The sequence below is a fragment of the Ceratotherium simum genome, chromosome 5, assembly GCF_057802395.1.
Source record: "Ceratotherium simum simum isolate JZ-2026a chromosome 5, ASM5780239v1, whole genome shotgun sequence".
NCBI classification, from domain to species: Eukaryota; Metazoa; Chordata; class Mammalia; order Perissodactyla; family Rhinocerotidae; genus Ceratotherium; species Ceratotherium simum.
This window is the reverse complement of record NC_141904.1, coordinates 3486537-3558625: the sequence shown is the minus strand read 5'-3', so window position 1 is coordinate 3558625 and position 72089 is coordinate 3486537. Positions and strand designations below refer to the sequence as shown.

The 72089-nt window shown below is 37.3% G+C and overlaps 1 protein-coding gene and 1 pseudogene across 1 annotated transcript; one reads left to right on the top strand and one right to left on the bottom strand.

Moving 5' to 3' along the window:
• Window positions 1-31044: 31044 nt before the first annotated feature.
• On the top strand, window positions 31045-50218 carry AADACL2 (arylacetamide deacetylase like 2). Its single transcript, XM_004419240.3, is given in 5 exon segments — window positions 31045-31182; window positions 34385-34607; window positions 39215-39284; window positions 41132-41303; window positions 49616-50218. Coding segments are annotated over 5 exon segments (1206 nt in total).
• Window positions 50219-52739: 2521 nt separating this feature from the next.
• On the bottom strand, window positions 52740-63785 carry LOC101388452 (polypeptide N-acetylgalactosaminyltransferase 1-like; annotated as a pseudogene).
• Window positions 63786-72089: the final 8304 nt, after the last annotated feature.

Here is a 72089-nt window from a genome sequence, read left to right as displayed (position 1 = left end):
TTAAGTAAAACCTGTAGTCCTGAATTTGAATTGAAAAGTTCAGTATAAACCTCTGACTAACCCAGGAGCTCTGATGCTATTATCTTCTTTTGTTTCCATTAAAACAAACCAGGCATTTGTTGATAAATTGCTAATTCAAGATCTGGGGCATCAAATATACAAGATAAGCCTGGAATATCTTGACATATCAGATAGTAAGAAATCCACCAATGACTTCTAGGTTTATATCAAAAGGACTCGTGAGTCAACTTCAAATTGACTTCTGTAGGCCAAAGATGGGGCAACTTGAATTTCAGAATTAAGAATTTCAGTTAATTGGAACACAGCAAAGGAGTTCACAATAATATTTCAAAAGAAGTCAACAGGTCACCTTCTGAGGGCACGATTATGGTTCATTATTTGGAAACCAGGCAAATATAAAGAATCAAATATTTATACTTCCTTTCCTTTATGAACTGTACCATTGAGTACAACAGATAGAGTGAAGTACCCCCTTATAAAACGTTTCCGGGTAATATGAGCAAATAAAACGATAGAATTAGAATACCACCAGTTTGAACATCCAATGAATTAGTGGATCTCTGCATTGAGAATCAGTGACCGATTATATATGTATGTGTGAGTATATATATATATACACTCACACACACATATATATAGAGAACTGTTTCATGCAATTAACGGGGAATAAAACCCACCGTCACTTATACTTGTCAAAATAATTGGATCTGAGTCTAATTGAACCTCTGATTTCAGCTGAAAATTTATGGGATATACAGAATGCAGAGGAACATGTTGGTCTGCACCATGTGTATCTAATCAGCAAAAGGCAGACCATGGGTAAAATGGCCCAGTGTCAACAGATAAATTGTAAGGAAAAGAATAGACAGAGGGGAGACCTACTGACAGAAAGAGACTTAAATGACATATGAAGTAAAAAAGAAAAGTACAGCATTAAACCATAGTTTCTAGGGATGCACACTTAATTGACAAAACTATAAAGACATGCAAGGAAGACTAACGACTCTACAGATACCCTTGATTGTTGTAGAGTCACAGATGTGGTCCACTTTACTTTCCTAGAAGAGAGCCATGTCCCTCTTGTCTAAAGATCATGCAGAAGATTCACCTGAACAGATGCCTTGCAAGACAGTACTTGTTCTTTTCAAGGTCTGCTTCATCTTCTTTCCTGGTCACCAGGCCAGTCACCAAGGGCCAGTGTAAAAATTGCTGGCCCTGCTAGGGAAGGAATAAAACTACTCACTACTGCTAGACCTTGCTAATATGGACTGACAGGAAACATTAGAGAATGCCTGAGAATGGATCTTGAAGGTACTGGACCAAAGAATGTGGAATATAAGATGGGATGACAAAGAATCTGTTGACATGAGACCACTCTCATATGACTCAAGATTTAATGCCCTGGCAAGGGTTCCTGAAAATAGACCTAATATGGTGCTGGGACGGTTCCTGAAATCTTGGAGAAAATAGTGGATGACATTAAATGAAGTGGAAATTGCAGAAATGCCTTGGCAGAATGTTAAGAAAGGGATTGAAATGTTTGAAGTATGTGGTTGTACTTGTATTAAAATTATACCTGTGGGAGTTTAATTTATGGAGATAGCTGAGTGCTGACACAGATAAGTTAATGCCACTGAAAGGAGAATTTATTACTTACATTTCCTGAGACAAGGGGACGTGCCATGCCACACAGGGCCACAGGGGAATACCAGTTTGGGTCAGGAGGCAGCAGCGGGAGTGAGGGGAAGCTTTGAGGCCAGAGTCAGGGCAGGGCAGTCAACAGTTTAGGCCTGGCTAATTTCAATGATTCTGGTGGGCTTTGGGGCATAGGGGCGGTCCCTGGTTGTCTGGTACCTGGCTCTGGGTTGATTTAGAACAGGACAAATATTGGCCTGCTGTGTGAGTTAAGTAAGAAGGTGGATGGAGATACAGCACTGGATCAGCCGGTCTGCACAGAAAAGGTGTGTTCTAGGCAAGCTGTCCACCACCTCCAGGAATTAGCCCTGTAGGGAATTCACCCTCTAGGTCTGTAAGGCCCTTGAAAGATGTCAAAACATCATAATAATAAAATAATTAATACTATACTAGAACTGATCTAATATATAAGATCCAAGATCTCATCAAATGATCGTTTCCTGGAATTGCCCAGAGAATACTCTCTTCATTAAGCTAAATAATGCACTGGTGCAGGGGGCATCAACGTCATTAAGAAGCCTGGTTGTGGTTGTCTTCTGGGTGGTGGCTTGTGGTAGCAGATGCTACTATGGAATTGGTTCCCTAGTGTCAACAGGTGTGACAAAATTCTGGAATAACAGAAGCCAAGATGCAGCACTTCATCATCATAGAAAGGATGGACATATCTACTCCAATGAACAGCAAGTCAGATCGGTCACTAGGTATTAGTAGTAATGGCCAATAGACGTGGAGTTCTGAAGGGCAAGATTTGTGGGTAGCTCACAGGGTTTTTCTTGATTATCTATCTATCTAGTTTCAGAAGAGGTCAAGTTGAACAGAAGGCTGATATCAGCTGCTCCAAATGGAGGTCACAATCCCTGACCCAATATTATGAGCTTAACTGATTTTTAGATTCAGAGCTATATATTGAAGGACTGGGTCAGTTTAGGAAGGACCCTGCAGGGCCACAGCTGGTGTATGTACTGCGTAGTGATTCTCCTAGACTTGCCTAAAGGGACATATGGCCATTTGCGTGAACAACTGCACTGAGGGAAGGCAGATAGCCAAATATTTCGTGGGATGTTTGATACAGATTCTGAGCTGTCACCTATACCTGGGGACCCAAAGCACCAACATGACAGCCCCTACCCCCGCTCATTCCCCATTTGAGCAGGAGAACATAAAGATTAGATAAGAACTAATGTTTTGGCCCAAGTCTAAACAGTGAGTTTGATGGATTCATTTACATTCTCATTGCTTATTCCTTCTTTCTTGAGTGCACAACATAGAGGAACATTCTTAGTGGGTAGAAGATCTCTCACATCATTTCTTTGACCTATAGAGTGAAAGGTAATTGTCATAGGAAATTCTCATCTTTGAGACCATTAGAAAAGAAGAGGTTATCTGCCTAAAAGGGAAAAAGATCAGGGCCGGTGAGGGAAAGGAAGTGCTGGGTGAAGCGGGGAGGAGGGGAAGCACATCAATGTATCAACATTTTGGTGATTTTAAAACTATCTGTCCTCTTATATTGATTTCACCATTTTGCACACGTTATCTTTATTCCTCAAATGTTTTAGAACAATGATACTGCTTCCTGTTTAAAACTGATGCAAAGAAAGAAAAGACAGCAGGCTTTCAATAAGAAATTATGTGGGGGGTGGGGAACAGAAAGAAGGGTGACAATAGCAGCAGATTCTGCTACAAAATTAGTGGGAAAACCTGGGAGCAGCACCAGTTAAACAGACAATTATAGAATAAGAACTCCAAAACGAACCTTAGGAAAGTGAAACTCAGAAAGACAAGCATGCCCGATTCCGGGAAGCTGGGGACTGTGCCGGTTTTGCTCACCTTTGTAACCCTTTGCCAGATACAGGATTTAGTAGAAAGTAGGCATACAATAAATATTTGCCTACTCGGTGAGAGTTTTTAATCACTTGCTAATGAGGCGTCCTTGACTTGGACTCTGTTTCCAAGAGTCTGTGTAATTGCAGGACAAGTTACTACTGTCACTATCAGACTTGGAATTGAACAGTAGTTTCAGGTTACTAAGAAGATGATGTTACCTGAGAGGATTCTATCTTGCCCTGCTACTCAACATCCATTATCTATGGAGCGATGCTAAACTAATCACTGTGTAGAGGTTGGAGAAAGGACTGTCAGGGGTGCAAAGCTGTGTGCTTTGGACTGATGTGTGTTCTTTTTGTTTATTATGTTTACACATTCATTCTGTGACCAGGAACCAGGCAAGGAAAGAGTTACTGAGAATCTGATCCATAACTAAGATAGTCTGTCCAATGTTTTCCAGAAGAGGAGAAAACTAAATGTGCAGTTTTTCAGAGGTCAGTATCCTGGTTTTTGCAGATGTTGCCATGCTACAATGAAACTTACACAGTTGCAGCAAGACTCCTGCAAATTGCTCCAGCTCTAAGTATCTAAAATTTACAGACCAGTCATGTAATGACGTGCTCCTTGACCTCGTTATGTAACGGCATGTTGTACTGAACTCATTATGTAATTGTACCTTGAACTTGTTTGGTAATGGCCTGCCCATGCACCTTGACTGAGCCCAATTGTTACATAGTTGTAACATAACCTCTGCACTCTAGTGTATAAAGTCTCCACCGGCACTAAGGGGTGGGGAGTGGAATAGAACACTGCTTTGGGAGCTATTCCCAGTGTTCCCCATTGCTTGTGCAAGCAACAATCCTTTTCTTCACCCATTTCAGCCTTGGTTTTGCTTTTTGGCTCCGCACTTGCCAAGAGACAAACCCATTGAGTTCAGTTACGATACCAGACAATGTTAAAGAATGCTGGAGAGTAATGGTCATAGATCTCTTAGTGCACTTATGGTCAAGTTCCTCCCCTGCTCCCTTAGGAATGGAAGGTCTTGTTGACCACAAATGAGCACATGCAGACTGTCTAGTGATTTGCATTTTGAAAGAGTCCCTTTTAGGATAAATCTGGAAAATTATGTTAACCATAGTAATATGTTTACTTGACTTTGTGCAAAGCAGAGGGCAACAGAAACCTTGCTCCCTATGGGGTACACGTCTGAGTGGAAAGGCAGCATGTATTTTGACAAACTTAAAGGAAATGGTATTGTTTAAGAGAGAAGTTTTGTGAGTTGTTGAATAACTTGATCACATTTGAAGTTTCATTGACATTCTCTTATGACCTATATGTAGATTACTTATGTTTCATTCTGCTTGATATTTGTTTAGTGCCCTTACTATTGAATGTCTTCCTCTTGTCCATTTTCAATTTTAAGTTGCTGGATGTCAGGGATTTTGTGATTTGGGTAGGAAAGAGTATCTGACAGAGTTATTAAAAATAGGCTTTTCATAAAGGGGAACTATAGTTAGAAATACTATTATTGAGCTCCCTCGATGTTCTAAATTTTCTATGTATTCTCTCAATATATTTGAAAGGTTATAGAGGAGGAAGCTGAGAGTCAGAACAGCTTGCAAAGCTAGAAAGTGAACCTATGTTCTTTCTGCCAAAGCAAACTAATTCCTGGAGGATTTTGGTTTTTAGGCTTGTGATGGTGGGAGAATAAAAGGAGGAGATGGCGATGGACGGTTGATGACAGTTAAGAGTGGGGATCAGTACCTGGAGACAAACCAGGGAGACGAGGGTGCTGGTAAATGTTTAACAACTGGTTCTCCCAACTTGTAGTGTTTGCTGGTTCTGTGCTGTAAGTACGATAACCGTGGCTAATTTCAAATGATCAGTGTGATGTAACTGAATTCCAAGTTAGGAAGAGATGTGCAGTAGTAGCACACTATTATATATTTTTTCCATCATGCAGATACAAGAGACAAAAATAAACCCATGAGCATAGATAATGGTAAATGTAACAAAATTAATTAGTAAGTGATCAGTTTTGAGTATTTATTACCTTTGTTTTTAATATAATTTAGTTGTTCGTTTATATAATTTAACTTTTTGTATTGGCTATACTTAACAACTGGCTTGCAAAATAGCTGAGCATTTAACAATCATTTCTTGCCAGCCAGTATGAGCTGGTTCCTGTACACCCTGCCCTGCTTCCCATAATAGATGGCAATGTATCCATCACGTACCTTAGGCACCTCCTGCTAAAAGTCCAGTGCCTGCTGAGTCCCGTTTTTCCGTGGCACTTTCAGTGCCTCACCTTCTCCCTGCCCATTGCTCTCACTGATGCTGCTACACCTTGATTTAACGGGAGTGCAAGAAGTGGACGAACAAGTGACATTCTCACAGGGAAACTGGTAGATTATCTTCCCTGGTTATCTAATACGTCCTTAATTAGTGACTGATGTTTATTTTTAAATGTTTTAAAAATATTTTTTAGAGCAGTTTTAGGGTCACGGCAAAATTAAGAGGAAGATAGGTTAAGAGATATCCCGTATAGCCACTGCCAGCAAGCATGCATAGCCTTCCCATTAGCAATGTCCCCCACCAGAGTGATACATTTGTTACAACTGATGAACCCAGCTGACAAATCGTAATTGCCCGAAGTCCATAGGTTACATTAGGGTTCACTCTTGGTGTTGTACATTCTGCGGGTTTGGACAAATGTATAAGGACATGTATCCATCTTTATAGAATCATACAGTGTATTTTCACTGTCCTAAAAATCCTCTGTGCTGCACCTATTCATTCCCCCTAATCCCACTCCAACCCCTGGCAATCACTGATATTTTTATTGTCTCCATCTTTTTCCAGGATGTCGTATAGTTGGAATCATAAAGTATGTAGGTTTTTCAGATTGGCTTCTTTCACTTAGTAGTATGCATTTAAGGTTCTCTATGTCTTTTCATGATTTGATAGCTAATTTCTTTGTAGCACTGAATAATATTGTATTGTCTGGATGTACCCCAGTTTATTTAGCCATTCACTTACTGAAGGACATCTTGTTTGTTTCTAAGTTTTGGCAATTATGAATAAAGCTGCTATAAACATCTGTGTGAAGGTTTTCGTTTGGACCTAAGTTTTTAACTCCTTTGGGTAAATACCAAGGAATGTGATTGCTGGATTGTGTGGTAAGAATATGTTTAGTTTTGCATCTGTTTATTTCTGATAGAGAGGTGTTAAAAGTCTCTATCATAATTGATACTTCTATTTGTCTTTGCGGTTCTGTAAGATTTTTTGTTTTTTATTTTTATTATTGAAGTATAGTTAACAGACAATGTTATATTAGTTTCAGATGTGCAACATACTGATTTGATATTTATATACATTACAAAATGATCACCATGACAAGTCTAGTAACCATCTGTCACCATACAAAGTTATTACAATATTATTGACTATATTCCCTATGCTGTACATTACATCCCCTGACTTATTAATTTTATAACTGAAAGTTTGTGTCTCTTAATCCCCTTTACCTATTTTGCTCATCTCCCAACCCCTCCCCTCTGGTGACTACCAGTTTGTTTTTTGTATCTATGAGTTGGTTTCTGTTTTATTTTTTAAATTCTATGTATAAGTGAAATCATATGGTATTTGTCTTTCTCTGACTTGTTTAACTTAACATAATACACTCTAGATCCCTCCATGTTGTCACAAATGGCAAGATTTCATTTTTTATGGCTGAGCAATATTCCACTATATACAGATACCACATCTTTATCAATTTATCTATCAATGGGCACTTAGGTTGCTTCCATGTCTCGGCTATTTAAATAACGCTACAATGAACATAGGGGTGTGTATATATTTTCGAATTAGTGTTTTCATTTTCTTGGGAAAAATACTCAGAAGTGGGATTGCTGGGTCATATGGTAGTTCTATTTTTAATTTTTTGAGGAACCTCCATACTGTTTTCCATAGTGACTGCACTGATTTACACTCCCACCGACAGTGTACAAGTGTACCCTTTTCTCCACGTCCTCCCCAACACTTATTATTTGTTTTCTTTTTGATAATACCCATTCTGACAGGTGTGAGGTAATATTTCATTGTGGTTTTGATTTGCATTTCCTGATGATTAGTAATGTTGAGCACCTTTTCATGTGCCTGTTGACTGTCTGTATGTCTTCTTTGGAAAAATATCCATGTGGTCTGCCCATTTTTAATTGTTTTTTTTGCTATTGAGTCGTATGAGTTCTTTATACATTTTAGATATTAACCCCTTATTGGATATATTATTTGCAAATATCATCTCCCATTCAGTAGGTTGCCTTTTCATTTTGTTGATGGTTTCCTTCTCTGTGCAAAAGCTTTTATAGTTTGATGTAATCCCGTATGTTTATTTTTGCTTTTGTTAACTTTTCTTGAGGAGACAGATCCAAAAAAATATTGCTAAGACAAATATACCTATGTTTTCTTCTAGGCGTTTTATGGTTTCAGGTGTTACATTAAAGTCTTTAATCCATTTTGAGTTTATTTTTGTAAATCGTATAAGAAAGTGTTTCAGTTTCAGTCTTTTGCATGTAGCTGTCCAGTTTGCCCAGCACCATTTATTGAAGAGACTGTCTTCCCCATTGTACATTCTTGCCTCCTTTGTCATAGTTTAATTGACCGTATAAGTGTGGATTTGTTTCTGGACTCTCTATTCTGTTCCATTGATCTATGTGTTTGCTTTTGTGCCAGTACCATACAATTTTGATTACTATAGCTTTGTGGTATAGGTTGAAATCAGGGAATGTGATACCTCTAGGTTTGTTATTGTTTCTCAAGATTGCTTTGGCTATTTGGGGTCTTTTGTAGTTCCATACAAATTTTAGAATTATTTGTTCTAGTGCTTTGAAAAATGCCATTGGTATTTTGATAGAGGTTGCATGGAACCTGTAGATTGCTTTGGGTAATATGGGCATTATAACAATATTAATTCTTCCAATCCATGACCATGGTATATCTTTCCATTTATTTGTGTCATCTTCAATTTGTTTCATCAGTGTCTTGTAGTTTTCAGAGTACAGGTCTTTCACCTTTTTGGTTAGAGTTATTCCTAGATATTTTATTTTTTGATGCAGTTGTAAGTGGGATTGTTTTCTTAATTTCTCTTTATGATTGTTCATTATTAGTGTATAGAAATGTGACAGATTTCTATATATTGATTTTGTATCCTGCAACTTCACTGAATTCATTCAGTTCTAATATTTTTTTGGTTGAGTCTTTAGGGTTTTCTATCTATAGTATCGTGTCATCTGCAAATAGTGACAGTTTTACTTCTTCCTTTCCAATTTGGATGCATTTTATTTCTTTTTCTTGTCTTATTGCTGTGGCTAGAACTTCCAATATTATGTTGATTAAAGTGGTGAGAGTGGGCATCCTTGTCTTGTTCCTGATCTTAGAGGAAATGCTTTCAGCTTTTCACTATTGAGCATGATGTTAACTGTGGGCTTGTCATATATGGCCTTTATTATGTTGAGATATGTTCCCTTTGTACCCACTTTGTTGAGGTTTTTTCATAAATGGATGTTGAATTGTGTCAAATGCTTTTTGTGAATCTATTAAGATGATCATATGATTTTTATCCTTCATGTTGTTAATGTGGTGTGTCACGTTGATTGATTTACAGATGTTGAACCATCCCTGCGGCCCTGGGATAAATCCCACTTTGCCATGGTGTATGATCCTTTCAATGTATTGCTGAATTCAGTTTGATAATATTTTGTTGAGGATTTTTGCATCCATGTTCATCAGGGATATTGACCTGTAATTTTCTTTTTTTGTGTTGTCCTTGTCTGGTTTTGGTATCAGGGTAATGCTGGCCTGGTAGGATGAGTTTGGAAGCATTTATTCCTCTTCAATTTTTGGAATAGTTTGAGAAGGATAGGTATTAAGTCTTCTTTAAATGTTTGGTAGAATTCACCTATGAGGCTGTCTGGTCCTGGACTTTTTTTTGTTAGGAGTTTTTTGATTACTGATTCAATTTCATTACTAATAATTTGTCTGTTCAGATTTTCTATTTCTTCCTGATTCAGCCTGAGAAGATTGTATGTTTCTAGGAATTTATCTATTTCTTCCAGGTTGTCCAATTTGTTGGCGTGAAATTGTTCATAGTAATCCCTTATGATCCTTTGTATTTCTGTGATGTTGTTTGTAACATCTTCTCTTTCATTTCTCATTTTATTTATTTGGGCCCTCTCTCTTTTTTTCTTAATTAGTTGGGCTAAAGTTTCACCAATTTTGTTTATCTTTTCAAAGAACCTACTCTTAATGTCATTGATATTTTATATAGCTTTTTAGTCTCTATTTCATTTATTTGCACATTGATCTTTATTATTTCCTTCTTTCTACTAATTTTGGGCTTTGTTGTTCTTTTTCTAGTTCTTTTTCTAGGTCCTTTAGATGTAAAGTTAGATTGTTTATTTAAGATTTTTCTTGTTTCCTGAGGTAGGTTTGTATGTCTATCCACTTCCCTCTTAGAACAGCTTTTTCTGTGTCCCATACATTTTGGAAAATTGTGTTTCCATTTTTATTTGTCTCAAGGTATTTTTTTTTTTTAAATTTCCTCTTTGATTTCTTCATTGACCCATTGGTTGTTTAGTAGCTTGTTGTTTAGCCTCAATGTGTTTGTGTTTTTTCCAGTTTTCTTCTTGTTATTGATTTCTAGTTTCATATAGTTGTGGTTGGAAAAGATGCTTGACATGATGTCAGCAGTTTTAGGCCACATTGTGGCCTAATGTGATCTATCCTGGAAAATGTTTTATGTGCACTTGAAAAGAATTTCTGTTCTGCTCTTTTTGGATGGAATGTTCTGTATATGTCTATTAAGTCCATCTGGTCTAATGTGTCATTTAAGGCCAATGTTTCCTTGTTGATTTTCCTCTCTGGATGATCTATCCATTGATGTCTGTGGGGTGTTAAAGTTTCTTATTATTATTGTATCACCATCAATTTCTCCCTTTATGTCCATTAATATTTGCCTATGTATTTAGGTGCTCCTATGTCGGGTGCATAGATATTTACAAATGTTATATCCTCTTGTTGGATTGACCCCTTTATCATTAGGTAGTGCCCTTCTTTGTCTCTTGTTACAGTCTTTGTTTTAAAATCTATTTTATCTGATGTAAGTATTGCTACCCCAGCTTTCTTTTTCTTTCCATTTGAATGGAATATCTTTTTCCATCCCTTCACTTTCAGTCAGTGTGTCTTTAGATTTGAAGTGAGTCCCTTGTAGGAAGCATATATATGGGTCTTGTTTTTTATTCATTCATCCACCCTACGTCTTTTAATTGGAGCATTTAGTCCATTTACATTTAAAGTAATTATTGATAGGTATGTACTTATTGCCATTTTTTTAATTGTTTTCTGGTTGTTTTTTAGTTCTTCTCTGTTCTTTTCTTCTTCTTTTGCTCTCTTCCCTTGTGATTTAATGACTTTCTTTAGTATTATGTTTATATTCCTGTCTCTTTATTTTTTGTGTATCTCTAATAGGTTTTTGGTTTGTGGTTATCATGAGGTTCCTATATAACAACCTATGTGTATAGCAGTCTATTTTAAGTTGATGGTTGCTTGAGTTTGAGTGCACTCTAAAAGCACTACAATTTTACTCCCCCCCATTTTATGCTTTTGTTATCATATTTTATATTCTTTCTTTTGTGTATTCCTTAACTAATTATTGTAGATATAGATGATTTTACTTCTTTTGTTTTTTAACCTTCAAACTAGCTATATAGATGATTGATCCACTATGTTTACTATATGTTTGCTGTTACCAATGTGATTTTCTCTTCCCTAATTTTCTTCTTTCTAGTTATGGCCTTTTCTTTTCCATTTAAAGAAGTTCCTTTAACATTTTTTGCAAGGTTAGCTTAGTGGTGGTGAACTCCTTTAGGTTTTGCTTGTCTGGGGACCTCTTTATCTCTCCTTCTATTCTGAATGTTAACTTTGGTGGGTGGAGTATTCTTGGTTATAAGTTTTTTTGTTTCAGTGCTTCGAAAATATTGTGCCACTCCCTTATGTCCTGTAAACTTTCTGCTGAAAAATCAGCTAAAAGTCTTATGGGCATTCCTTTGTACATAACTAGATGTTCTCTCTTCATCTTTAATTTTTTTTTTGGTGAGGAAGATTGGCCCTGAGCTAACATCCATGCCCAACTTCCTCTATTTTGTATGTGGTATGCTGCCACAGCATGGCTTGATGAATGGCATGGGTCCCTACCTCAGATCTGAGCCCTCGAACCCCAGGCCACTGAAGCGGAGCACATGAACTTAACCACTATGCCAGTGGGCTAACCCCTGTCTTTAACTTTTGATATTTTAATTATAATATGTCTTAGTGTGTGTCTCTTTGGATTCATCTTTCTTGGGACTCTCTGTGCTTCTTGGACTTGGAAGTCTGTTTCCTGTGCTAGGTTGGGGAAATTTTCACCCATTATTTCTTCAAATAGGTTTTCTGTTCCTTTCTCTCTCTCTTCTCCTTCGGGGATCCCTATAATGCAAATGTTAGTGCACTTTATGTTGTCCTGGAAGTCTCTTAAGCCATCCTCATTTCTTTACTCTTTTATTTTATTTACTGTTCCAATTGGGTGATTTCCAGTACCCTGTCTTTCAGATCGCTGATCCATTCTTCTGCTTCATCTAATCTGCTGTTGATTCCTTGTAGTGTATTTTTCATTTCAGTTATTGCATTATTCATCTCTGATTGGTTCATTTTTATATTTTCTATCTCTTTGTTGAAGTCAGTTCTGTAAGTTTTTTGCATCACATAGTTTGATGCTCTGTTGTAAGATGCATACACATTAAGTTGTTATGTCTTCTTGGAGAATTGACCCCTTTATCATTATATAATGTCCTTCTTTACCTCCGATAACTTTCCTTGCTTTGATGTCTGCTCTGTCTGAAATTAATATAGCTGCTCCTGATTTCTTTGATTAGTGTTAATATGTTACATTTTTTCCCAACCATTTACTTTTAATCTATGTGTGTCTTTATATTTAAAGTCATTTTCTTGTAGACAGTGTTTATTTTACCTTCACTTATTCCTTCTTCGATGCTCTTCCTTTCTTTATGTGGATCTATGTTTCTGACCTATATTATTTTCCTTCTCTTTAAAGAACTTCCTTTGGCATTTCTTGCAAGGCAGGCCTATTGGCAACAAATTCTCTCAATTCGTGTTTGAGAAAGTCAATTTCTCCCTCACTTTTGAAGAATAATTTCACAGGGTGCAGAATTCTAAGTTGGTGATTTTTTTGTCTCAACACTTTAAAATATTTCACTCCATTCTCTTATTACTTCCATGATTTCTTCTCACTTAGCATCTGAAGAGAAGTCAAAAGTAATTCTTATCTTTGTTCCACTATAGGTAAGGTGTTTTTTTTTTTTTTTTTTGTGAGGAGATCAGCCCTATGCTAACATCTGCCAATCCTCCTCTTTTTTTGCTGAGGAAGACTGGCCCTGGGCTAACATGTGTGTCCATCTTCCTCTACTTTATATGGGACGTTGCCACAGCATGGCTTGACAAGCGGTGCATCAGTGCACGGCCGGGATCCCAACTGGTGAACCCCGGGCCACTGCAGCGGAGTGCGTGCACTTAACTGCTTGCGCCACTGGGCCAGCCCCGGTAAGGTGTTTTTTTACTCTGGCTTCTTTCAGTATTTTCTTTAATGTTTGATTTTTTGTAGTTCAAGAATGATATGCCTAGATGTGGCCTTTTTGGGCATTTTTCCTTACTGGTGTTCTCTGATCTGTGGTTTGGTATCTGACATTAATTTGGGGAAATTCTCTGTCATTGTTGTATCAGATATTTCCTGATGTTTATTTCACTATCAATATTACTCTGAGAACATATGAATCTAAAATTCCACTTTTACTTTCTTAATTAAAAAAATATACCTAAACAACTCTTCTTCTAAAATTAAAGTATTTGCTTTTTTAAATGCTTTTGTATATGCACAGGACTTTCTAAAAGTGGAAACAAGAAAAGGAGAGGAATTAATTTAAATATTGGTCTAGTAATTGAGTGGCTTTTGCTTATTCAGGACAAAATATATTTTTTTTCTGACAGGATGGAATTATAGTAACATCATTGTGGTTGCATGAGAGAAATTACATCTTTGAATATGTCAGGAAATAAAAAATAATCACAGTTCTTGATAAATTTGTTTGGAAAACAATTCATGAGGATGCAGTGACACATTTAATTTACAGACTGTGATTGTCAGAAGAAATAGTATGGACTTTGGATCCAATCAGCAGGAACTACTAAATCCCTGTGTGACTCAGTTTCTTTTTACCTGGGAAGAAAATAGGAAATCTAATCAGCATGTTCCTGCCTCATATATTGATTGTATTTAGTTGATTGTATGGATTGCAAGCAATAGAATCTGACTATGGCTAGCTTAGGGGAAAACATACTAATACATTTTGGCAGGACTTTGGGAATATCGCAGAATGGAAAGGAAAGCCAAAGTACCATGTGTTAAAATATATGGAAGCTGGAACAGGTCCAGAGAAGTCAGTAGCAGTAACTTGAGTGACCACTAGGGCACAGCTGTAGGGATAAATCAGTTCCAGTCATTCTCACACTTTGTATTTCTGTTTCAGATCCGGATCCTAGTGAGTGAGCACCTGACTGGACATCTGGGTTACCTTTTCATCTATTGACTGAAAGAGGCAGCCTCTCTATCAACAGCCCTGTCAAATGCTCCATCCAAGGGGGAGTGGTAGTTCCCTAAATCAAACCAAGCCACTGTTCCCAAAGAAATGTTCCCAAGAGAAAATCTTTGACTCCAAGAGCCAGTGTGACACATGGCTCTTTCGAGGCCACACAACATGTCATTCACATTCTTAATGCCTCATTCACCTTTCATAGTCCTAGGCATTCTTCAAGGTAAAAGTCAAGTTGTTTTTTTCTGAAAGCATATTCTGATTTCTGTAGTCTTCATTAATCTCTCTTTTCTTTGAATTCTTATAGGCTCTCTTGTAGAATTTAGTGGTTAATTGTATATTTTTAAAGCAGATAAATAGAATACTGACCTAAAAAATGGTGTTAGATCCAACTTTGCCATTTTCCAGCTGTGTAAATTTGTTCAATCAGACTTTCTGGGCTTCAGGTCCCTTTTCTCTAAAGTACAGGCGTTATATAATATCTAATGCTCTGTAAAATTTTAACAAGGTACTATACAAAAATGTATAATAATAAGTGTAGTATAACTTACTACTGCACATAGAATTTTTTAAATTTTCTTTTTTTAAGGGTATTCTGCAATGACATATCACAAAAGCTTGGGCAGAAATACTCAGAGGGACTTTGCATCAGTGACAAAAAATATAGAAATCGTGTCCTTTTTCTCTCTTTTTTTTTTTAAGGAAGGAATTGAACATATTTGTTAGTGAAAAATGGAAAATTCAGCTTTTTGGTAGTGTGGTATAGCAGAACGATTTTTTAAAAATTTTAATGAAATAGAAAGGATAAATAATCAAAGAAAAGAAAATTATTGGAAATAAGCCTACCAAGAAAATATAGCAAAATTATAAAATCTGTTATTTCAGTTATAGTAGTATATATGCTACTAATTATAGTAGCATATAATTAAAAAATAATTAGGCCATGTATAAAAGATGCTACCAGTATAGTGATGGTTTTAGAATGAAGTCGCTCTTTTTTTTTTTTTTTTTTTTTGTGAGGAAGATCAGCCCTGAGCTAACATCCGTGCTAATCCTCCTCTTTTTGCTGAGGAAGACCGGCTCTGAGTTAACATCTATTGCCAGTCCTCCTCCTAGAATGAAGTCACTCTTATTCTGAATATTTGAGATTCCTCCACAGACAACAGTACTGCACTACTTTATGCAATAATGTCTATACAGCTTTATTTGGAATTAATATTTATATAATATATTTCTTTATTTCCTTTGTTTATTTTTCTCCTTTCTTTGTTTATTTCTTTTTTATGCACATTTACCATGTTAATTTTTGGTTTATTTGCTTTTTTTCTCTGACAGGCCATCTTTTTATTTTTTTGAAAACATAAGTCTTATAACTGAGTGTTGAGATAATAGACAATATAATGGAGCCTAGAAAAATGAAGTTGTTTTGGGAAAAGAAAGTTATTACATTTAGATTCCCAGGAAGAAAAGTTAGAGCCAGATTTTAGATGGTTTAAAATATTAAAGGCAATTTCCTAGACTCTTAAGGGGACCTTGTGATTAGGACTATCCCCACTTGCTTGAGACCATCTCCTTATCAGCACTCCTTCCCTAGGAGAGGGTCCCCAGGGCTATGGCTACTGCTGTACAAGCTGTACCATTGTCATTGATCTGTGACCAGCTAAAGTGTTGCTGCTTCTTCATGCTACCCCTGCTGCTCCATCCCGGTTGCTATTAGTGGAAGAAGACTTTGATATTCTTCCTGTGCTGCCTAAAAAAATTTAAAACTACTTTTAATCAATGAAATGGCCTTTGTAGACTCATCTTCATACCGCTTTTTTCTTTCCAAGTTCTGCAAAATTTGCTTTTGAGGAAATAATAGTTCAGTTGTCTCTAAGCAATTAGAATTCTCTTTCAAGACTCTGACACCAGGGCTGGTCTTAGACAAAGCACTGCCTGAATTACTAGAAGAGTTTACTGTGGCACCAGTTATAAAGAGCTTCCTCTCCAAATGACTGTCAGATGTGAGATGTTCTAGAAATACCACAGAGTTCACTGGCAGTTCCCCTCATCTGATGTGTTGGAGACTGTCACACGACCCCAGGTAGGTTCTATGCCAGCAACGTCTGGCCTGCCCTCTGGTGGGAAACCAGGTAGTAACCTCCATTACTGTTCCTCAGGTTGTCAATGTCTCAGGTTAGTTCAGGCAACTGAAGCCTCCTTGTGTAGCCCTCCCATGTGAGCAATGGCCACTCAGAGTTTCCCGAGTATCTCTGAAGAGTCTGGTATTCACCCTCAGATAACCCTGCACACTAGGCAGCACTGTTTTGGGACTGTCATAAACAAGTGTGCAGAGGAAAGGAATTCTCACCATGTCAGCAAACTAGCTTCAGCAGTCTGGCACAGGAAGGGACAACCATGGTCCCAGACATAATGCTAACAAAGGCAGTTTAGTGTGCTCCTTTCCTTTCCTGCTAACTTTTTTATAATTGTATAGTCTGATATTGCTTCTAGGTTCTTTTGGTTAAATGTTAGAGGTTTTCTCCAACTCCTACTAGAATAAAAGTCTACTCATTTTTTTTTTTTCCCAACACTGCCACTGAGGGTCCTAGCTAGAAAATGTAGTAAGGTAGGAAAACTAAATAAAAGAAAGAAAAATTAAGAAAGAAGAAATAATACTTTTTTCACGATATGATTATTTACTTAGAAATTCAAAAGACTCTTCTGATGACATAATAATATATAATATAATAATTAAAACCAGTAATAAAAATCAGTTGCATTTTCCTTTCAAGGAAAAAAGTTACCAATAGCTACAAGAAATATAAGGTAGCTTATATAAGGTAATAAAAATATAAGGAACAGTAATGACATATTACAAAGACATTAAAGAATCCTAAATGAGTGAAAACATATACCATGCTCATGGATTGGGAGACCTAATATCATAGAGTCGTCAGTACAGCTCAAAATAATTTGTAATTTCAGTGAAATTGCAGGAAGGATTTCAATAATTATATTGAAACTTGACAATTTGGTTCTACATTTAAATGGAAGACAAAGGGTTAAGGCTGGACAAAATAATGTTATGTAGTCAAGAATAAGGTTGGAAAATTTCCCTGAGATATTAAAACACAGTAAAGCTATATTAATTAAAATAGTGTGATATTGGTTCAAGGTTGGGTGTGTAGATCCATGGAAAATAATTGAGAGTACAGAAACATTACCATTTATATATGAAATAGAAGACAGTGTAGACACAACACATAAGTGGCAAAAAGAATAAATGACAGGGCTAATAAGATGTCTATATTGAAAAAAATTGGACCCGTGACTACCACAATGGTTTATTCCAAATTCCACATTTATTCCAATTTTGAGAGATTAAGCCTCAACCTTTGATTCCAGGTTTTGAATGTTTCCAGACACCTACACTCAACATTTTTTTTTTTTTTTTTTTTTTTTTTTAAAGATTTTATTTATTTATTTTTTCCCCCCAAAGCCCCAGTAGATAGTTCTATGTCATAGCTGCACATCCTTCTAGTTGCTGTATGTGGGACGCGGCCTCAGCATGGCCAGAGAAGCAGCGCGTCGGTGCGAGCCCGGGATCCGAACCCGGGTCGCCAGCAGTGGAGCGCGCTCACTTAACCACCAAGCCACGGGGCCGGCCCTCAACATTTTTAACTATCTTGATTGGTCATTTCATTTCTACATACCTACAGCTGCAATTTAACCTCACAAAATTACTCTCTTCTCCCTTCCGTTTGTGAGGTGATTTGAAGACATGGACTTTTGTTTATTGTAACCTCTACTCCACTTGTTGTCTTAGCCCTCTCATCACTGGCTTCTGCTGGTTTGAATTCTAAACACTACTGCAGTTGGTGGACTTGATATGTTTCATTCCTTTAGGCACTAATAAACTAACCATTCTTTAATTCATTTAAATATTTACTAAGCACATACTATATACAAACTATTAAACATTTAGGAACTACAAGGAAAAAATCTTATGGTGCCTTCCATCAATGTGTCTACTACCCATTTGGAAAGACAGACACACAAATAAAACATGAAGAAATTGTTACAATTCCATAAGTTGCACAAATGCCAGTTAGCCAGAACTATAGAAGACTATGAATACTGTTAATAGTACCTATTGCACTCTCAAAAGTGTTTTGGTTTAAATGATAAATTATATTGCCAAAGTCAATCTAAACTCCCAACAACAATATATGACTATGCCTCATTTTCATTGTTCCAATGAATCATGTTATCAAAAGTTTTATTGTTTACCAACATGACAAGATGATACATGGTTTTTATTGTAAACTTAATATGCATTCCCCTTTATAATTGAGTGGGGGGGCCTTTCATATATTTTAAAACCAGTTGTATTTTTTTTCTTTGATCTGCCCATACCTGTTGCAATTTTTTAAAAGGGATTTTGGTCTTTTTCTCACTGATTTTTGATAGCTCAATATGTATTATGTAAATTAGCATTTTGTTTAAGATATAAGTAGCATCTCTCATTTTTTACTTTGTTTTCAGTAGTTTTTTCAGATAGAATTAAAAATTATGTTTATGTACCTGTATTAGTTTATGTTAAGCTCAACTGTGATTGACGGAAAATCTATAGTCTGTCATCATGAGAAAAATTTCTTCATCACATATTAGAATTTCTAGCGCTAGACGATGTTCATAATAACATGTTTAGAGATTTGAGTAAGAGGAGCTTTTAAAGAAAACAATAAAGGTCACTGCATAAAATGATACGGGGGAATGGTGGTTAATTGAGTTTTCTAACTATTAAGTTATGGTGTAACAAAGATGGAGGTCTTTTTCCATATTTATGTCTTGGGACCCTCACAAGAATGAATTAGTCAATTTGTGTTACCAAGACACAGAATATCTTTATGACAACAGCTTGAAGAAGAGGCAATGGAACTTGGCAAAAGGGATCCAGATTTTTCTTTATGATCCATAATATATCGCTAAGTGCTTGGAGCCAATTACAAATCATCCGCGAGGTCTTGAGTTCAGACGGTCTCAGAACTGAGCGTGGCAGAAACCAGTCTTGTTTCTGAGAGTATTACATACTGATTTTGTACATCTGGTTTAGGGATAAAACTTTAAAACCAGTGTGCACTCTGCTGTTGGCTACAGAGGGAAGAGGACATCAAGTCTTAATGTGAGACCTATGTCTCCTGCAGAGAGAGACTTTTCCCCAGAGTCAGTTCCCTGGAGTTTTTTCAGATTCACAGCCATTGGTTATGTTCTACTTGCAAAAACTGAGTTTTGAACCTATCAGAAATATATTTACTGATCTATTGTTTTCAAACTTATACCTTCATGGATAATAATGTACCCATAGCTGTGTGAGTACTCAATGAGAAGTGATTTTCAGCATTTGGACCTCCTGGTAGAATTCAGGGTAGGGTTGGTTTTATAAGAATACAATGAACCTCTTTCAAGTGTTAGAGTTAATTAAAAACTTATTATAAAATATAATCAATACACCAAACCAAGATGTTAATGTATAAATGCAAGTGATCAAGTAAACAAGTGCTAAATTTATTTACTTGTTAGACCAAGAAACACTTGCTAGATCATTGAGAAGGAAAATTCAGGAATTTTATGTGTTAAGAAGAGGAAATATCCTATGATTGCATTAATTGTGGTTGCACGCTGGACAGGGTGGCATGAATCTAGAAGTCTGGTTTTTTTTTTTTTTGGTGTGGGAGATCGGCCCTGAGCTAACATCCGATGCTGATCCTCATTTTTTCTGCCGAGGAAGATTGGCCCTGAGCTAACATCTGTGCCCATCTTCCTCTACTTTATATGAGACGCCACCACTGCATGGCTTGACAAGTGGTACGTTGGTGTGCGCCCTGGATCCGAACTTGCGAGCCTCGGGCTGCCAAAGTGGAGCGCGCACTTAACCGTTTGTGCCACCGGGCTGGCCCCTAGAAATCTGATTTTGATTGGTTAAAATGAATTTTATGCATTCTTCTCAACTACTTTATTAGTTTTCAAGATTGTTTTGGCTATTTGGAGCCCGTTGCAATTCCTATGAATTGAAAGATTGGCTTTCCCATTTCTGTGGAAAAAGCTGTTGGAATTTTGATAGGAATTGCATTGAATCTGTAGATTACTTTGGGTAGTAATGACATCTTAACAATATTAAGTCTGCCTATCCATGAACATGTGATGTCTTTCCCCTTGTTTAGGTCTTCTTCAATTTCTTTCAGTAATGTTTTGTATTTTTCAGCATGCAAGCCTTTCACCTCCTTGGTTAGATTTATTCCTAAGTGTTTAAGTATTTTTGATGCTGTTGTAAATAGAATTGTTTTCTTAATTTCCTTTTTAGCTTGTTCATGGCTAATGTATAGAAACACAACTGATTTTGTATGTTGATATTGTGCCCTACAACTTTGCTGAATTCTTTTATTAGCTCTGGTATCTTTCTTGTGGATTGGGTTTTCTATATATATAGGATCATGTGAACTGCAAATTGAGGTAGTTTTGCCTCTTCCTTTTCAATTTGGATGCCTTTTATTTCTTTTTCTTGTCTGATAGCTCTGTCTAGAACTTCCAGTATAATGTTCAGTAGCAGCAGTGAAAGCAGGCATCCTTGTCTTGTTCCTGATCTTAGGCGGAAAGTTTTCGGTCTTGCCCATTGATAATGATGTTAGCTGTGTGTTTTCATAAATACCCTTAATCATGTTGAGAAATTTCCCTTCTATTCCTAGTTTTCTGACATTTTTATCATGAAAACCGTTGGATTTTATCAAATGCCTTTTTCTGTGTTGAAATGATCATGTTTTTCTTTTCTTTGTTCTATTAATGTGATGTATTGCATTGACTGATTCTCTTATTTTGAACCATCCTTGTATTCCTGGGATAAATCTTACTTGATCATTGTGAATAATCCTTTCAATATGTTGTTCTATTTGATTTGCTAATATTTTATTGAGGACTTTTACATCTATATTCATAAGAGATATTGATCTTTAATTTTCTTTTCTTGTGTTATCTTTATCTTGCTTTGGTATCAAGGTAAAAGTGAACTCATAAATGAGTTAGGAAGTGTTCCTTCCTCTTAAATTTTTTGGAAGAATGTGAGAAGCATTCATGTTAGTTTGTTAACTATTTGGTAGAATACATTGGTGAAACCATCTAATCCAGGACTTTTCTTTGTTGGGAGATTTCTGATTACTGATTCAACCTCTTTATTTGTTATGGGCCTGTTGAGATTTTCTATTTAATCTTGAGTCAGGTTAGGTAATTTGAGTGTTTCAAGGAAACGGTCCTTTTGTTTTAGTTTATCTAATTTGTTGTCATACAATTGTTCATAGTATTCTCTTATAACCCTTTTTATCTCTGTAAGGTCCGTAGTAATGTCCCTACTCTCATTTATGTTTTAGTTATTTGTATCTTCTCTCATTTTTTATTTGTTGCTGTAACTAAAGATTTGTCAATTTTGTTGATCTTCTCACAGAAAAATTTTTTGTTTAATTGGTTTTCTCTATTGTTTTTCTCTTCTCCATTTTGTTTATCCACACTCGAATCTTTACTATTTCCTTCCTTCTACTAGCTTTGGGTTTAGTTTGTTCTTCTTTTTCTAGTTCCTTAAAGTATAAAGTTAGATTGTTGATATGAATTCTTTCTTCTTTTTTCAAGTAAGTACATACAGCTAAAAATTTCCTTCTGAGCACTGCTTTCACTATATCCCAAGAGATTGGGTACATTGTCTTTTCACTTTCACTCACTTTAAAGTATTTTCTGATTTTCTCTGTGATTTTTTTCTTTGGCCTATTAGCTGGATGTGTTGTTTAATTTCCACATATTTGTGATTGTAATTCCAGTTTTCCTTCTGTTATTGATTTCTAGCTTCATCTTGTTGTGGTTGAAGAATATACATTTTATGATAACTATCTTTTAAAATCTGTTGAGACTTATTTCATGGCTGAACATATGATCTATCCTGGCGAATATCCCATATGCACTTGAGAAGAATGTGTCTTCTGCTGTTGTTGGGTGGAGAGTTCTGTATATGCTTATTAGGTCTAGTGGGTTTATTGTGCTGTTAAAGTTCTCTATTTTCTTACTTATCTTGTACCTGGTTGTTCTATCCATTCTTGAAAGTGGTTATTAAAGTCACCAACTATTATTATAGAACAATTTGTCTCTTCAATTCTGTCCATTTATGCTTCATATGTTTTGAGAGTCTGTTATCAGGTGCATAAATGTTTATAATTTTTATCTTCTTTTGCTATAGTGAACCTGCTATTAATATATAATCTCCTTTTTTACTCTTGTAACCTTTTTGATTTAAAGTCTGTTTTGTCTGATATTAGTATAGCCACACCAGCTGCCTTTGGTTATGATTTGCATAGAATATCCTTTTATGTCCTTTCACTTTCAACCTATTTGTGTCTTTGGGTCTACAGTGAGACTCTTGGAGACAGCATAGAGTTGGATTATTTTTTTAAATCAATTCTGCCAATCTCTGTCTTTTGATTGGAGGGTTTAATCCATTTATATTTAAAATAATTACTGACAAGAATTAGTTCTGCATTTTACTATTTGTTTTCTATATGCCTTACAGCTTTTTTGTTTCTCATTTCCTCTGTTACTGCTTTCTTTTGTGTTTAGTTGATGGTTTTCATAGTGAAACATTTTCATTATCTTCCTATTTCCTTTTGTGTATATTCTCTAGATATTTTCTTTGTGGTTACCATGGAGATTATATTTTAATATTCTAAAGTTATAACAATCTGATTCAAATTAATACAAACTTTCACACCATTATTTTTTCAAATATTCTTTCTGCCTCTCTTCCCTCTTCTTCTTGAACTCCCATAATATGTATTTTGGTTCTCTTTACGGTGTCCACAGGTCCTTTAGTCTCTACTCACTTTTTAATTTTTCTGTTCCTCAGACTTGATAATTTCAATTGTCCTATCTTCAAGTTCACTGATTCTTTCACTCTGATTTTGAACCCCTCTAGGGAATATTCCAACTCAGTTATTGTACTTTTCAGCTCCAGAATTTATTTTCAGTTCCTTTTTAATATTTCTACCTCTTTATTGATATTCTCATTTTATTCATAATTAATTTTCCTGTCTTTCTTCATGTTTTCCTTTAGCTCTTTGAGCATCTTTAAAGTGGTTGGTTTAAAGTCTTTATCTGGTCAGTGTCTGAGCATTCTTGAGGATGATTTTTGCTGGTTTATTTTGTTCCTTTGAGGGGGCATGCTTTCCTGTTTCTTTGTATACCTTAAGTTTTTGTTGTTATTTAAAACTGGACATTTGAATCTTATAATAAAGTAACTCTGGAAATCAGATTCTCTCCCTTCCCCAGAGTTTGCTGGGGGTTTTTTTGTTTTTTAAATTTTTCAAGAGAGTCTCTGTGCCAAGGATCAGCCTGAGGAGAAGCTTAAGGTCTTCTCAGGTGTTTTCTAAGCCTGCATCTTTCCGTAAATGAGGGGTGACCTTCTAAATTCCCTCATATACACAGTTGCTTTTGATTGTCCTAATCCTTAACCTTCTGGTTCCTGAAATTGGAAAAAGGGAAAAAAGAAAAAAAAAAAAAGAGTGGCTTCTTTAAATCCCTTGGAAACTACCTCATCCAGTGGGGTTGAAACAATGGCAGCCAACATCTGTGCAATCAGAACACAGAACCCCAATATTTGGAGGACAATATCCTTATTGCCTACCCCAGCTCCAGCAAACTGCACGAGGAATGCTGGCATGGCTGCTTGACACAGGGCTGAGGAGTGGGGAATGGGTAGCTGCTATCATACAAAAGGCTAAAATTGGCCAAAATTAACCACAAACAACTAGCCAAACTTTCCCCTGGAAACTTCAAAGTATTCAAATAGACACCAGAGTTCCCAAATAGTTACTTCAGACAGTCTGCCAGTACAGTTGTGTGGTGGAGAGAGGGGTTCTTGGCACTTCCTGTTCTGCCATCTTCCCTGGCATCATTCTTTCCTTCATTTTTAAATTGGCTGGATCTAGAGTTCTTGATTCACAGGTTTTTCTTTCAGTATTTTGACTATCTCCTCTACTGTATTCTAGTCTGCATGGTTCCTGATAAGAAATCAGCCATTAATCTTATTCAGGATAGCATGTGCACGATGCGTTACTTTGTTCTTGCTGCTTTCAAAACTCTCTCTTTGTCTGTGGATTTCAGCAGTTTGATTTTGATGTAGCTAGCTGTCTTTGAGTTTATTCTACTTAGAACGCATTGAGCTTTTTGAATGAATAGATTAATATATTTCATCAAAAGTAGGACATTTTCAAGCACTATTTTTTCAAATATTCTTTCTTCTCCTTTGTCTCTCTTTACTCCTCCTAGGACTCCAAGTATCCTTATATTGCTAAAGTGGATGATGTCTCAAAGATCTCCGAGGCTTTGTTCATTTTTCCATTCATTTTTTCTGTCTGTTCTCAGCTTGGATTATCTTAATTGACTTATCTTCAAGTTCACTGATTCTTTTTTCTGCTGGTTCAAATCTTCTGTTAAGCCCTCTCATGTTTTTCCTTTCAGTTATTGTACTTTTCAACTACAGAATTTCTAATTTTTAAAAACAATTTATTTCTGTGTGTATTCTCCATTTGGTGAGACACTGTTTTCATACTTTTCTTAAGTTCTTTAGACATGGTTTACTTTAGTCTTCTGAACATATTTAAAATATCTGATTTAATATCATTGTCTAGTAAAGCCAATATGTGTGCTTCCTCAGGGAAAGTTTCTATTGACTGATTTTTATCCTGTGGATGGGCCATACTTACTTGTTTTTTTACATGCCTCGTAAATTTTTGTTGAAAATTAGACATTTTAAGTAATATAATGTGGTAATTCTCGAAATAAGAATCTACCATCTCTCCAGTGTTGATTGTTCTTGATCTCAGAGGTTGTTGTTGCTGTTTGTTTGTTTAATAACATTCCTGCACTAATTCTGTAACATCTGTATTCTTTGTCACGCGTGGCCACTGAAGTCTCTGCTTATTAGCTTATAGTCAGCTAATAATTAGACAGAGATCTTCTTTTTTTTTTTTTTTTTTGTGAGGAGATCAGCCCTGTGCTAACATCCGCCAATCCTCCTCCTTTTTTTTTTTTTGCTGAGGAAGACGGCCCTGGGCTAACATCTGTGCCCATGTTCCTCCACTTTATATGGGACGCCGCCACAGCATGGCTTGCCAAGCAGTGCGTCGGTGCGCGCCCGAGATCCGAACCAGCGAACCCCGGGCCGCTGCAGCGGAGCTGCACTTAACCGCTTGCGCCACCGGGCTGGCCCCTAGACAGAGATCTTCTTAAATGCCTAGAACCAATAGGTCTCCAAACCTTTGCTGAGGGTCTGTGTGTGTGTTGGGGTGTATCTTCAGTGCTCAAGGAAGGCAGTTTATAACTCTGCCTTAGCCATCACTTCCTGGTTGTGTGGAATTTTAAAGTGGCCCGGAGATTAGGGCTTTCTCGAATCTTTCCAATGCATTTGCACAGCCCTTTACATGCACATGGCTTTTTAGATTCCCCTGGATTATGTCAGAATTTGTAAAACCCACCTACGGACGTCCCGTTGTCAAGCTTTTCCTTTTAATATTTTTGGTCATCTTGTTTTTTTGCCATAACTATTATGGCCACATCAGGCAGCTATAATGTTCAATAATTGCTATGGATTTTTTCCCTCAAAATTCCTAGGGAAAAGGCTCTTGACACCATGTGAATTATGAGCCAGGCCAAACAAAGACGAATCCTGTCAGTGGGGTCTTCCAAGAAAAGTCCAGACAGATCAAATGATGACAACTATGTGGGAATGGGCCTCTAAAGGAGATTCAACCCCCTTTGTCCTCTTCAGTGGCTGCTAGACTGCTGATTGTCACCATCACCGAGTGGCTGTTGGCTTTTAAGGATACTACAGAGCTGGAGAGGAGGAGATAGCAATAGGGCAAGTAAAAAATGACATAAAACTTGCTGTTATTACAAAGATTCTGCTGTTTTTCTTGAATAAATGCACCTCAGATGTTGCAAACCTTTGATTAATTTCCAGAGTTTTGAGGAAGTTGATTTTGACAATTTTTGAGAGTTCTCCTTGCTTTTATGGAAGGGCAGATTTTTGGAAGACTGTACTCTGCCATTCCCGCTGACATAACCTTACAATTGATTTTTATATATTGACTTTGTCTCTTGGAATCTTTCTATATTCACTTATTAATCCTGGTAGTGTTTTAAAAGATTCTTTAGAAATTTCCACACACAGGATTATGTCATCTGTGAATGAAGAGAGAATCACTTCTTCCATTCCAAATCGTGTGCCTTTACTTTTTTTATGTAATATGATTAATTCATTTTGCAGTTTTTTCTAAGCTCATTTCTGGTGCCTCTGAACATATTCTTTTATTTTAATACATGTCTCACAAGTCACCAAAGTTAAGTGAGGGACAGAAAAGATCAGGCGCATGAAACACTAAGGGATATAATTGATTCCATCCTTTCTCAGACTCAACATTTATGACAGATGAAAGTGCTAGAATGCCATTGTTTTGTGGCTGGCTTAAAACTGTACCTTGTTTTTCCCATAAAATGAGAAAATATTTATAGTAACTTTATTTATAATTGCTCCCCAAATGGGGAAAAAGACAATTAAGGGATTAAAGTACAAATAAATTGTGGTCTATGCTTACAAAAACACGCTACTCAACAATAAAAGTCACAGATACTAGATCACTGTTTCATGAAGACAGAGGTCAGGAGATATTAACTGCAAAGGGGCTCAAGGAAATTATGAGGTGATGGAATTGTGGTATATATTTTATTATGGTAGAGAGTTACACAGCTGTATATGTTTGTGAAAAATATTAACATACACACTTAAATGAGTAAATCGTATGTAAATATTTGATTTTTATTAAAAAGTAAAGGCAGATAATTTTAAAAACTGATGAAATCCATAAAGCAGGGTAGATAAAGATGTTCTGCTATACATATCATAATATAACTACTGAGAACTAAAGTCAGAAATAATAAAACACACAGACAAAAAAGGTAGATAACCTTCCAAGAAGCAGTAATTAGATGAGAGCTGAGCTCGCAAAAGAAACAATAATAGCCACAAAACAGTGAAATAATATCAGTGTTAAAAAAATAGCTGTCAACACAGAATTCTACACTCTCCACAGCATATTCTTCAAGAATGAAGATGAAATAAAGATAATTTCATTGGAATGAAAATAATTTTTCACCAGCACACTCACAAAAAGGAAATATTAAAGGATGTTCTTCAGTCCCAGCTGAAAGCACAAGGATACAAAAAAGAAAAAAGAGTATGAATATATTTATATTGCATGTAAACAATATTACAGATTACCATATTTTTCTTGTATGTAAGCAATATTTATGTTTTATTTGTAATGCCTAATTAGCATAATGCGTTAATGTCAGTGTTGTTTGGGATTTGTCTTAGTCCACTCTGGCTGCTATAACAAATACCACAGACTGAGTAGCTTCAACAACAAACATTTATTTCTCACAATTCTGGAGGCAGCGAAGTCCAAGATCAAAGGGTCAGCAGATTTGCTGTCTGGGGAGGGCCTGCTTCCTGGTTCATACACAACTGTCTTCTTACTGTGTCCTCACATGGCGGAGGGGCAAGGGAGCTCTCTGGGGTCTCTTTATAAGGGCACTATCCAATTCATGGGGGCTCTGCCCTCATGACCTAATCACCTCCCTAGGGCCCCACTTCCTAACACCATCACCATCAACCTAATGTCATGAGGTTTTCAAGATATGAATTTTAGGGAGACACAAACATTCGGTTTATAGTAGGGTTTAAAGGAATATTCATATGCACATATCATTAAGAGGTCAAGATTCATGCCCACTATGTAAATTCAGTTTGGTGTTACTGGGACGATGGTAAAAGTCTATACTTCATCAAGAGGGGGTAAAGAAATGGAAATTGATCAACCCCACTTGTTAGGGATCACAAAAAGCAACATAGAAGGGATTGAGCTGAAAATTAAAAGGAGAAAAAGTATTTGACAAGGGAATGGGATCAGAAAGAAATTGAGGGGGCTCATTGTAGGAAGAGAGCTGTGACAAAAGCTCCAGAGGGCTTATGTGGCTTGTTGTTGTAGGGTAACTTCCAGCAGTTGAGGTCGGCCTGGATTATAGGGTAAAAGCAGAGACACTGTGAAGATGATTGGAAACATACAATGCCCTGCTGAGGAATTTGGATTTTATCTTGGAGGAAACAGGGAAAATATTACATAGTATAAAGGCATTGGAGATTGTCTGACCTGGATAGAACTGAGGTGTGGGGAGGGCCTCCACAGCTCCACAGATGTAAGTTGACTGATAATGATACTGTGTGATGAAAACCCATGGGGAAACTAAAATAAACACGCTCTGTCCTGAACTGTGTGCACAGTGCTTCATAACCTCACAAACCAAAAGCCAAACATGGAGAAACCAAACTATATACACGTAAAAGACTTGTCCTTCTTTCATTTAGTGAGTAAAACAAGATAAAAATTAAAGGTGGCCACGGAGCGATGCTGCTGACAGCTCTGTGAAGTCGGAAGAGACTCACAGCCATGGAGTCTGGGAGAAGATGGGGTCAGTTTCATCTTCTTTGTGTCGTGCATCTGATCTGTTCTCCTTCTATATTGAACAATGGTGACCCAATGGATGTGAAGACTGCGAATATAAGAGACCTTCAGAAACCCAGGGCTGAACCTCAGAACTGCAAAGTGGACAAATTCTTGGGGCATTTTTTGTCTGCATCTTTCTCTCTAGCTCCCCAGGAGCTTTTAAACTTTGACTGTAGTCAGGGATCTAAAGTCCCCCTGTAACCCCACTACATAGACATGGATCTTCTTGAAGGATCCTGTGCTTTCAAGTTACCTCTTTTTTGTGATCTCAGCAATAATAATGAAAATAATATTCACAATAATAATGACAATGACAACAGGTAATATTTCTTGATTGCTAACGATGTCTTAGGCAAACTTCTCTGATCTGATTAAAGTAGTTTGGTCATTACATCGCATACCTGTGCTCATCTTTTCAAACGTGGGAAGAATGATGTCAGCCACATGATATCTAGCTTTTGAAAGAGTCCAGACACCTTCTCTGAACTTCCTGGTATATACTACCTTGGCTGTATCTGCTAAACACTTCTGATTGGGACCTTTATCTTCCACAGCTATGGCAAATATTTAGCTTCCTGACGTCATTCCTTTTTCTTCTCCAGCCCCAACTTCTGTTCATTTGTGTGTGTGTGTGTGTGAGGTGGTGTGAAGGCTGAGAACTTGTTTATCTTTACCTTAGCTCTATCCTTCTCTTGGTCTTGTCATCGTTGGCCACTCCTGATTTTAGGTTCCAGGTGCCATTGCTGTTGGTGTATTTGAGATTTCCCCTTCTTAGTATCCTTAGGCATTAATTAATCAATTAACCAGGACATCCATTAATTTATATAAAATGTACCTGTACATGCAAAGCATTGAGCAGTTAGAGGTTACAAGGATAAAAAAAAGTACGGTGTCTTCCTTGCTTGAGAAGGCAAGCACACAAATTAAATTAAATTTGATGAAAGAGTTATAATTAGGATAAGATTGTAAGTCCCAGTTTGTCCAGGAGAGTTCCAATTTATGTGTGTTATTATTAAAAGTGTCTCTTTCACTTTTAACAGTGTTCTAGTTTGAATGATAAATTATATTACTAAATTACGCCTGGGGACTCAGGGAAGACTGCAACAAGGATGAATAAAAATAAACATTTTAATAATTAACTTTATGATAGGCTTTGGAGTTAATACTTACACTTTCAAGAGGTCCAATGCATACTTATATTGGACCCCTGATTGGATTGAATTCTATCACTAAAAATTACTTCCCCTAAGTACTGATTACGGTTGATGAGCTTGAGAATTGTAGGTTTATTGATCTGTGACTGTTCATCTATTTACTAGGTCCTGACGTATCAGACAGAAAATCTCCGGTTCTTTGCATCTCTAAAGAACTTCCAGGTGATCAGCTTTATGGACAGATCTCTTTCAGGCTCAAAGGTTGCAGCAGGCATGAGTCCAATATTTGTACTTGATATTTCCTGCCACCCTGGGCTAAATTTTTGATGCAGATTAATTTTAAATATTTGCCACTTAACCATATGAACAGAGTCACTGTGTAATTCTTTAAAAAAACAGAATGTTTTCTGAGATACTTGTACCGAGCCTTGTGTGCTTCAGTCTATTAAAACGTTCTAGTTGGATGATGATAGAACTTGGACAAGACCCTATATCCCCTATCTTTTGGCCCAAAGCTTGGTGCACCACAACAAACAGGGTTTGTTAACATGGTTAGTAATCCCTATTAATGGCATTAGCCTGGATTTTGATTAAATATCAGATAACTTTTTTTTTTAAACTTCTTACCAAACATTGCAATGAACCAATCACAAAATTTTACTTCATGGTTTCTTCAGAGCTGTCATTTAGGCTCTGACTTATATCTTAGTGATAAAGTTGTTTTGAAATGGGTGATGGCATCCTGGGGTGAAGAAGCACTGTGGGAATTTTTAACTGCATGCTAATAATATAGGCAAGAATTGACAAATTACCACATCTGTCTCAGAGTCTGTGTACCTGCAAAACAAGTTACTACTGAGCTGTGATATTTGGATTGAATATTAGCCTCCAGTTGTTCAGGTAAACATATTGCCTGAAAGGATTCACAGTCTGCGTTTGTTCTGCTACTTATTATTTAGTACTTACGGAAAAATTTTAATCTCGGCACTGTGAAGAGGCTGGAAAAGGGATACTATGGGGTTCAAAGGTCTCTGTTTGGGGCTGTTTTGTGTTTTCTTTGCCTTTCATGTTTATGTATCTGTACCGGGCAACATTGAAGAATGCTGGAAAGTAATGGCCTTGGATGCAGTTACTAAAACTTGCAGTTTTGTGGTAAGATTAACATTTTTTCTCCTACATATTGGGATGCCTTCTTGACTAAAAATCAGTGCCTCTGAACTGTCTATTAAATTACTGTTTTAAACTAATCATGGCTTGTTTGTTTGTTAGGATAAATCAATTACATAAAACTAAGTAAATAAAACTTACTGCATCTGTGCAAAACTTAGTGAGATAGAATTCTTGCTTCCAAGGAGTTTATGTCTAAATGTAAATACTCCGTATATTGTGATATGCATAAAATAAATGGTATTGTTGAAGGGAAAAACTTTGAAGTTTATGTAATAACTTGACTTACATTTGAGTTTTCAGGGACAACCTAGTCCCATAATTATCTTATAGTATACACGTAAACATTATTAATGTTTGTACCTGTTTGATGTTAATGTGGGGCTCTTACTATTTCAATGGCTTCCCCTTGCTCATCTTCAGTTTTTTTTTTTTTTTTTTTTTTGTGAGGAAGATCAGCCCTGTGCTAACATCCGTGCTAATCCTCCTCTTTTTGCTGAGGAAGACCGGCTCTGAGCTAACATTTATTGCCAATCCTCCTCCTTTTTTTCTTCCCCAAAGCCCCAGTAGATAGTTGTATGTCGTAGTTGCACATCCTTCTAGCTGCTGTAGGTGGGATGCGGCCTCAGCATGGCTGGAGAAGCGGTGTGTCGGTGCACGCCCAGGATCCAAACCCGGGTCGCCAGTAGTGGAGCGCGCGCACTTAACCACCTGGCCGGCCCTCATCTTCAGTTTTAAATTGCTGAATTTCAGAGATTGTCTGACTTGGAATATGCAGGATGGATTATGAGTTCAAGCAAAAACAGCTCCTTGGTAAGGGGGAGATACGGTTAGAAACTAACATTTTTGAGCTCTTTGAATGTATAGGCTTTCTATAATATGTACCTCTACTCATCCCCACTATACTCCAATTGTTTTTACCAGTTTATAGAGAAAGAAAAAGAGGCTCCGAAGAGTTCATGCAGCTAGAAAGTGACAACTCCAGAATTTGAAGCCAGGATTTTCCTCATCTCAAAACCATACTCTCTGCCAAACCAGGTGGCTCCCAGGAACGTTCTTTGATGGCAGTAACATTAGGAGGCTGAAAGGAGAAGGCAACAACAGCAGCAGCTGATCAGAGAAGAGACAGCAATCCGTGATATAAGAGGGAGAGGCTGTCCCCTGGTGCTTTGTACAGCAGACAACAGTTCTGTGAAACCACAGCAACTCCTGTCTGTGTCTGCTAAGTCCTGATATTTTCCTCTCTGATCACTTCTAGAGGCTCCCCTTCACCATGATTGTCTCTTTCTCCAATGCTCTTACTCCTTGAATTTACATAAAATGAAAGAATAAGTGGGTAAGCAAATGTCACCTCCACATAGAAAGTGCTGTTACCTTCCTTGATTATTTCATATGTATTTAAAACTCAGATGACTGATATTGATATTATCACCAAAATTATAACATTAGCACAACATCCAACTCTAAAATTCCACTCTTACTTTCCCAGCTACAAGTTATTCTCGCCATTTTCCATCTATAATAAAATTATGCACTTTATGTATTTGATATTGTAAATGGATTGCCCTTTATATCAAAAAATATAATAAGAAAAGCACACACGTAATTACTTTAAAGATTAATCTAGAAAAATTAACAGTCTTTGGTTCTACGGCAAACAATTTTATTCTTGTCAGTACTGAATTTTGTAACTCAAAGTTGTGATGTCAGTAAGAAAAACTGGTTTTTTTAACATATGAAAGGGAAGTGAAATCTAAAGATCTCGGTAAAGTGGCCTTCAGAAACGAATGCATTACTATGCTGTCATGTGTTAAATCAGAAGGTGGAGTTTGGTAGAAGAAAGCATGTCCAATCCTGAAAAATTTCTTTAACTCTTCATTGTACAATTTTTACCTATAGAACGGGGATACTAATAATAAGTACTTTGCAGGATTTCTCTGAGAATTAAAGATCATGTATGCTAGAACAGCACAAAATACTCTCTAAAGTGGTAGCTTTTATCATCTGAAAAATACTTAAGTATCTGCTCAAAATAGAAAATATCTGGGAAACGAGAAACAAGGCAATTTGGCAAAAATCTTTTAAAAGCCAATTCACCAAATGAAGAATTAACCTAATTTACCCATTTACCAAAAACTTGCTTTAAGAGATGCTCTACTTGATTATATTCAATTAGCATGAAAATACATAAGAATTCTTCTTAGTGAAGGATACTTAAATAATAAGACAAGATTCATTGAATCCTTACCTGTGCCAGGCACTCTTCTACGTGTGTTAAAAGTCCAACTCACTTAAACCCTACTACAACCCACCGAGGGATTTGTTATTATCATTACAATTGTCTAGATAAGGAAATTGAAGTCCAGAGAGTAATGTGCTTAAGGGCATGCGGCCAGTAAGTGGTGGTATAAGAGGCTGGTCTAGAAAAATGCGTGCAGAGTTGGCTGTGACATTCACTGGCTGCAACTTAGTTTCTGCATCGTTCCCTATCATTAATGTGTAGGGATCAGATGTTCTTGAAGACCCTGTAACCTTAAACTCTTTGGAATAATTGTAGTATTGTGGTAATAAAAGCTGTTTAATATACTATCGACCGTGTCATTTTTAAAGTTTTCTTTTGAGTAAACCGTTCAGTGACATGTCACAAATGTGCTAGAGAAGCTGGTTAGAAAGACCAAGGACAGCTTTCTTCAATGATGTCACATACGAGATTTTAGGGGTGTGGGTGGGTGGGGGGGCCCAAGGACACAAAATGTATTTGGAGTTAAAAAACAGGATATTTGACTCATTAGCAGCGTGGTCATACATGACTTAAAATTTTAGATTAAATAAAATGAACAATAAAAAAAGGAAAATATGACAGCATGCCTATGAAAAAGAAAAGATGTTATAAGACCTGGAAACTTTTCAAACAAGAATTTACAATCAAGAAATAATTATAATATGCATTAAAAAACTGCCAGTCAATTGACAGCTTCTCAGTGACATTGTTATTAATCTAAAATACAGAATACTTGAGATTTTACAAAGGCAACAAGGATAGGCAATAAGATCTATACAGTATTATTTGGAAATAATTTTTGCAAACTTCTGTTTATTTATTTTGTTTATGTTTTTTTGTTTTCTCCTTATATGCATTTGATGTTATTTAAAGATGAAAATGTTTAATTTTGTTTTGCTCCTACAGGCCACATGTTTTGAAAATATAGGTATTATGAGATATGAAGAGTTTCTATCTATGATATTCAGGCTGGACTATACTCAACTGCTTTCAGATGAATACGACACAGTGACTGATACAGCATTTAGTGACATTCCAGTACGTCTGTACCTGCCAAAGAGAAAGTCAGAAACCCCAAGACAAGCTGTAATCTATATTCACGGTGGTGCTTTTTGTTTTGGAAGTTTCAGTAAGTTCATTATATAAGAAAAAAGTATAACTGGCTGTATGTTTTTGATGTAAGAACTATTTTATATAAATATACATACTTTGTATACATCCGTATATACATACTTATATGTATACTATGTATAAGTATAGCTATAAATATTAGATATCTTTTTTTTTTTTTTTTTGGTGAGGAAGATCAGCCCTGAGCTAACATCCGTGCCAATTTTCCTCTTTTTGCTGAGGAAGACTGGCCCTGAGCTAACATCCGTGCCCATCTTCCTCCACTTTATGTGGAACGCCGCCACAGCACGACCAGACAAGCGGTGCGTCGGTGCCCACTCGGGACCCAAACCCGGGCCACCAGCATCGGAGCAGTGTGCACTTAACTGCTACGCCACAGGGCTGGCCTGATGTTAGATATCTAATAGAGAGATAGACAGAGACATAGATTGGGCAAAAAAATATGGAGATTATGACTTCTGTTTTTGTTTTGTTTTGTGGTAATCATTTTCTTCTTCTCGGCTTTTATATTGAATGAACTTATATCAAATGAAAGTAGGACATGAACAAGTCAATTAGTAAAACTTCTTTTCTTTGGGGTCAGAATATATTCAGGAGCAGAAACATTGAAGCGATGCAAATATTTTAAATGGGATATCAGAAGCATATGCTGTTGGTTGCTACAAGATCAAGTTTGTAGTTACTGATAACAATGATGCTCACAGTGGTAAAGGTTAGAATGCTTGCGAGTCTTGATTCTATTTATTTATTTATTTATTTATTTATTTATTTATTTTTTGTGAGGAAGATCAGCCCTGAGCTAACTTCCATGCTAATCCTCCTCTTTTTGCTGAGGAAGGCCAGCTCTGAGCTAACATCTATTGCCAATCCTCCTCCTTTTTTTTTGTCCCCAAAGCCCCAGTAGATAGTTGTATGTCATAGTTGCACATCCTTCTAGTTGCTGTATGTGGGACGCGGCCTCAGCATGGCAGGGGAAGCCGTGCATCGGGGCGTACCTGGGATCCGAACCTGGGTCGCCAGTAACGGAGGGCGGGCATTTAACCACTAAGCCACAGGGCTGGCCCTAGTCTTGATTCTAAAAGGAAAACACAAACAGAACTAGGCAAGAATGAGCTCTTCCTGGGAAGTCCAGTTTCCTTACTTATCTCAGGTAATGATTCTAAGAGGCATATGTTGCAGATTCAAAACAAAAACATGGACAAATTTACCTTTATGAAAACTCCATCATAGAATGGTGCTGGTATCTGGGGGCCACTGTTCTGTTTAATTCCCATCATAAGATTAAACAAATGACTAGAACTGAGGAAAGATACACAGGTAACTAATGAATTTTTTTTTTTTACATTTTGTCTTTCTCTAAGTCCCATTTGGTTCTAAATAATTTGAGAACCTTATAAAGATATCTGCAATACAGCAAGCTACACTTAACCAGATATTAGCAATGAGGATTAGTCAAAGAGAAAATAAACATGGAAAATTAATGAGGCAAAGACTCAGTTTAATGTACAAAATGCTAAAATGGTTAGGCTGCAATTTTGGCTTTATAGTTTTCTCCTCCCTAGCATATTGGAAAAAACCATAGTCAGTTACAAATTTCACAGTGATTTTGTCAGAAGAAAATGATTTAGGTGACTCAAATAGAGATTACAGACTTTATTCAGTTGAAGAGCCTCAGGGAGCATTTGAAGACCACGTGGCTTCTCAATTGAGGAAGGGTTATGGTTTTTATTATTATTATTATTATTTTTTGTGAGGAAGATCAGCCCTGAGCTAACATCCATGCTAATCCTCCTCTGTTTGCTGAGGAAGACCGGCTCTGAGCTAACATCTATTGCCAATCCTCTTCCTTTTTTTTCCCCCAAAGCCCCAGTAGATAGTTGTATGTCATAGCTGCACATCCTTCTAGTTGCTGTATGTGGGACTCGGCCTCAGCATGGCTGGAGAAGCGGTGCCTCGGTGTGCGCCTGCGCCCAGGATCTGAACCAGGGCCGCCAGTAGCAGAGCACTGCTAAGCCACGGGGCCGGCCCAGGGTTATGGTTTTTATAGGCTGGGAAAAATTGAGTTCAGGCAGCAGCACTCAACTTTAACGAGAATTCGTGGTTGGGGGTCGGTCCTGTGTTCGTGTCCTGTGCTTCGATTGGTTGGTAAAATCGTGAAAACCGTGACAAGAGTATTGCTTTTGCCAGCCTTATGTTTTATTAGCTACTCAACGTTCATAGTGTAGGGAAGGTAGGTAGCGATGTAGTAGAAACAAGGGGCAAATGTAGAGGGCCTGGGGAAACAGGGTCCCTCTGTCATGTTTGTTTTATTCTTTTTACAGTCTACAAGGTAAAAATTACAGAATACAAAACTGGATAATTTCCAACACTGAGATGAGAAATCCAGCTCTTGGGCTTTAGAAAAAGACTTTCTATTCTATGATAAACATCTTCAAACTCTTCTCACAGTCAGCTATTGATTTTTATATCATTCTTATAAGTAGAGGCTGATAGCAAGACTTCAAGACATATAATTAGTAAGAGCAATTCTAGGAGCAGGTAATATGATGCAGTAAAGGTAAAGACTCTCTGGGATGTGATTTAGAGGTGAATTTCAGAGTATCCAGGGAAGTAGGTGTTTTGCATAACCTTCAGGAAGTCCTCATAAAAAGATTGTTTTCATTCTCAAATATTTCGAGTGAACCTGAAAATGTCACACTGTGACCAGGAGGAGAAGAATGGTTGTTTTCTACTGCCAGTAGGTATTAAGCCTTAAGACAGGGGTTCTCAAATTTTCATGCTTCAGAATCAGCTAGATGGCTTCTTAAAAGATTGCTGGGCCCCACCTGCAGAATTTTTGATTCATAAGTCAAGAGTGGGGCCTGAAAATTTGCATTTTGAATTAGTTTCCAGTTACTGCTGCTACTGATCTGGGTTCTACACTACCCTGGACCTCTGCTGGTAACCGGTGCCACCCGTGGGCCTGCTCTGGCTTAGACATCCTGCCCACGGATCTAGTCAGCTCTATCTCTAGTGCCTGTCAAGGACTATTCTGAGTCTGCGTCACTCCAGGCCTCCTAGGCCCTCCCAGTCAGCTAGAGATCAAGATTGGTGTTATTTCGGAGGAAGCAGAGAATATGAGGGATTGTACGCCCTCAAATGTTTGAACCCTTCATCCCTAGCTGAAGCCCTCCAGTCTATGAATTTGTTGTCAATCACGCCCATCTGTAGCTCACATCTTTCTAATAGTCTCAGAGGAAGACGTGTTGCCTCTTTTTGACAAAATTAGTCTTTCTACCTTTGCTTGGTGTCATATATCAGTAAATATTGTGTGCACTCAGACAGTTTGAGATAGAGAATGGGAAACAAAAAACTTAAACTGACTTTTGTTGTAAAATAAGTGAAAAAGAATTGGGAGATAAAAATGAAGACAGGTTTGAAATGTATCATTGAAGGGCTTTAAACATGAGGGTCAGAGGGTTGTTATATCTTGTACACTTTGGTCTTCATCTATGCATTGCCTTTTCTTGCAAATTATCACCTCAATTTTTAATGAAAACATTATTTTTCTACTTAAAGACTAGGTGATTTACTTTTCTATTTTCAAGGCTGCTACACATCCAGTATTGAATTAGCTTTTAATTTGAAGTTTTGCTACTATGCAGGAAGATGCCTTAGAAAAGTTTGGAATTGGATCACAACTCTAGATTTCTCTGAATTTCTAGAATCTTGTAGTAAATAAAGTAATAGCAGATATCACAGATTTGACAAGGTGTTGTGGCCAGGGCACTGGTAAATTGGGGAGAGTACCCGCAGAGAAGTGTGTGTGTGTGTGTGTTTTCCAGGGAGAGACGATGGCTTGTGTGCCAAGCATGCCAGGATGGATATGTACGTCTAAGTCCACACACTGACTTGCCAGAGGCTGTATCAAGATCTACTTCCTTTTCCTTAGACTCTATCTGAAATGCAAAGGTTTTTGGACCATTTCATAATGTGGTGTATTAGAAGAAAATAGAGGTTTTGAGGAACCGTGTTATCGAGTGTTGTAGTTTGGAGAGTCAATGCATCTATTAGTACTTTCTTTCTCCCCTGAGCTCTAAACCAGTTGAAAGATTATACACAGAATTCAAGTAAATGAAAGTCAACACATAACCATTATTTCTAGGAAGGTTTTGGAGAATGCATATTAAGTGTTGTTGATGCATCACCTTGAGTTAGACACAGTACCCATCTGCGGTGGCTGGCCCTGCCGCCGGACCCCTGCCTCCTCCCTGTGAGCCTTGCTGCCTGGAGCAGCAGCGGAGGGCAGAGGCCCAGGCCACAGGGGTCCTTGGAGGATCACTGTGTGCAGACAGCAGATGTCAAGAGAAAATCGGAATGGGCGAGCCTAGTTTTTCCTCCCCAAAACACCAACTAGCCACGTCATCTTATCTCCCCTGGAGAGAGTGGCTGGAGAGACACTCCTGTAGACCCTGTCGTGCTGATTCAGGTCTCTCACCTAGAAACCGGTGGAAAAAAGTTCCTTGTAATACTTACAAATCACGTTTCTTTGCAAGATCATAGCTGTAACATTTCTGTTGTTTTTTAATTACAGGGAGTACTTTGACATTTATTTCTTCATTTCAGAGCAGACAGCTTATGACCTCCTGAATAGATGGACGGCACACACACGTGATGCTGTTGTTGTGGGAGTGGAGTAAGAGAATGATTTTCTTTGGCTACTTGCCAAAGAATGGCTTTTGCCTTCACCAAGTAGACATTTGATTTCCAAATCAAGTCAGCTCTGCCTCAAATACAATTTTTTTAATTAATGTATTTTATTTGTCACCATGGCAATATAGACCATTCCTCAAAGGAGTCCAGTATCTCATTATTCTCCTGTGACTATGGGAATCTCTGAGTGACGGCCCAGAGTGACCGTTTTTGGAAACACTGTTGCTCCAGACACATAAAACTATAAGGCCCTACTTGTGCCCCAAGTAACCTAACTAGACAGGAGGAAATAAATAAATCATTACATGATTGGGATGTTCGGTTGTATTTGGGCTAATAATAAAATGTTTTATTGCAGAATAATTCTTGTTCGGAGTAATGTAGAAGGGATCAGCTGAGAATGTTAAGCCACTCTCAGGGAAAGTGATCTTACATTCTGGATTTTGCTAGAACATACTAGAATGTCTTAGGACAGTTCAGAATTTTCTTACACTAGTATAGACTGGATTTCTGAAGCTGACATCCTCAGGAGGAATTTTTTTTCTTCCACTTCTTCCCTAGTAACAAAAACATACTTAGAGATTTTTAATCCAATATTGCTTAGAAGACATTCTGATGTAGTTTCTTTTTTTTTTTTTTTTTTTTAGGTAGGAAGTTATGGAAGGTTAGAGAAAAAATTAGAATAAAAATTTCATCATCTAAAGAGTGATTGCCATCATTGTCGTTATGGTTACTTACATAACCTAGAAGAACTTCCTGTTTTTAGGGATATTTCTAATTTATAATATTAGGATATTCTCCTTTTTACCTCCATAGCTTGTGAAGTAATCTAAATCTTATCATTTTAAATCCATTTTGCTATAGTGATGTGTTTGTGCTTGGCTTATATAGTCTATCAAATCCTTATGATTTCTGTTGTTCTTTGCCCTAAAAGTCTAAATCAACTGCATTCAAAGTAATAGATACCAACATCTTTTTGTTTAATTTTGTTAATGTTTGTTAATTTTTTTAATGTTTAAGTTACACTTTGTTTAGGATTTTCTCAATACATACAGTTTATAATAAAATTTTAACGATCATCCCACCAATGTTTAATGTTAAGTACAGATCTTGACAAATTTCAGCATTCTGAAGAACAGAAAGAAAAAGCTAGCTCTGAGAATAGATTAAGAGAGGTATTCTCCTGATTTCACTGGTCCACATGTGTAGGGAAAAAGTCCATTTGTAGCCATTGAAAGAATGGTGTGATAGTGTGCCTCACACATGAATTTACCAGAACAAGCAAGCTCCCTAGCGTATTTAGATGTTATTTATCTTTCACAATGTTTATCTAGAATCAACTCCTGAGCATTATCCATCACGAGGCACGTGCATTGCCAGCGTGTAGAATTTTTATCTAAATGACGCTGAAGAAACAGGACACTTGCCTAGAATGTGCTCTCAGGGCCGCTGCCTTCAGAAGTCCACGGTGCTTCTCCAATAATGTTGTAAATGTTGGATCGGGAGTTCCATTGAGAGCACGACGTAAGCTGTGGAGCGTCTCCCATCCACAATGTGCTTGGACTAAAAATGACGCTTTCAGCCTCAGGGAGTTCTCAGCACTCTCCTTACTCCTCACGCGCAATGCTGTCCATGGACCTGAGATAGGAGGTTGACGACCTTTACACCAATTTTCCTTGTTTGACATAACAGGGAGTTAGAGAAAACTCAGGTTTGATTTTGGGAAGATTAAATAACAAAGCCTGGTGTCAAATTATGTCTATTTGGTATTTGAAAGCTACATAAATGGTACCCTAAAAAATTGTCTAAATAAAGTGTTCTGTTTTAAAGCTACAGACTAGCTCCTCAACACCGTTTTCCTGCTCAGTTGGAAGATAGCTTCGCTGCAGTCAAGATTTTCCTTCAGGATACAGTTCCTACAAAATATGGAGTGGATCCCACCCGAATCCGTATTTCAGGAGACAGTTCTGGGGGCACTTTAGCAGCAGCAGTGACTCAACAGGTACATTATATTTGTCTTTATGCTGGAAGTAGAGGTCGAAGATCATTTTTTTTCTCATACAGATACCTGGTTCTTCCAGAGCCATTTGTTGAGAAGACCATCCTTTCTCATTGGGTTACAGTGATGCTTGAATCTAGAATCAACTGACCATAATCTGATGACCTCTTTCTGAATTGTCTCTTCTGTTCCATTGGTCTACATTGTCTGTCCTTATCCCAGTACTACGCTGACCATAGTTTTGCTCTTTTTTCTAAATTGTTTCTAGTACTCCGTATCTTTTCCATTAAAATGTTGGGCTGTCTTGTCAATTTACAAAAAGGAAAGGCTAATTGGATTTTCATTGGGATTGTACTGCACTGAATCTATAGTTTTGGGGAGAACTGACCTCTTAATGATATTGGGACTTCTAATAATGCACATGGTATATCTCAAATTTTATTTAGGTCCTCTTCAATTTCCTCAGTAATATTTTACTGTTTTCAGTGTAGAAGTGATGCAAATCTTCTCTCAAGTTTATTCCTGAGTTGTTTTGGAAAATTTCATTTAAAATAATATTTACAAATGTTTATTGACAGTACTTAGAAATACATTTGATTTTTACATTGGCCTCTTACAATCATATCCTTGAAAGATTCACTTATAAATTCTGGTAGGTTTTTTTCTTTTTACTTTTCCTATGATTTTCTTCACAAACAATCATATCTGCTGTAACTAGAGACAGTTTAAATTCTTCCTTTCCAATCTGTATGCTTTTCTTTCCTTATTAGTGCACTGGCCAGGGCCCCCAGTACAATATTGGATATAATTGTCTTGCTCAGCATCTTAGGAGAAAATTGTTCCATGTTTCACCAATAAACATAACATTAACTGAAGGCTCTGCATATTTGGCTCTTGTCATATAAAGGAAGTTCCTTCTATTCCGAGCTTGTGCATATTTTTGCATAAATGGGTATTGAATCTGCTAAACATTTTTAAGGCATCTATTGAGATGACCGTGTGACTTTTCTCCTGTATTCTTTTGATGTGGTATATTACGTCAATTGACTTTCAGATCTGAAATTATGCTTGCATTCCAGGCATGAGCCTCACTTGGTCATGATGAATTAAAATTTTTATATATTGCTGCTTTCCATTTGCTAAAATTAAAGATTGTGTGATTTTTGAGGGATTGATTTATATTTTTTTAAAGTTCTTTGCCAGGTTTTGGTATAAGGGTTGTACTGGCCTCATTAAATCATTTAGGAAGCATTCCAACTCCTCTTTTTAAAAAAAAATCTTTCCTTTTAAGTATGAAAATACAATACTCAGGGTCAGAGCACTTAGAAGAAGATCAGACACACACAGACATTTACATACATATACACAGACATATGCATATATCCACACACACATATTTATGTTTTTATATATACCTATACACATGCAGATATGTATATATGTTTATATATACACACAAAAGCACTTATGTACAAGTACATGTACATATGCCTTTATGTGTGTACTGATCTGTAAGGCCACAGACACATGCAAAGCCCTGTGTGGAGCCAGAGTGGCAGTGGTGGCAAAGCTTCACCTTTGGCTCTGCACTCTCTGCCTCCCTTCAACCCAAGATGGTCCACCTTAATCCCCTTGCTGTTTAGAGTTCTATATTCATTTTCTCAGGGGAAAAAAATAAAGTAGAATGTCATTGCAAAAAAGAAAGTTTGCAAACCATTATTGATTCCTGATGCTCTTTCAACCTGAACTAGTTTGCTGGTGTATTTGAAATAATACGTCTCTTCTTTGAAGGATCTTGCTGGGGTGGAGTGGGGAGAGTGATGGGGAATGAAAATCGGAGACTGTCCTGCTTTGAGGTTATTATACTAATTGCTCCGCCAGGTCATAGGGCAATCTGACCTGGAATTTTATCTAAAACTGGTTTTGTGGATGTAGAGATTCTGAAAACTGTCCAACAATTTCCGAATAATAATCAAGCAACACCTTGCCACACCTATGATCTCTGCTTGTGCAATTTAATATTTGCTTGGCTTTGTAGGTGAAGAAAGCTTTTGAAATGATGATTAGATGTAGCCATAGAAATTTATTAAGATGTGAAGACTGGACTTATAGCTTTCCAGCAGGGCAATCCTGAATATTAACACAGCCACCAAAACCAGATGCAATTCTCAATAAAATGTGTAGGGGCAATACAAATTGTTCTCTTGAAGTGAATTAAAATTTGACATTATTCTATTCTTTGAATTACTTAATTATACAAGAATAGAATATCTATTTAACTCGCAGATCTTTCTGTTCGAAGATATTGTTACAGCTGAAAGTATGGCATCTGAACTCAGTAAGCTTACATGACATAAAAAGATGATTTCCTTTGCTCTTTCTTATTATTTTTATGATCCTATTTTAAATTACTTGTTCTTCATGTTCTGCCAAACTTTCTACCTGAGTTATATTTTCATCAAAAAGTTTTATTCCCTGCACTTGGTTTATGCTTGATTGCATAAACCAGAATCAACTTTTACTTTGTAATTATGACAAACCTGTTTTTTTTCAATGTCTCATGACCGTGTGATCAATAATATGTTATAGATTTATAGCTTGAAGAACTGAGTTTCAGTATGAATACACACTGAGAGATCAATATTGTTGTGGACTCTGAGAAGACTTCAAGTGGATACATTAGATCTGTTTTTCCTATATGGACACCAAAAAATGACTCATTGTTTCATATAGAACTCACAATATAAGAGGATATTCTCATGGATTAGGAGGACAAATAGATCCATAATTTTCTTTTGCGGACTTAGTCCATTTTTAAATTATATCTCCATTATTAAAAGGGTATGAAAATCTTTCACCTACAATTCAGAGATCTTCTGGCAACATCACATAATGTGTTCTAAAATCACTAATGTTGCTTGCCGGTCAGAATGATCCGGATGGTGACTACAGTAAAGGAGACTTTTCTGGACATAGTTTCTTAATCTTTAATCAAGAAGAACAAATATTTTTAATTTAATCATAGCATTTAAATCCAATTTCATGGCCATTTCATCCAATTTTATTTTAAAGTAATCTCTGCATTGCTTTTATTTGTTTAGGGTCATAACTATCTTCTTAATTTTAGAAAATAATGTGAACTGATTTTATACTTTGAAGTAATTATTAAGTCCCACTTTCCTTAATTTTTAAAAACTATGGAAGTATTACAGTATAGGTAATTTATAAAGGAATCTGTGATATAAGCTATCTGCATTTACTATAGTTTATAGTTTTGGCCTTTCTGAATATACCATTCCTACTAATTCGGATCATTTGTCATAAAGTGGTAATGTTGACTTGTGATCTGATTTACAACAATATTTCTATGGCATCTCTTTGCTATATTTCTATGGCCACATGTGAGCTTCCATGTTAGACACTTTAAAGATATTTTTAAAATTTTCTTTACAAAACAGTAATACTAGTAAATATTAATCAGAAACTATAATTAATGATGATGCTTTAAAGAGACTTGGCTGACACTCAGCTCCCCTGCACATGGTGGCGTGCATAGTAGTATGTATGCTAGTTTCAGCCATTTTTGTTGTTTCTCTCTATGTAATCACAGCATTTCAGTGTTATACAGACTACCTGAAATCCACTGAAAGCAGAAATATCTGTCCTTGGTGATTTTGAAACTTGCATCACCACTGCTCTGGAATCTTCTGTCCATCTGTACTAACCAAATCAAGATGAATTGCAGAAGCCACTGTGTAGTCCCAGGTTGGTCTCTGTCACCATTTATTAGATCTTGAACTGAGTAACCCTCTCATAAGACTGAGAGATTCCTCACATCTTCTATTATGGGTCAATCAGGAAAAGATTTCTCTCCCTATATTCGGCAAGTGGGACACGTGTCCAGGGAAAGGAACTTGTTTTGGGAGGTACACCCTCATCTTGGGGAAAAGCATATCTCAATAAGACTGCCAGATTAAATAAAAGATTGGCTAACTTCCGCAGGTCTGTAGAACTAAAACACCCTTATCAAGAATGCAAGTTAAGCCTGCAGTGTATAGGACTTTGAAATGATTACCTTTTAACATTTGAAAGCTGTTCCTGATACACTGGGACAGCAAAGTTGGCTTACCCTGAAGTGACAGACGGAGGTCAATTTGGTAGATGAGAAAGTTGATTTGCTCCAGCCTAACATCGGAAATTCAACCGTCATAATTTTGTTTTTTTCAGGGTTGGGTTAATTGTTTTCTTCCTCATTGGGGAATAGTAGTTCACAATTATGTAATTAATTTGCCACTAACTTACATGCTTCCCTTTTGATGTGAACTCCTCAGAGATGAAGGAGCTATATCTGTTTTAATGCTATAGAATTTTAGATTCCAGTTGGTCCATGATTATGTTGAGCATGCTTTTGAGGAGGCATTATTTTCCTTAAGTAGCCAGTTTTTTTACACAGAAGTTTAAAGGTCAGAGACATTCATGTTTGGCAGATAAAGAGTAATATTTTAAGAATTTCTCTCTAGCTTTCTGTCTCTCTCTCTCTTTCCCTGGTCTCCCTCTCTCCTCCAAGAGACCTCCAACTTGAGCTAGTTTTGACTCACAAGTTTAATTTTAAGTCTATTGTGTATGAGGTGAAATATATTTTCTTAAAGAGATAATGACCAGTTGGCCACCAGATATGCACTTCTTTTAAATCCTGTATTATTTCCAAAACCAACAGACAAATCAACCAACCAACCATCAAACAAAATTCCTCTGCATAGGTTTACATGTTCACTGTCTTCTCTGTTCCTTTCACAATCTAAAATCATCTGCCACCTCTGCTGGATTTCTGCCCCCCACCTCCCACCTTCTCAGCGATCTTTCTCTCAATGTTATTTCCTCTCTTTCCGCTTTCTTCAAAACCTCTCAATTTATTTGCTCTTTTACCTCAGCGTGTAATCATATCTAGGCTTTCTCATCTTAAAATCAAAACAAAAAAGAAAGACAAAGCTAGCAAGCCTCTCTTAACCCTTTATCCAATCTTCTGTCCTGTCACTAGTCTATCTGCTTGGATCCAACTTCAATGAAAAGAAAATTATGCTCTTTTTCTACTTAGTCAGAATGAGCACCCTCCTCCCCTCATCACTGTGTTCTGCCCTGGCCATGCCTTTCCACTTGCTATGGCAGTTTGTTGATGATCTCTTTTCTTCTAAGTCCAAGGGTATTTTTTATTGTTGTTCTTTTCTATAACTTCTTTTCCTCATTTAAAACTCTTGCCGAATTTTGTCTTAGAAAGCTCTTTCTTCCCGCGAAGTCTAACAGCACTCTCTCTTTGTTCTCCTCTTCCAGCTTTGTGTGAGCCAAGCTCCTTCCCTGTACACTCCTTTAAATCTGGTATTTCCTGGGCTCATCCTGTGCTCATTCTGTCTTTTATCCCACTCTCTGCCTGGTCTCACGGCCTCAGCTCTGATTCATCTGCTGAAGGCTCTCGAATCTGTGTCTTCCACTGACACCACTGTCATTGGCTCAAGACCCAGATATCCAAATGGATTTCTCCACCTGCATGTTCCCTAAGCTCCAGAAACATCTCCAGGCAAACCTCTTCTACATTGCGTCTACATTAGCTGAAGCAGTTTATACACAGTTACAGTAGAGTGAGTATCCTACTATTCATTGTGGGTGCATATCCCCACCTAGACTCTGAGCGTTCTGGAATCCGGGACAATAATTTATTTTTAGTCTTTATATTTCCAAACCCTGATATCATGCCTGTACTCCTCCTGTCTTCTTCCTCCCAGGGTTGACCTCTGCCTCTCTTCAGCATGTTTTATCTGATTAGCTACTTTCTTTAACCTGTCCCATTGTGTAACAGAACACAATCTCACAGATTATCCTTAATGTGTCTTGGTGGAAAAATTTAGAGGTTACATAAAGACACTCCCCTGCACACCACTGGAGCCAGCAGCAACTGATTATTCACATTTGGAATCAGGTTGGTTTTGCTGTTTGCCTGAGAGGAATGTGGGTGTATTCATTTTGTCCCCTCTCTGTTTATGACTTAGTCACTGTTTGTTTCTGGATGACAATATTATCAGTCGCAATGGCCTATAACTTGAAAAACCAATTAGAGATTCAAATTGGGTAGTTTAATAAGGAAGGACAGAGTGAATAATTCATATGGGAGAATTTTACTTTAAATGTCATAAATTTAGGATTAACGGTGTTTAAGTATAAATGGAAAGTTCCAATGCATCATATCCATTGTGTTCTCTCTGAAATAATGTTAATTACTGAAAAAGATTAAGAATAAGGATGGGTTTGTTGAATATCTTTCATAACCTTTTAATTACTGAGTTACCCAAAGGTCTTTCTTAGACTGAAAAAGTAATAAAAATTTAAATGGACAATTTAAGTAAAGCTTGTGGTTTCTAAACCTCAAGGATATTACCGCGAGCAGGATGTGTTCCCTCAACTTTGTTGACTTTGTACTTTCACTCTTGTTCATTTTACAGTAATAACATCCTGAGATGAATGCTGTATATATGTTTTGCTCTCAGGTACATATGAGTTGCCCACAGAATGAGGACTACAAATCCGTTCATGTGAGATTCAGGTCCATTTTATTGGGAGGTCCATTTGCGGCTTTTGCAGTACTAATGTTGATGGTTCAATTGTAACGTTTATTTAGACCTGTGCTCTCTCATTAGCTGTTGTCTTTGAGTCTGTGTGAGTCTGGAAGAGAAGAACTAAGCTACAGATGGTTCAATAATTCAGCGTTACTGTTGGGACTACTTGTTCTCTATAGCGGTTACTGCTTCTTATACCCTATGACTTCTGGTTCCAAGGGCAGCGTCCTACAAAAACTATAAACTGAACAGCAGTATTCATTCATTTCATTTTCCATCATTTTTTCACACCCTATTGAACATTTTACAGCGGCAGCAGGGTTTTCATTGTCCAGATGCCATTGTCTCAGCTGCCACTCTCTAGCTGAGTCACTTGCCCCTTGGAGACGATTTCGAGGTTCTTCTTGCATCTGCAGGGGCATAGGGGAGACCTCAGGACGCCTTTCACCTCTGGAGAGCAGACAGGGCTCCTGGTCAGACATGCCTCATTTTCTCCTTGCACGTCAAACGTTGTGAAGATCAACAAGGTTTTTTCATGATTTTACTCTTTTTTTCCCCAAACACTTCACTATTCTTTCAGAAGGTAACTTACTGATCAATTGGCTTTCTTTTTTTCTTGTCTTGTATACTTTTGCTTGTGGATAATGTTTCTCAAAATTGACAGTAAGATGTTGGGAACTTTTGATTAATAGCTAAATAATCTTACGTTAAACTTAAAAAAAATTAAAAATTATTATTATTTTTAAGTTTTTAAATTTTAAAATAAAATATTATTTTAATAGTTATATTTATTTATTCCATTTACTTTGGTTACTTTCAGTCAAGAATTTTTACAAACCTATATATACTGTCAATTTCCCCCAGGAATATCATATTTAGGTTATTTCCATTGGGGATTTTTGACACAAACATCACTATATGTATTTATCTTCCTCTCTCCCTTTCTTTTTTTCCCTGTTGCCCACTGTACCGAACTCATTTTATGCACCACCTCAACTGATGATCAGGCACCGATTGGCTAAAGCAGATTTTACCGTAGTTAGTGCTGTCACTGTGGCCATGGAGCCAGGTTGCTGCTACTTCCGTCACTACATCAGCTGGAGGAGTTCACTGTGGCTGCTCCATCCAGTCCCTCAAGTTGCTCTTGGGAGCAGCCCCATAGTGCCTCATTTTCTGCTATACGCCTTTTTTTTAAAAAAAAAATTTTATTGAGACGTAATTGACATTTAACATTATGTTAGTTCCAGGTGTACAACATAGTGACTTGATATGTGTGTATTGTGAAATGATCACCACAATAAGTCTAGTCAACATCTATCTCCACACGCAATCATAAGTTTTTTTCTTATCATGAGAACTTTTAAGATTTACTCTCTTAGCAACTTTCAAATACACAACACAGTATTACTAGCTATAGTCACCATGCTGTACTTGATATGCATAGAATTTATTTATTTTATAACTGGAAGTCTGTATCTCTCTCTCTTTTTCACACACATAACCGAAATTTTTAAAACTTGACTGTTGAAACGAGCTTGACATTTTTTGATGCCATTGAAAGACATTATCAATATTGTAAAAATAATTTTAATCTCCATCAACTTATGTAGGTTTGTTTATCTCAAGATTGCTTAAATTATTAAAATTAAATATCCTCCTCCTGGTATTTTGGAATTCTTTGTCTCACAGGCTATCATCATGTTTTGTCAGGTGCAGAATGATCTTGAAATAAAGCATAAAATCAAGATACAAGCTTGACTTTACCCGACCTTACAGGTAATTGATTCTTATTTGCCTTCTCACCGAGAAAATGAGCATGGTATAATTCTGACCAGGAACGTAGCCGTGAAACTCGTGAGTTTATATCTCACCAAGGATGAAACATTTCCCCAGGCAATGATAAGAAACCAATATATGCCTCTGGAATCAAGACATCTCTTCAAGTTTGTCAACTGGAGTAATCTCTTGCCCGAGAAGTATAGAAAGGACCACGTTTATATGGAACCAGTTCTTGGAAAGTCTAGTTATTCACTTCCGGCACTTATGGATCTCAGGGCATCACCCTTGCTGGCCAATGACTCCCAGTTACAGAATTTGCCGTCGACCTATATTCTTACCTGTCAGTATGATCTCGTGAGAGATGATGGACTTATGTAGGTTTCAAGACTTCAAAATGCTGGAGTTCAAGTTGCTCATGACCATATTGAGGATGGAATCCACGGAGCTTTATCATTCATGACATCACCACTGTATTTATGTCTAGGTCTCAGGATAAAAGATTGGTATATTGGTTGGCTGGGTAAGAATTTATAAATATATTTTATATAAAATATATATGGCCATCACTTAATGGGTTGTAATTTGTGATATCTGCAATTGTAGTGCAAAGAACAATGTCACTTGTGTTGTCTAAATCGATATTTGAATCAGTTATAACAGTTAGTGTTTGTCCTTGAACTAGTTATTAGTTCCTCTGACTCACAGAACCTGCATGTGTAAAATGTATGTAATCCTTATTTTTCCTTTACTTATAGTTTATTATGATTATGTTGGTCCTAATAGGGACCCACACTTATTAAACTTGACAGATAAGAATAATTACTGGCAAGTCAGCAAAGATAGTTTCCCGACAGGCACAGAAGTTGTAGTAGTGAGTGGAGACAAAAAACTAAGAAACAACTTCCAAGGTGATTATGTTAGTTTCCTGTGGCTGTTGTAACAAATCACCACAAATTTGGTAGCTTAAAACAAGGGAAATTTATTCTCTCAGAGCTCTGGGGGCCTGGCATCCAAAAGTAGTATCACTGAGCCAAAATCAAGGTGCTGGCAAGAGCCACCTCCCTCTGGAGGCTCGAGATGGAGCTCCTCGCCTCTCTCATCTGCTGGTTGCCATTTTCCTCTGTAGCCAGACCAGTGTAATCTCGAAGGCCAGCATTTTCAAATTCTTCTCTTCTCCATCTTCACACGACCTTCTCCTCTGCCTCGGTCTCAGAGAGATACATGTGTTTGCATTTAGGGTCCATCCAAATAATCCAAGAGAATCCCCCATCTCAAGATCCCTAATTTAATTATATTTACAAATACCCGCCTTTCTTCCCATATAAGGTAACATTTACAGTGATTGGAATTTCGTATCTTTTGAGAGGCCATTTTTTTTTTCACATTTTCAGTCAAATTTTATTTTTTTAAAAAGGCAACAGCTCAACATTATAATCATTATAATTCAATCTAATCCAAATATGCCTGAACAATGTAGCCGATCTAAGTATGGAGTGAGAAAAGTTTTCCAAAAAACCGTCAAATACATTATCTCAAAATACTCAAATAATAAATCACTTCTGCAAGCGTTTTGTTGAGTGGAATGATAAACTAAAAACAAAGATTTATTGGTGTAAAAACAAATCTGTAGCTTGTAGGATGAATCTTGTGTAGTAAGCATAGTCAGTGGAATCAAGTTAAGAAGTTAAAAATGTAGCAAGAAATGTGTGTGTGTGTGTGTGTGTGTGTGTGTGTGTGTGTGTGTAGGGGAATTTACAAGCCAGTTGACCCAAGAGCAACCGAGATATTGAACTTGTTCAGTTGAGACCACACATTACGTCAAATCTCCTATTTTCAGAAGGCAATTAAAAATGACAATTTCAACAGTCCACAAACCACGTAATTTTTTTTTTTTTTTTTGTGAGGAACATGAGCCCTGAGCTAACATCTGTATCCAATCCTCCTCTTTTTGCTGGGGAAGACTGGCCCTGGGCTGACATCCATGCCCATCTTCCTCTACTTTATATGGGACACCACCATAGCATGTCTTGACAAGCAGTGTGTCCCTGCACCCCTGGGATCCGAACCTGTAAACCCTCTGGCTGCTTCAGCGGAGCGAACGCACTTAGGCGCTGTGCCACTGGGCTGGCTCCTCGTGTAATTTTTTTAAATGTAGAAAGAAGTTAACCATGTGCAAAAAGCCATTTTTCTTCAGCTCAATATCAGCACTCAAAGGAGAAAAAAGCATCCACGCATATCACAAATGAAAACAAAATGAATGTCACTGGAATCATTTATTTTTCCTGACTGAGGCTTATAAAATTGATACAGAAATTTGATCCTATAACAAATTATACTTTCATAGTTCAAATTTAATTTCCTTTAAACTCTTTTAATATATATATTTTTTAAGTTGTGAAAATGTTTTTGTCATGATACTGAATCTTTTTGATTCAGTACTCATTTAAGTATTATGGTCAAGTAATTAAGTTTTAAAACATCCAAGCAAAAGTCATGTGTTTTAATTTCTTTATTGTCTATGGAAAAGACCTTAATACCTCTCATACCGTGACAGCTAAAATTTCCAAGCTTTTCGTTATCTTTTCTAGCTGTTATCCATACATGGACGTGTTTCCACATTTCGTATGTCTGCCAAAGAGAAATAGTGACGTGGAACTTGAGAACTGGTTCCAGTTCTTTCTCTTCATTTAGTATGAAGAAAATACTAATGATACACTCAGCAAAAATAACTGACGTGCAAGCAAACCATGAGCAGCACAGCTCAACAGAGAGCGGATTTTGTGGACTGTCCCACCGTCTGAATATTCCTCACAGTGATTCCTGATGAAAGACTCTTTCAATCTTGTGAGCGTGAGTGTGCAGTCTCACTGGCATGTAGGTTCACGTCCTTGGGCAGGAAGGCTAGCTCACAGCTGCAGAAAAGCTCAAGGCGTTGTTTTAATTCCTGAAAACCTTACATCCTACAGAGCAGGAGAGCACTTTTCCTTTTTTTTTTAATTTTGCTAGTTAAGAATGTGGCAAAAATGTATGCCAACATAGTCCAGTCAATCCTCATTCATTTATGTTGTAAGTTTGGTCTCAGAACATTTCTGGAAGAGAGACATTTCACAGGAGCCACTGCTGGGCAGCCTTCCATTGCCATGTCTACCCTGGGCACCTGGCCATCCTCTTTCGGGGCTGTATGCAGGCACTGATTAGCATTCACAGGCCACAGGGTTAGTTTCACTGGCCACACTCCCAATGTTGGTTGCCTTTTATGTGGTGGCATTTGAGCATTGTGGTCAAGCCGTTAAGTTTGGAAACATCCAAGCAAAAGTCATCTGTTCTAATTGCTTTATTGGCAGTATAAGGGAAGACCTGATTACATCCCATGCCATGACAGCTAAAATTTCCAAGCTTTTCGTTCTCTTTCCTAGCTGTGTTGTGCAGACATTGACATGTTTCCACATTTCGTATCTCGCCCAAAGAGAAACAGTGACATGGAACTTGAGAATCAGGGTAAATATTCTCTAGGTACCAGGACAAAGGTTTGCATTGTAGGTTGTGCCTTAGACCAAATCTCATTGATCTATTTCCGCAATCCACCTTTGTAACACCTGGGGAAATTAGATAGAATAAATTCTTGACTTCACCTCTCCAAACTCTGCAATCATCTGTTATTTTTATTGATAATCTGCCTTGAGCCTCCTGGAAACATATAAAGTATAGATTTCCAAAACACATATCCAACACGTAAGCAAGTAATTTCCAAAGTATGTCAACAGTGCTTAATCCTAAAGGAAATTTCTAGGTTTTCTCCTCCTCAAATATCCATGCCAACATTGTATTAGTTTGCTAGGATTGCCATAACCAAGTATCACAAATGGAGTGGCTTAAACAACAGGAATTTATTGTCTCACAGTTCTGGAGGCTTGAAGTCTGAAATCAAGATGTTCCAGGTCATGCTCCCTCTGAAGGGGTAGGGGAAGTATCTATTCCAGGCTTCTCTCCTAGCTTCTGGTAGTTCCTTGGCTTGTGGCAGCACAACTCCATCATCGCATGGTGTTCTCCCTATGTCCGCGTCTCTGTTCAAATTTTCTCCTTTTTGTGAGAACATCAATCATATTGGATCAGGGCCTAGCCTAACATCCTCATTTTCACTTGACTGTCTCTATAAAGACCCTATCTCCAAAGAAGGCCAGATTCTGAGGTTCTGGGGGCTAGGACTCCAATGTATCTTTTATGGGGGACACAAGTCAACCCATAGCAAGCATGATATATTCCAATTTCTTAAAAGTAATCTCTGTCCATTGAAAAAAGGCCTCCTGCCATTGATGATGTTCTGACAGGAAGAGTTGATCAACTTTCCTTCAGTCTACTTCTCTGTGGGGAACAGGTGTCAGCAAGAATTGAGCTTCCAGTTGAATACACCATAGGTCCCATCGCAGCCTGGCATGTACTCAAAAGTGTCCTGATGTATCACCTCAACGATGAGACATACCCTGTTCTCCTGTCATCTTTGATCCAGGCTAAGGGAGGCTTCAGCCACCCCATTGTACACTCACAGTACTGGTACCTACGCAAAACCCCAAATAAAAACCCTTGCTTGTATCTTTTCTGGGAATTCAGGGTTACAGCCTTAGCTGCCCATTCTCCTTGCTCAGCACTTTGCAGTAAAATTCCTACTCTCTTCCACTACAGCCGGTGTCAGAAATTGGCTTCCTCCAGGATGGGTGAGCAAAGTGACCTCAGGTCCCACATCAAGTCAAGGAAGATCTGCATATTTATACACATATGCCTATATACACATGAAGAGGCATGGAAAACTTTACATACATACATAGATATCCTCACTGAAATTTACTTCAATTCACTTGCACCGGAAACCAGCTTCGTAGGTTTCTCCAGGTTCCGACGCAGGGGGTTGGCGGATGCTCCCGGGCGCCCCCGGCGAGGCCGCCTCCCCCCCGCGGGCCCGGGGGGCGCCGCCCGAGCCCCTCCCCGCCGCCCCCGGGCCCGCGGCCCGTCCCGCGCGGGGCTCCTGGACGCGCTCCCGGGGGCGCGCGGGCGGCGGGAGGCCGCTGGGGCCGCGCTCTGCGCCCGGCCTGGCGCCCCCCGGGCCGCGTTGGGCGCGGGTCCCGTCCGTCCGTCCGTCTGTGCGTCGGCAGCACTCGGGCTCCGTGCTGTCGGCGTGACGCGCCTTCAGCCTCTGCGTCCACGCGGCGGGGACTTGCTCTCCGCGGAGTGGCCGCTTCTGCTTCCGCTGAGACGCCCCGTGTGCGCGGAGCCCCCGCAGCCGGGCGCCCGCGCCGCGGTCTCCAGACCCCGTCCTGAGCCGCGTCTGCAGGAGGGTGTGACGGGGGTTCTTTCCTGCTGGCTGTCACAAGGGCCGGTGTGCAGGTCAGGGTCGGGAGTCTAGGATGTGACATTCCGTCGCCTGTGGGGCCATTTCTCATCCACCTTCTTCCGTTCATGTGACTATTTGGGCGGTAAAGCTGCCGTAAAATTGTAAAATATTTCCACAGAGACTAAAGGGAAGCATTTAACCAAATTGCTGGTGTCATAGTAATTTTACGAATGTCTGTGTATTTGGATATATATGTGTGTGAAGGCGTAATATTTTAGATATACACAGAAGTAAATATCCATTAGAATGTTTCCCTAAGATTAAAATATGGTTTATACTTGTAGGATGAATCTTGAAGATTAAGTGTAATCAGTTGAATCAAGTTAAAAAGTTGAAAATGTAGCAAGAAATGCATGTGTATGTAAGTCTGTGTGTGTCTGTGTGTGTGTGTGGAGGGTAGATCTACAAGCCAGTTGACCCAAGAGCAACCAAGATATCAAACTTGTTCTGTTGAGACCAGACATTATGCCAAATCTCCTTTTTTCAAAGGCAATTATAAATGACAATTTCAACAGTACACTAACCATATACATGTTTTTAAATGTAGAAAGAAATTATGTGCAAAGAGCTATTTTTCTCCCATCTGTTTGAAAGTAATAGACATATTACTAAATAACTTACAGTTAAAAAAATTCTCTATAGAAATTAGAAAATACTTTGAATTGAATGATAGGGAAAATGCATACATATCAAAACTTGTCGGACGCAGATAAATCTCGTCTTAGAAGGGATTTTATAACATACATTATAATTTCTAATGCGCACATTAGAAAAGAAGCAAGGTCAATTATCAGTTGGCTAATGGTCCATCTGATAAAGTCTTCGGCTTGTGTTTCCCAGAATCCCCTCTCCTTTCACCGTCTAACCATCAGAATACCTTCCAGCCCCCATCACACATCACTACCGTGCCTGTGCACTGGGGCTCCTACATACCCCTCTTAGAAGACCGGCCTTTAGCTTCCTGCTGCATCCTACACTGGACCCCTAGTCACAGTCTAATCTCGGTGCAGGATTTCCTGCTACCCTTTATAAACTGACCGCTACTTTCATTTCGCCTCCATTTTTGCTGTACAGACTTCTGTCAGTAGCTGTAGCATTTTGATTATTTGTGTAGGGAATATGAATCTCATTGAGGGAGTTACTTTTTTTAAAAATCGTTTCTTTTTCTTTTTCCCTGGGAGCTGGAGGAATAGTTTGGCTGGGCAGCACAGGGTTTGGGGTAGGAGAGAGCCTATGAGAGCACAAAGGCCGTAAATGGACTCTGTGGCTGGCTCACCCGGATTACAGATTGCCCATGCCCTTCAAAAGTGAATTCATTTCCTTCTTTCTTTATCTTTTCTCTCTCTCGCTTTTGTTTTTTTTTTTAATTTTTTGTTTATTGCAGTAACATTGGTTTATAACATTGTATAGATTTCAGGTGTACATCATTATACTTCTATTTCTGCATGGATTATATCATGTTCTCATGTTCACCACCCAAATACTAATTACAATCCGTCACCACACACATGTGCCTAATTATCCTTTTTGCCCTCCTCCCTCCCCCCATTCCTCTGTGGTAACCACCAATCCAATCTCTGTCTCTATGTGTTTGCTTGTTGTTGTTATTATCTACTACTTAATGAAGGAAATCATACGGTATTTGACCTTCTCCCTCTGACTTATTTCACTTTGCATAATATCCTCAATGTCCACCCTTGTTGTCGCAAATGGCTGGATTTCATCATTTCTTATGGCTGAGTAGTATTCCCTTGTGTATATATACCACATCTTCTTTATCTTCTCTCTCTTTTGAAAAGCTTACTAATGCAACAAACACCGTGAATTCACTATTATATTCACTTCCACTGAATGTTACCAATAACATTTTCTCTATGTGTTTCTCCTATCCTGTCTCTGTTTCTCTCGAGAAACAATTAAAATCCTGGTTGAAGGGTATCTAATTCTCTTTCTTTTATTAAAAATATTTTTAGATGTAGTACAAGGGCCTAAATACTATGCTTAGTTTTGCTTATTTTGGGGGCAAAATATGGGCTTACACTTTATGTAGTCTTCTGCGACGTAACTTTCACTCAATCATATTTTTAGTAGCCATAGATGCTGCATGGAATGTAAGCTTATTCATTTTCACTCATGTGTCAAGTGTCCCGTTATGATAATATGCCACAATGTATTTAACCATTCTCCTGTTTATGGGAATTTGTTTTATTTCCCCTAGGTTTTTGTTTTGTGTTTTTTCTTTGTTATTTTGCTGTTACAAAGTATGCTGCTATAAATTGCATTACTAGGCCTCCAGGTGCACATATATAAGAATTTTTCTAAGATTATTTGTAGGAGTAGAATTTTGAATTAGAAAATTTAATGCTACATTATTTTCTAAATAGCAGTACCAATGTACATTCTCAAGGCAATGTATGAGCATTCCCAGTGATCTGCATCTTTTCTGATAATTGGATTTGTTAAACTTCATTTTTGCCAATCAAATTGTGTAACATAGTATCTTATTGTGGTTTTAATTGCATTCCTCTAAATGCTAATGAGTTTGGTTATCTTCCTGTACTTACTGCTCATAAGTATTTCTCTTTCATGAAGTGCCTATTCAAGTCTTCTGCTTGTTTTTCCACTGCTTATTTTTTTCTGATGAATTTGTGCAATACACACACACATATCTCTGCACACAAACACATGTATATATAGTATTCTGAATCTTTGTCACATTCTCTCAGTGTGTTGTTTTCCTTCTTTTCCTTCTAAAGAAGTTTTTTTTTTTTATTTGAGGAAGATTAGCCCTGAACTAACATCTCTTGCCAGTCCTCCTCTTTTTTGCTGAGGAAGATTGGCCCTGGGCTAACATCCGTGCCCATCTTCCTCTACATTACACGGGATGCCGCCACAGCACGGCTTGACAAGCAGTGCCTCAGTCTATGGCCCGGATCGAGCCTGTGAACCTCGGGCCGCCGAAGTGGAGCGTGTGAGCTTAATCGCTATGCCACAGGGCCGGCCCCTAAAGGAGATTTTTGATGACTAGAAGTTGTTAATAATGAAGTAGGAAAATTGATCAATTATTTTTATGGTTAGCATTTTGCATCTCCATTTAAATAATAATTTCCTATCTAAGATCAGAAATATATTTTCTTCTAAATGTTTTCAAATTTTGCTACTCACAAGTTAAATTTTCAACTCGAAATTGATTTCAGTATGGTATGAGGAAGGGAGCCAGTCTCATTTGTGAGAAATAACAACCTCTGCTTGTACTGCGCTTATACATGTAGATCTGTTTCTGGTTTCATAGTCTAATCAGCTGATCAATTTGACTAGCCCTGAATCAGTAGTGCTCAGCTTTAAGTGTTTTAGCTTTATAGTAAATTTTAATATCTTGTAAGACAGGGTTCTCCATCCTACTCTTCTTTTTCAGAAGCATCGTAACTATTCGTGGCACTTTATTGTTCCGCGTAGTTCAGAATCAGCTTGTCAAGCCTAATTAAAAAAAATTGTTCGCATTTTTGTTGGAATTTTTTGATGATACATAGATATATTGGGATAGTATTGATGTGGTTATTAAGATAGTGAGACTTCCTACCCATGAAAACAATTATTTTTAGGTCTTCTATAATATCTTTCAATACAATTTCATGATTCCCATCATGTGTGTATCTAGCACTCTGTTTTTTATGTGTGGATGTGCTTTAGATCTTTTTTGTTATAAATGATGTTTTTCATCTCAGCTGTATTTCTAGCTGTTACTAGTGAATAGATATATATTAATATTTGTATGCTAATTTTATAGCACTAGACATTGCTAAACTCACTTAGTTTTAGATAAGTTTTATGAGATTCCTTTGAATTTTTTGTGAGACAATATCTCTAACAACGACTTTTTCTCCTTCCTTTCTAAACCTATAACTTTATTTTCCTTGCTTTCTTGCACTGGCTAGAACTTCAAATTGAGTGTTGGATAACGTGAGCCTTCTTTTTCTGTTCTATTTTTTAAAGAATAATTCTAAGTCTTCATAAGCAAGAGAGTTACTGTAGGTTTTTGGTAGATTACTTTTATTTAATTAAGGATTTTCCCTCCTAGTTTTCATTCGATAAAGGTTTGAATTTATTAATGCCTTTTCCTATATTGATGGAGTTTTGTTAATGGGGTGAATTGCATTCCTGGATAAACCTACTTCAGCCTTGATATAGTGCTCCTGTGATGGCAAGTGAGATTGGGCTATATTTTTCCTTCCTTGTCTTTATCTGATGGTGACATCAAGAAGATACTGCATCAAAGGATGAATTAGCAAGCGTCCTCTCTTTTACAGTTTTCTGGAAAAGTTTGTATAAGATTGTGGGCATCGATTTCTTGAGAATTTGGTTGAACTCATCTGTAAAAACTCCAAGGCCTGATTTTACTTTTCTTGTCGTTGTTGTAGGTCTGTGAGGAAAAAAAGTTATTGCTTCAATTTCTTTAATATTTCTTGAACTCTTCAGGCTTTCAACTTCATCTGGAGGTAGTTTTTGTTAGTTATGTTTTTCTAAGAATATGTCCATTTTCTTTAAGTTTTCATATTTATTTGCATAAGTTTGATCCTAGGACTCTTGGATTATCTCCATTTTCCAGCATATCTCTAGAAAATTCTTTTCGTTTATTGGAACTTTCACCTGTAACTTTGATCCTTGTCTTCAAAAGTTAATCTGTTTTACAAGGTTTATCACAGAAGGAAGTCTTGGTTTTGTTCATCTTCTCTACTGTGTCTTTCTTTTCTGTAATTAACTTCCTCTCTTATCTTCATTATGTTCTATCTTCTACTTTCTTGGACTCCTTTTGTTACTGTTTCCTAACAAATTAAGTTAAATATTTGATTCATAATTCTTATCCTTTCTTCCGTAGTTTAAATAGAATTAGTTAAACTATAAATTTTCCCCAAACTACCACTTCCACAATAATCCGGTTATTTGGATAAATAATGTAGTCATTATTGTTTAATCATCAAAGTCTTTGAACTTCCACGTTGATTCATTCTTTAGCCCATGATTTATCTAGTATGTAATTTTCATTTTTATTTTCAATTTACAGAATCTCAAAATATCTCTCCTCAAGATACTTACTACTTAAAGGGGAAAATAGTGAGTTTACAGTGGAGACACCTGGCAGACACCACAGTGACCAAGTGGTCAGAGAAACATCATGAGTAATAAGACATATGACACTGTATCTTCCCTGACACAATGCACAGAGGAGGAGACAGCAACATCCCTTCTGTGGTACTCTTGTCCAAATTAATAACCTCCATCTAATATTAAGGAATCACCGTCCAACCCAAATCGATGGAGAGACAACAACATAATTCACCAGTACTCTTCAAAAGGGTCAAAGTCGTGAAAGACAAAAATGAAAAAGAAAAGACTGAGGAAATGTTAAAGATTGGTGCAGACTAAGGAGACATGACAAGTGAAGACCGTGTGGAACCCTGATTGACTCCCAGAGGGAGAGAGTCATTAGTAGGGGAAAAATTAAATTTGAAGAAGGTCTGTAGATTAGTTGTATGAATGATAATTTCCATTTTCCTCACTGTACTCTGGTGGTTATGTCACATGCTAACATTAGGAGAAGGCGGGTGAAGCATATTTGGGAACTTTCCTACTATTTTTGAAACACTTTTGAAGTCTAAAATGACTTTGGACTAAAAAGTTAAAAATATGGGTTTGACTCTCATCCTTCTTCTTAACAAGGAAGCAGAGGATCCTCTCATCACTGGTTGTCGGTGTGTGCTGCTTCTCACAGAAATACCAATTGTGCTAATTTTCATAATTTTTGAAGGCCGGTGGCTATGCTCCTTTTGTGCTCTTGAGAGTCAAGAAAGTCTTGGTGAGATGAGGCGTCGGGAGCCAAGAATCCAAACTCCTTGCTTCAACACAAAACCGTCTCCTGCAATGAGTTTCTTTCTCATGGGGTGCAGCTACCAAGTTAACCAGTTCATCCCATGGCCCATGGCGCTTATTCATCGCAGGCTCCGAGAGCCTCTTTTCCTTCCTTTAAAGACTTTCCTCACATGATCTCTGTTATGCTTTCACAAGACGGGGGGCTATGCTTTCTCTTCTGCACAAATATTATCAGTGCACTAGGAAGCGATTCACTCCCACAGAATGGAGGCAGGAAAGGGCGGTAAGGAGACTGTCCATTGAGGCAGGAGTTGACTTCTCCAGGGCTTAGTCCTTTCTCTGCTGTACCTCTACACTTGCCGAGTAGATATTGCAAGTCAAGCATTTAATAAAGAACCCCACAACAGTAATGGATATTCTTATCCATTATTATTTCGTAGTGAAATGGAGCTTAGAGAAGTGAAATAATATCATGGATCCTAGATCTAGAAACTGGGAGCAAGAATTGACACTTAGGTGTGTCAGAGGCCCACACCAATGGCTTTTCCTTCAGAGAAGCCAGAGTTCTTATATTCTACTATTAAAGTTAAATTTTGGTCAGATTGTCTTTGCAGAGTATACGTGCTTTAAACTACTTTTTAAAAGATGTAACAAACTGTACAATTTATACAGTTTCTGAAATAATATTTTATATAGTTATTTTTAATCATTTAAATTGCGATATAAGTTTTCATTGGTTCATTAATACTATGGAGGATTTTCCTTTACTAGTTCAAAGTGAATGTGTTTACTGCAAATTTGTTTATGTTGTGCTATTTGTGTCATTTTCTAAGTGAGCTAGCGATTGCATATAAAAGCACTTCACCTACTGTATGGCAAAATAATCCACCAATGGTAGCTGTTAATGTTACCTTTGCTTCTGATCCTCTGGATTCTGCTCCCACTGATTTAAAGAAAATATTCTTTAGATGTGAGCATTGTAACTGTCAAGGTGAAAGGCATTTTGTTAACCTTATTCTACACTGGTTTGCCATTGGCTGGTTGTGTGAGTTTGTGTATTCATCTGTTTCCTCAGCAGGTAAAGTGGACATCGTGATGCCTTTATCACAGAATTAAGTCAACAGCAAATGAATTGAATAAGGTGTTGGGTGTGACATCATTTTGTAAAGTATATAGAACCACACCAGTGTAGGCAATTACTCTGAGTTTTGTGGTATTAAATGTATAACAAAAGCTTCTTGAAAACAGTTCCTCTCTAGATTTCTATGCAAATCACTGCACATTTTATGTTTCTTTAAATTTCATGACAGCATCCTTTGTGTTTATTCTATTCCCCCTCCTCACACCTCCTTCCCCTAAGTGTGGGGAGGAACTGGGGGAGGACTTCAACTCTGAAATGAGAGGGGGATACAGCCCTGCTGTCAGACCCTGTACACACAGAAACAACTGTCGTAATGGCCTGTGTAGAAAGTGCGGTGGGAACACAGAATTGCCAGAGTCTGCCAGAGTTGGGGAAGTTTGAAATAAGAGGTGACACTTTAGGGATTTGCAAGAAGCAAGAGGGGGACGATCGTTTCAGGAGGTAACAGCTCGTGTGAGCGAGAGTGGTGGGTGAGCACGTGGGCGTTGAGAGAACATAAGGTGGTCTAGGAAAACTGAAGCCAGCAGTTTAAAAGAAGCAGCAGAGGGAGATGAGGCTGGGCTGGAAAATGAAGCACTGGCATCCTACGATTAGGCATTTGAATTTCGTTCTTCACATGATGAACAGTTACTGAAGACCGTGGAGCCGGGGAGATCATGATGAATTTGCATTTTAGAAAAATGATAGAGTGACAGCATTGAGAGAGGGTTGGAGGGAGGAAAACAAAGTCAGGACACGTGGAAGGAAGGCAGTGAGAGCCAGTGAAGGGCTGCTTTGTGGCTGCACAAGAAGAGAAACGTGTGGAGTGTGGACAGGACTCGGGAGTTGTTGGTGTGGTCTCAGGGACACCAGGCCATTGAGTGAAGGAAACAGGAGGAAGAGGGTTCTGACGGGGTGGGAGGAGGAGGAGAGGATGGTTGCTCAGGTAGTGTCTGGGCTAGCTGTGGTTCATTGGGGTGGAATGCCTAGAACTTGTATATACCAATCTGGAACCCAGGAGAATTACCTAGACTGGGAACATCCAGAATTGTCCAAACCTTCCTCTATGGTGGAGGTTAAGAAATTCCATATACCAGGAGGACAGCAGGAGCTAAATGAGATGATACGAGCAGGAGTGGTAATCCCACCAATTCATCCACTGGACAGTATGCAAAATGAAGATTAAATATGTGCTGTGGAAGAACAAATAAAGTAGTCCCACCAGAGCCTCTGCTCTGCCAAACGTGAGGAAAGCTCTTGAGAAGAGCAGGAAGAGAAAGGTGACCAGCCTGCTCTTACAGGTTAGCCAATGCTTTCCTTCCCATCCCAACTTCAGAAGAAGTTCAGACACAATTTGCCTTCACTTGGACAGGACTCTGATACACGTTTATCGTCCCCCACCCCAGGGCTGTCTGAGCCCTCGCAAATACTGTCACCACTCAGTTAGGCACAATTTTGAACTGATGAGTATTAACAGGAAGACCATTCATTATATTAGTAATATCAGGATAATTTCTCTCTGAGGAGGGAACCAAGGACTATACTGATGCACACGATTAGCTGAGGATGGTCAATCAAGGAGCTAAAATACAGGAACCAGCCTCATCAAGAAATTTTCTAACACTAACTTGATCCAAGATCTCGAGATACATTCCACAGATGTATGGAACAAAACGCTGCCTCTGCCAGACGAGCAATAAGAAAGAAGCACGGTCCCTGTAGGCCATTTGGATATTGACAGATGTATAAACCAACATAGGCACCTGCTGACTCCTGTACATTGAAATAGCTCAGAATTGGACCAAGGACCAGAACAAAACAGGAGTTCACAGAGGAATCTGGAGGAGTTCCCCAACCCAGACACTTGCAGATGAAGTCAGGCACTGCCACTCAGTGGGATTTGGGATTAGGAATCTAAAATCTACTTGATGCAGCAGCAAAGTATTGCATTTTGAAAGAGCATTGCTGGTCTATCATTGGGCCCTGGTGCAAACAGCTTCCATTACAGGAGTCCACTAGGCAATCCTAGGAGCTGAGAGACCTTTTGGGTCATGTGTGATGTCAGAGAGACATCCTAATAAACCTGGGACAGCACAGCAGAGCGCTGTGGTGATGTGGAAATGACACACACAGGACAGGTCTGCAGACGCACGTGGATGGGACTCAGTCATCTTGCTCTTCGTTTCGCATTTGTCCCATTTGCTGTTTTTCCTGAAATTTTTGGATTAATTCAGTATTTTATGATCTACTTTTTCTCCACTGTTGAGTTATGAGGTACACCTTTTGGTTTTATTATTTTTAGTGGTTGCTTTAGAGTTTACAATGTACATGTTTATGTTAGCACCTCTGACTTCAAATGTTCGACTTCACATGAGCAGTGAGACATTTCCCACGGCAGACTGCCTTTTCTCCCACCCCGTCCTTTTGTTTTCTGTTGCCATACACTTCAATTCTATTTGTGTCATGAACCCAACATTATGTTAATGATATTTTTGCTTTAAATAGTTGATTATCTTTTCAAACATTTTTAAAATGAGAAAAAACATCGATATTGACCCAAATGATTCTCTTTCTTCAATCTTTTCTATAGATCAGTGTTATCCTTTTGTATTCCTTTTCTTCTGCCTGAAGAACTGCTTTTATCATTTTCTGTGGTGCAAGTTTGCTGGCAATGAATTCTTTCAGCTTTTCTTTCCTGAATAAGGTTTTTTTTGCCTTCATTGAAGAAAATATTTTCACTTTGAATAAGATTATAGCTTGATTTTTTTCATCAGAACTATAAAAATGTTGATCTGTTGTTATCTTATAGATGTTATGAGAAGATGTGGTCATTCTTATCCGTGTCCTTTGTATGTAATGTTCCTTTTTATCTCTCGTTGGCTTGAAGACTTTCTTTTTTTCCCTGTTTCCCAGCAATTTGACTATGATGTGGTTTATATTTTTATTATTCTGGTGAGATTTATTTAGCTTCTTGTATCTGAGTTTATAGTTTTCTTTAGATTTTGAAAATTCTTGACCCTTTTACCTTCAAATAATTTATCTGTCCCCCCCACCCCTAATAATTTATCTACTGTCCCTTTCTGGAACTCCGATTACACATTTTAGCTTGCTTGATATTTTCCCAGAGTTCACTGAGACCTCACTTTTCCATTTTCTCCCCCTCTGTGTACTTCGTTTTGAATACTTTCTGTTGCTATTCAGGTTCACCAATCTTTATACTAAGTTTGGAATCTGGCTTGGGAAATACTCCAACTTGGTTCTGCTTCATCGTCTTGGCTATTCCATGTTGTTTGCGTTTTAAAAAAAATTAGAATCTGCTTGCCAATTTTCTCCAAAAAATACTTTTAAGATTTTGAATCAGAGGATTAATTTTGGGAGAATTGGCAAGTTAAAAATAGAGCATTTTCCAACCCTGAACATGGAGTATCTCTCAATTGATTTGTCTTTTCTACTTTCTCTCGAGAAAGTTTTGTAGTTTTCAGCGTCATGGTCTTACAAATATTTTGTTAGATTTAATTATAAGGATTTGATGTTTTTGTTGCTATTGTAAATGATCTTGATTTTTTATAAAAATTTGTTTTCCTTTTTTGTTATAGTGTATAGAAATATATTTGATATTTTAATATTGACCTTGTATATTAAGACTGCTAAATTTGCTTATTAACGGTGACTTTGTAAATTCCTTAGGAATTTTTCTTACATGATCATGTCATCTTCCAAGAAAGGCAGTTTTATTGTTTTCTTTTCAATGTGTATAACTTTGATATCTTTTATGTGCCTTACGGTATTGACTGAGACCTCCTGGACACTGTTGAGTTGAGGTGGTGAGAGTGGGTATTGATTGTTTCCTGAGTTTAGGCATAAAGGATTTCATATTTTACTATTAAATGTGATATGATCTTAGGTCTGGGTTTTTCATAGATACCCTGGAAGTAGTTGAAGTTCTCTTCTATTGCTGTTTGGTGAGCAGTTTATTATTATTATTATTATTATTACTGGATGTGAATTACTTCAAATGCTTTTTCTGTAACCATAGAGATTATCATATTTTTCTACATTAATACATTTTCAAACGTTAAAGCAACATGCATAACTAAAGTGAATCTCACTTGTGATATATATATATAAGTTGGGTTTTATTTGCTAATATTGTATTTAGAATTGTGGTGTGCACTGTCATGAGAAACTTTCATCTGTTAATTTCTTTTCTTTTACTGCCCTTGTCAGATTTTGGGTTCAGGATCAGCTGGTCTCATAAAATGATTTGTGAAGTACTCAATCTATATTTTCTTCTTCTCTGGAAAGTTATGTAAGACTGGTATTCTCTCTTCTTTCAAAGTTTTGAAGAATTCAACAATGAACCCATCTTGCCTGTGATTTTCATTGTTGGAAGTTTTTAAAATTGCAGATTAAATCTCTTTAATAGTTATACTGACATCCAGCTTGTTTAAAACTTATTCTGGGATGATTTTATTAAGTTGTTTTTTACAAGGAATTTACCCATTTCATCCAAGATTTTAAATTTATTGACATAATGTTGATTATAATATTTTATCTTTTTAAATTCCAATAGAATCTGTAGTGATGCCTTCTTTCTTGTTTCTATTATTTTTTGTTGATGAGCTACTCAGGGATTTATCAATTTATTGGCCTTTCCAAAGATGTTACAGAGTTTTTCTTGATCTTCTTTATTTCATGTTTATTTTCCTTTCTTTAATTAATGTTCTTTCCTTTATTAATCCTTTCCTTCTACACACTTTAAGCTTTATTTGCTGTTTGTAATTTCTTGAGATGGATAATTGGATCATTGATTTCCATCTTGAGTGATACTGTCAAATGCACACTTTAAAAATATTATATATCATACGTTTCGATATGCAGAGACGACTGAACAACTTTTTAAAGTTTTAGAGCAATGTGGATTAATGAAGAATTTTTTCATGATAATATTATGTTTATTTCCTTGTCAAATGTTTTCTAGATCTCATGATGAGTATATGAGAGATTTAACAATCACAAGAATATAATGTTAACATCTTTCAGTTTTGTGGGCAAAAATAATTTTAGCACAATGTAAGGTCACAACACTACTGGCCTTCCTCAGAGATAGAAGGATCATCAGTCTTTAGTCAAGGACTAACTGCATGATGTACAAATAAAGGGGATGGCCTTGACAAGGACTCATACAATAATTCAAATGAGACAAAGCTGTGGAAATTGCTTGTCTAAATGTCAATTTGAGAAAAGAAACTCTTGGTACTATATTTTTCAGATAAAAATACCACATTGTGCTAATACTAGCAACCAGTTGTTATTTAAAGTGAAAATAACTTGTTTGCTGAAACTTGCTGAGGAAATGAGCATTCTCATGTGCCTTTACTGCTCAAATACTTGTACATGGTATTTGCTATAAAAACAATCCTGTCATTCTGCTCTGAGGAAGATGTCGAACTGATGTGAACACAATAAAAGCTGAACTTTTATTTATATAATTTGTTATCTAAAAAAGCCAATTAGATATACGCAACACTTGGACAAATCTCAAAGGGATTATGCTGAGTATAAGAAGCCAATCTAACTTAACTGTGTGTCAAAAACTTCCAACATTATTTAATGGTATGAATTATATTTTGACCTAACAGTATAAAATTTACAATGTTTGCCGTTTGACAAAAAATAAACAGGCATCTGAAGAAGCAGAAAAGCATGACTCAAATCAGAAGAAAAACTATGTATTAGACCCATTGGATATCATGACAGATGATATAATTAGCAGACAAGGACTTTAAAACAGCTGTTATAAATATGCTCCATATTGAGAAGTTAGAGGAAAATATGGGCATGATGAATAAAGAAATGGAAAATATATAGTTTTAAAACTTCTGAGATTGAAAACACAATATCTGAAATTGAAAATGTGTCCGTGGGAGGTGCCGGCCCGGTGGCGCAAGCCGTTAAGCGCGCACAATCTGCTGTGGCGGCCCGGGGTTCACTGGTTCGGATCCCGGGCGCGCACCAATGCACTGCTTGGCAAACCATGCTGTGGCGGCATCCCATATAAAGTGGAGGAAGACGGGCACAGATGTTAGCCCATGGCCAGTCTTCCTCAGCAAAAAAAGAGGAGTATTGGCAGATGTTGGCACAGGGATGATCTCCTCACACACACACCAAAAAGTATCAATGGAATTAACAACAGATTAGATACCACAGAAGAAAAGATTCATAACCTTGAAAATATGAAAATGGTAAATATCCAGAATGAAGAAGAGAGACAAAAATAATAGGAAAAATGAAGAAAGTATTAGTGACTTCAGAAATATCAAACTGTTTATGTACATGTAATTGAATTCCCAAAAGTAGAAGTGAAAAGAGGGGTCAGAAAAAAATAATTTAGAGAACAAATGAACAATTTTCCCCCCAATGTAGTGAAAACTAAAAACTCACAGATCCAAGAAGCTCATAGAACCCAAATTTTAAGAAATATAAGGAAACTCACACCAAGCTACACCTAAATCAATTGGAGAAAACGAATGATAAGGAGGAAATCCTAAAAAGACACGAGACAAAGGCACACAGTAGAGGTATAAAGATAACAGCGACCAACGACTGGTCATCTGAAAACATACAAGGAAGAGATGATGCAGTGACGTTGTTGGAGAACTGAGTGGACACACGCAAACCGTCAACCTACACATCTTTACACAGGAAAACAGTTATTTTAAAAATGAAGGCAAAAATGGCAAAATAAGGACATTTTCCAAATAAAAAGGAGAGAGAACTGTTGTCAACAAATCTGCACTATAAAAATTGTTGGTGATAATTCTTCAGGAAGAAGAAACATGACGGCACATGGAAATTTGTATCTACATGAAGGACTGAAGACTCTTGGTGATGGGAAATATGTGGACAAATTTTTAAAAAATTTCTTCGTCTTTATAATCTAATCAAAAGATGATTGACTGTATAAAGCAAAATGGGATTTAGAACATATGTAGAAGTAAGATATATGGCATTTCTAGCACAACGTATGATGGGAGAAAATGAAAGCTGGCTGCTGTATGGTTCTTGCACAATATGTGAAGCGGTATAATATTATTTTGAAAGAGACTGATAAAATAAAATGCATATTGCAAACTCTAGAGCATCCGCTAAAATATAAAACAAAGAGTTTAGCTAGAAAGCCAATACTGGAGATAAAAGGGCATCATTGAAAAAAACTCAGGTAAACCAAGAGAGATGACAAATGGAAATATGTAGCAAGATGATAGATTTAAACTCAAGCACATCATTAATTATATTAAATGTGAGTCATCTAAGCACCCCAATTAAAAGGCAGATATTACCAAATTAGATCTAAAAACAGAAACAAGACACAATTATAGACTATTTACAAGAAAAACCTTTTAAATATGAAGACACAGATGGTTCTATCAGTAAAAGATGGAAACATTAATCAAGAGAGAATTAGATTGGTTTTTATTAATATCAGACAGTGTAGATTTCACATTAAGAAATATTACCAGAGAAACAGAAGGATATTTTATAATGAAAAAGGGTTATTTTCTTAAGAGGACATAACAATTATAAATATTTTTTTCACTTAACAATACAGCTTCCAAATAGAACAAGCAAAACCAATAAAACTAAACGTTGAAATAGACAATTCCAAAATTGTAGGTGGGCTGTAGTTAATAATACTGTATTGTATATTTGAAAGTTGCTAAGAGAGTAAATCTTAAAAGTTCTCATCACAAGAAAACAAATTTTGTAACTGTGTAAGGTGACAGATGTTAACTAGAGTTATTGTGGTCATTTCACAATATATACAAATAGAGAATCATTGTGTTCTCCATTTCTCCTTTTGAAAATAAAACAATGTTATATGTCAAATATATCTTAATAAAAAATTATAGTTGGAAATTTCAACACTCTTTTCTAAGTAATGGATTGAACAGTTAAGTAGAAAATAAGTAATAAGATAGAAGACTTGGAGAACAATGTCAACCACTTTGACCTAATTGGCATTTAGGGAAGACTCCAGCCGATGACACCAGAATACTATTCCTTTCAAGTATATGCGGGTAATTTGGCAAGATAGGCCATATTCTTGGCTATAAAATGAGTTTCATAAATTGTTGAGAGGGCGCTAAGAGGGACTGGATTTACACAAGAGCCTGGAATAATTAAAAAACAAAAACAAAGAAAACCTTGACCTGATACATGAAACAACAGTTTTCACGAAACTGGAGGTCAGCAAATGCAGGGCAGTGATCCCCGAGAGACAGTGACAGAAGAGCTGAGCCCTGTGCTTGTCCCAGCTGACTCCCTTGAGGGAGCTTCTAGGCTTTGTCTTGAGGAAGGGAGACCCAGGCGGATGCCAGTGACCTTCCTGACTTGAGAGACTATGAGGAGACCAAAGCAGCCAGAGGTTTCAGGACAAAGCACCGGTTTTGCCAGAGCGGTTTCAGACTCTAAAGAGCCCGTCATAAACCATCAGGAGTCAGCACCAGACTTCCCAGAATCCTTTGAGACAAGTACAGACCTGTCTCAGGCCAGCTGTAAAGTAACTCTATCCCACATATTTTCTAACTCATTTTACAATTCCAGTTGTGCTGAGCCAAAGGCATTAGAAGAAAGAAAACTACAGATTATATTTTCTATAAATATAGACACAAAAATACATTGCAAAAAATTTAATTAATTAAATCAATAATATATAAAATTGGTAATGTGTCTTGATCAAGTGGTGCTTATCCCAGGAGTGCAAGATTTGTTTAACATTCAAAAGTTATTCAGTACTATCCATCACACTAAAAGACTAAAGTAGAAAACCATATATCACCTCCTTGAATGAAGGAAAAATACTGACAATCTTTAAAACAAATTCATAATAAAAACTCGCAGACTTTCCTTGACTTTGTAAAGATTACCTGTGGAAAACATTGAGCAAACATTTTATGTAATGGTGAAAGATTGAATATTTTCCCCAAAGATTGGGAAAACAACAAAGATGTCTTCTCTCATTTCTTCCTTTCAACGTTGTACTGGGGTCACAGGCAATGCAAGAAGATGAGAAAAATATAAAAGCCTTACAAATTAAGAAGGAAAAGGTGAAACTGTCTTTTTCAAATAGGACATGATCATTTAACAAAACAATCCTAATGCACTAGTATTAATGAGAAAGATTTCAGGATATCAGTACTGTACACAAAAATCAATTGTTTTCCTGAAGTCTAGAAAGAAATCTCATCAAAACTCGTGAACAAATTAGGGATAAATTTAACAAAATGTGTGCATGGATTGTACACTGGCAACTTGAAAACATTTCTGAGAGAACTTAAAGATCTAAATAAACTGATATCACAATCAGAAGACTTGAAAATTTGATGTCACTTCTCCCCAGAGTAAATTCTAGGTTGAACGCAATCTCAGTCAAAACTCCAGGAGGCTTTTTTGTTTTTGTAGAAATCAACAGGCTGATTCTAAAACTAAATGGAATTAAAAAGAATACAGAATAGCATAAGCTTTTTAATAACAGGTAGGTTAGAGAACTAACATTACCTTATTCAACATTTACTGCAAAGCTCCACTCATACAGCGTAGCATTGGCATAAGATGTATGTGCAGATCAGTAGAACTAGAAAGAGAGTCCAGAAATAGATGTCACACACAAAAGGCCAACTGAATTGGACAAAATTGTCAAGATAATGCAGTGGGAAAAGGATCATCTTTTTACAAATGAGGCCAGAACTGTTGGATAACTATATGTTTTTTTAAAAAAAGGGAATTTCAAAACTATTCTCACAAGCATATGTAAAAATTAATTTGAAATGGGTCATTGACCTAAATTTAAGAGAATAAAATATAAAACATCCAAAAGAAAACAAGAGAAAATCTTTGTGGTCAGGGAACAGGAAAAATGTCTTAAACAGGACACAAAGGGTATGAACTAAGTGAAGAAAACAGATTTCATTACAATATTTATCCTCAAGAGCCAGTGTTAAAAAGAAAAGACCAGCCAGAAAGAGAAA